Raw genomic sequence first — 65436 nt, 5'->3', positions numbered from 1 at the left:
ATTCATATTGTTGTGCAACCATCACTCCATCCATCACCAGAACTATTTAATCAGACCCCCATCTATGAGAGGCTGCTGGCCAAGTCAGAAAAAGGACCCATGCCAGCACAGGAAGAAATCTGGGGTTTGGTGTCAGAAAACCTGGTTCTGCCCCTCACGGCCGGCATGGGCCTGGTGAAGACATGGAGTACTCGATTTCCAGAGACATCAGGTGGGGCTTTGGTGATACCCTGCTTCGCTGACCTCTGTGAGGTGTAAAAACAAGTGAGGACATAAACCTGCAGGCCCCCTTCTGAAATCTTCAAGTGTCATACCCTTAGGTGTCCGTCTCCCCACTCCCATGTTCAAGAAGAAAGTGAGAAAACTAAGCACCAAAGGCAGCCATAGAAGCTGCCTCACTAGGTCCCTAACAACCCTGTGCAGGAGAAATTCTCATCCCATTACTACAGATAAGGAAACTGTGGCCAAGGTCCCTGTTCCAAGGGCAGCCTGAGCATCAGCAGGACTCACCTGAAGGCAGGGAGAGGTTGGGGGATCCCACAGGAAAGCACTTCTACTGTCCTTTCATTCAGTATTTTTGGAGTCCCTGGTACTATCTCTGTCCTTGGCACCATCCTCAACTTTTTGGATACAGGGGTGAGTAAGCCCCTGCCTTCCCATAGTTTCTCATCTCCAGAGGACCAAATGCTTGGAATTCTAAGCACTGGAGGCCACTTCCTAAGGATCAAAGGCACTATTGCATGAGATAAATAATTGGTTTAATGTGATGGTCACCGTGCCTGGCTCACAGGAAGCACTCAGTGAATGGCAGGTATGTCCACTGACTAGCTGTGATCTTGAACAAGTTATTTAACATCTTCGAGCCTCAGTTTTCTCATCCTTCAAATGGAATGATAGTACCTACCTCATACTGTGGTTGTGAGGATCTAATGAAATAATGTTCAAAAATTGCTTTAAAAGGTACCTGATCCAATAAGTAAAAGCTTATTGTAAGGTAAAATGTACCTGATCCAATAACTAAAAGCTTATTGTTATTAGTTTTATTGTGCTATTTAGAACCTGAAAGAAGCATAATTCTGGACCCTGTGCTTCTTGCAAGGTTTAGGGGATGAAGGGGTGGCTTTTACCTGGCCTTGGCGTCTCTGAGAACGGGGTTGGCATGGAGGCATCATTAATCAGCCAGTGGGGATGAGAAAGCTGGTCCAGTCTGTTAGCATATTTAAAAGCCTCTCCGGTGTAAAATCCCTTTCTTGTAAATAAAATCGCCAAAACGTCCCCACATGGGGGTATCAAGATGCCGTGAACCCCGTTCTTGCTTTCAGGGCTTGTACAGTCTGGTGAGAAACAGAAAAGGGAAATGGTGGTGAATATAATAAAATATAACCTGGCTGCTGGCTGGGTTAAACGTATGTGCACCATAAATATTTCTTTTTACAAAGGTTTCCATCTCCCGGGAGGAGCCCTTTCATTCCCTTTCACCTTCTCTGGATGTAATGAATTTGGCATAATCCTACCAATTCACCTTACCTATAAATCAGACTTTAATCATCTCTGTTTCATTTCAGTATAGCCCTTCTTCTAGGGCGGCGTTTGGGAGCAAAATATATCTGGACAAGACTTTCTCTAGAGGGTCATATTATATCAAGGAAATGAATTCCCTATCTCAAGCTCATAAACCGCAAAAATAAAGCCAGCATTCTGGCTGAAGGCGGAGGAAACCAGGCGCGCATACAGAAAACCTTCCTGTGGGAAGCGCTGGGCAGAGCTGATTTGCATTTACCTTCACGCAATCCTGGGTTCCGCAGGAGGCGCAGAGCGTTCTGGCAGCGCGCCCGCCCGCCGCGGTCGTGCGCAGCCACTCAACCCGGTGGATGCTAGCGTGTGACGGGCTGCAGGGCCCTGCCGCTGCTCACTAAGCTCCCCCGTCTCCTTTCATAAGGAGCACCATCCCTTCACTTCTATCCATCAGGCTGCTTGCAAGAGGAGCTAACCCGGGCGTGGGGGATTCCAAGGAACTGAATATTCCGCCAGTGGCTCTGGGGTTTGGTGAAGAGGGAAAGTCGAGGGACAAATCTTGGGTAAGCCACAGTGTTCAGTGAGCTTCCTCCTTCCCACGACCAACATACAGATAGGTGTAATGAAGCTAAAATGACAGCAAGAGCAACAACACCTGGAAGGAGTCCACAGCACAGGGGTGTGCACTTGATCCTGAAGCAAGGAAACTGGGCTCACACCTGGGCTCACCACTTACCAGCTCTGTGCTCTTAGGCAATTCCTTATCTCTTTGTGTGTGTGTCCTCACCTCTAAAACAAGTATGCTAATAGTGCCACCATCTACTGGGTGCTGTGGGGGTTAAATGAGTCAAGGCTCACAGGACCCAGTGCTCCATCGCCCAGGCTGGAGTGCAGTGACACGATCAAAGCTCACGGCAGCTTCTAACCTGCCTGCGATTGTTTTTCTCAGAGCAGGCCAACAGGGAGAGGAAATCCTAAAGCCCACTTCTTTCTCCCTCCCTATGAATATGAAGGTTGACTTTGGACATGTACAGAAGCCTTCCAGTCCTAACTCAGGAAGCTATGTCCTTCCAGCCACCAGCCCTTTGCTGGGCATACAGCCAGCACACAGCAGTGACATCTCCCTGGAATCACAGCACTCAGAGCAATGCCCTATTTCAGCAAATTATTGCATGGGTTTCTGCTCAACCTTGTAGAACATCCTCCAGCCATGGCTTGTCCATTTCCCTGAAACTCCTCTTTATTGAGTGTTTGGGGTGTTTAAGCGTTAACCAGCCCAATGGTCCCCCAACTTGTTTGAGCCAGGGTCCCTTTGTTCAAATGGAAATCTTAAATGCAATTCCAAGATACACAGGAATTGGGGAGTATGGTGGCCAAAGGGGCTTTAGTTGCATCTGCAACGTTCTGATTTCTTACAAGGAAAATATATTAGTATATTTTTTGCATAATTAAAAGTTAGTTTTTTATGAAGTCCTATATGTAAAGTAGGCAAAAGCAGAGCTGCTCTGGCTGGAGCCTCACACCCACTCATTCCCTGTCCCCTATTCACCACTGAGAGCCCTAAGGCCTCTTCTCAACAGTCCTAAATTCTGCAGAACACAGTTTTACAGATGACAAAACAGAAGGACAGAGTTTGGTGCCGTGCCCAAACACCAGGATTAATGCCAGGGCTCAAACTTGAGCCTGGGTCTCCTGACTCCCATTTTGGCAGTTACTGTTCGAATTCCCGGAAGATTGCCAACTAAAGATATTTTCTTTTCAACTTTTCATTCTGAATTCATTTCAGACTTAGAAAAATATGGCCAAAATAGTTCACAGAAGTCCCATATTACTATTACCCGGGTTTCTCTAATATTAACATAAACATGGTATAGTTATCCAAAACAGGAAATTAACATTGGTCAATACTACTACCTAATAGATAGACGTTATTCGAATTTTGCCAAGTTTTCCACCAATGTGCTTTTCCTGGTCCAGGATACAATCTAAGACCCAACACTGAATTTAGTTTCATACGTTATAATCACCTCAAGTCTGGGACAGTTCCTCAGTCTTCCTTAACCGTGCATTACCTTGACACATTTGAAGACCTGGGAGCAGTTATTTTGTAAAATGTCCCTCAAGTGACATTTGTCTCATGTTTCTTCATGATTAAATTTTGTTTCTACATTTTTGTCAAGCATCCTACACCAGTAATACTGTGCCCTTCTCAGTGAATCTCATCAGGAGGGGCATGAAATCAATGTCTCTCAGTACCGGTGAAATTAACTTTGATCACTTTGTTTAGGTAGTGTCTGTCCACCAGCGTTCTCCCCTGTAGTACTCGTTTTTCTTTTGGAATTAATGTATCTTGTGGAGAGACACTTTAAGACTATGTTAATACCCTTTTTCTCATCATACTTCTACCAACAGATTTTGTCATACGTAGATGATACTTGCTTGCAAGCAATAGTAATTTCGCCTAATGGTGATTTTCTATTTCTATCCTTCTTTCTACGTTTATTAGTTTGAATTCTACTGTAAACAAGAATTCTTTATTCTTCCTATATTCTTTTTAGTAAAACATACATAACTTTTGATGTTATCAGAGACCATCATGTTGACTCCACAGAACCCTTGGTATCTGACTCTCAGGTCTGCCTGGTTTTGAGGTATTCACTTCTGTGCCACCATAAAGAAAAATACCTTCTTTATTTTGCATTTAAATCTTATGATTTTAGTTGCCATTAATACAATTTTTGAGAGAGAAGTGTGCTAAATGCTTTGCAGGGTGAAGAGGATGTTATAATTATTCAAGAGAACTGCTTTTATGCAATTCGGGTGTACCCATTTACACATAAAAATTAATGCTAAATAGATGTAATTTCCATCTATTCATTAAAACAAATCCCAAAGCAGTCCAGAAATCCTCAGTAGCCTAATGTTATTCTTGGCACTTGAAAACAAAACTACTTTTCTTAAAGAAGGAAAACCATAACCTGTGTTTTATAAAACACTTATTCTCACTAATGATGGCCTTCTTGCTCCTTTTTTCCAAGTACCCTCCCTGTTTCCTTCTCCTAAGCAACCATTCACTCAACACTATTTTACTGAGAACCTACTGTCTGCCGGCCTCTTTTCTAAATTCTGGGGCCAAACCAGTGAACAAAACAGACCTGAACTCCCCCCTTTTGAGCTTCCAGTTTATTCAGGGGAGATAGACTACAAATTCTTTAAGTGGTAGCTGCTTTGCAGTAACATTAAGAATCACAGGGGCAGAGGAACCTCTAATTTAGATAGCATGAACAAGGAAAGCCCCTCAGAAGAGGTAGGTGTGCTAAGATTTGAACAGAGAACAGAAAGAAGTGAGGGAGAAGCTGTGTGCCTTGGGGCAGGAAGCGCATTTCAGGAAAGGAGCAGCAAGTGCTGAAATGCAATAGAAGGGTACCGTGGACAAATAAGGCCGAGAGGCGAGACAAAGAGGACAAAAATCTTCTTTATTAAGCTCTCAGGCGAGGTTCACTGGTCCGCAGGGAGTGGGCCAGGGAAGTCGCGCTGTGCACAGTGCAGCACGCTTATATGGATGCGTGACGTGCTCTGGGGGCATGCGCATTAGTCGGGGTGGCAGGAACAGGAAAGGTGAACCCGGAAATGCTGAGTCAGGGCAGCCAAGATGGCCACCATCTTGGGGTCTTCACCGGAGTCCAATCAGTGCAAGGTTCTGTTTTAGGGGCAATGATTGGGCTGCATTTGCTAGTGGGAGGGGTTGTTGTGTGTCCCCTTTTGCTGTATGTATACAGCCTTCTTTTGCTAAGTCTTGCATTTTTAGTACCTTCCCATCTACTTCTCTCTGCTTAATTTTTTCAACATGTAGTTTTGAATATATTTCCTTGAGGTCTGATATAGGGATGGATAGATAGATAGATAGATAGATAGATAGATAGATAGATATAAATATTAATATAATGTATAGAGACAGCGAGTCTGACTCCTTTTTTTTTGATGTGTGACTGCGGACAGCTTTTAAGCCTTTCCTCTCTCTCTCACCTCTCTGCACCACACTCACACCTGGGCAAGCTGCTCAGAAAGCCTGGGTGCGCCCTCCTTTGGTATAGCATCTGAACCAAATTTGGGGTAAAGATTCACAACACGTACCCATCTGTGCTGGTCAGTACAATAGGCGCCAGCCACAGCTATTGAGCACCTCAATTGGAAACATGGTGGGATGTGCTGTACATGCAAAATACACTCTGGGTCTCAAAGACAATATGAAAGAGGCTGGGCAACATACAGACCCTGTCTCTACAAAAAACGAAACAATTAGCCCAGCGTGGTGGTGCACGTCTGTTGTCCTAGCTACTTGGGAGGCTGAGGCTGGAGGATTGCTTAAGCCTGAGAGGTCCGAGCTGCAGTGAGCTATGATCACACCAGTATACTCCAGCCTGGGTGACCCTGTCTCTAAAATAAAATAAAATAATTAAAAAACGAAGATAGTATGAAAGAATGTAAAATATCCTATTAATAATTTTTAAATTGCTGGGCACGGTGGCTCACGGCTGTAATCCCAGCACTTTGGGAGGCCGAGGTGGGTGGATCACCTGAGGTCAGGAGTTCAAGACCAGCCTGGCCAACATGGTGAAACCCTGTCTCTAATAAAAAATACAAAAATTAGCCAGGCGTGGTGGCGGGTGCCTGCAAACTCAGCTACTCGGGAGGCTGAGGCAGGAGAATTGCTGGAACCTGGGAGGCAGAGGTTGCCATGAGCCAAGATCATGCCAATGCACTCTAGCCCGGGCCAACAACAGCAAGACTCTGTCTTAATAATAATAATAATAATAATAATAATAATTTTTAAGTTGATTGTATGATAAAATTATATATATATCAAGTTTAAAGTATTATTAACATTAATTTCACCTTTTTAAACCTTTTTTAATGGGAGTACAGTATTTTTGTTTTGTAGAGCTGGGGGTTCTCACTATGTTGCTCAGGTTGGTCTTCACCTCCTAGGCTCAAGCAGTCCTCCCATCTTGGCCTCCCAAAGTGCTGGGATTATGGGCAAGAGCACTGCGCCTGGCTACATGAAAATTTTTAATTAAATATATGGCTCATATTTGTTATTCACCTTCTACTTCTGTTAGATAGCATTAATATATACCAAAGTAGTAACAATGACTATGTCTTAGTTTGTTACTTTTTTTTAATTCCCTCTTTTGGATTCTCTGTATCTCTGAGCATGTATTTAAAAATAAAAAGACATTTCTTGGAGTTGTTGTTGGGGGAGGCAGGAAGGCCTTTTGGAAGATCTGAGAAGGAAAGGTCTTCCTACCCAAAAAGTCCAGAAAGGGAAAATATTTTCCAATCAGCCATGATTCTGAAACTGACATCTGCCCTCTCTCCACTGTTTAATTAATCTAAACTTGACCTGAGGCTGCCTCCATACCTTGAGTCCCTATGTAATGAACTGCAACCTAACTTGGTATGAACTGACTGAAAGCTAATTTAATATATTTTTGTAGCTAATAGCTGAGCCTCAGCAGTAAAACACAGCAGTAAACCTCCAATCAATCATAGGCTACCAACTGATCAGACCACGCTCAAATAAAGCAAACACCTAGCTGTAACCAATCAAGCTGTCTCTGTACCTCACTTCCATTTTCTGTTCATAAATGCTGTCAGCCCATATCATGGAGCAGAGTTCTCTGAACTTCTGCTGGTTCTGAGAGCTGCCCTATTGACAAGTCATTCTTCGCTCAGTTAAATTTGGTTAAATTTAACTTATCTAAAGATTTACTTTCAACACTGTACATATACTGTTAGAGACAGGCAGCCTCTCTCTACAAGCGTTGGAGGAAATGACTTTCTAATGGTGATTCTGGAGTTTGCAAATGCATTGGTGTGCCTTGGCCTGCAAGCCCCGGCTCGTTAGCATTGATATGCTGCTGTCATTTATAGGAAGCCCAAGGCGTGGCTGACTACGACTTTCCTGTGTGCATCTCTAGGGTTGCCATTTGTGCTTAATCCAGTCCATATCTACTCTCTACAAGCCCTCAGTGTCCCAGATCCTTGTCCACAAACCTGGAGGACCAAGCTGGGGTTGGCTGTCCAAGCATGGATCAGCCTGCTTTGCAGACTGCTTTGCGGGGTAATGTTTTGGAACAAACTGTACAGACTTAGTCATGCAAAATGTTATTGTATTGAAGAGGTCAGAATTCAGAGCACACTTGGCTGATCCAGCAACTGAATTTTACTACTACTGACTCTGATGAACAGAAAACAACTCTTCCACCTGTACACCGGCAGTCAACTCTTTCTACCAGAAGAGGAATAGACAGTAAGAGAAGGCAGAACAGGGGGAAGAAATCAAATGGATCTAACTAGATTATCATATAAAAACTGCAAATGTCCTATCATTTTTCAGAAAGGTTCAATGTCTGCTTTCAAAGGATTTTACTGTATGTATTTTCTTTACACAAGTACATTTTAAAATTTAAGTCTGAGTGATTTCAATTCTGTAAATTTTGAAATTTCACTGAGTAAGAAAAATACTGACTACTGACCCTCAAGAGGCAAGTCTACACAAATAGGCAAATTTGTAAGTTTACTGTTGGGGCTCTGAAAATGATACCCCAAAGTATGGGGCTTTCATGCAGAGTGCTTTGAACTAAGGGAGAACCAAAGCCTCCCTGAACTTCTGCCCTGCTGTCTCTCACTCCTGTTTCAAAAGCACAGGGAAGGGTGGTCTCTGAACTTGCCTCATCTGCCTAAAGATAGATCTTCCAAAAAGGCACTCAATTGTCATGAGTTTCCTCCCCAGGAATCTCATTAATTAGGAAAAATTAACTGTATCACAGGAGAACAGACTGAAGGTAATTGCCAAGCCCAGACATCATCACAAACTATCACCTATTCTTCTAAGGGCTGCTCCAAGGCAACCTTTATTACTCTGGAGACTGTTTATCTGCATAACAAGACAACTTTTATTCACCACGCATTTGCTCTCCTTTCCCTCCCATAATTTGTGTCATGCCCCACCCCCAAATTAAGCTCCAAGCCCCAATTCCTTTCTGTAGCTCAGGATGCTATATAAACTTTAATCATCTAGCCCTTCTTTGAGTCTCATATTTTGTGAGATTCCCATGCCTATGCACATAATTAAAATTGTTTTTTCCTGTTAATCTATCTACTGTCTATTTACTTCCCAGACTCAATGATCAAACCTTAAGAGGGTAGAGAGAAAGGTTTTCTCCCTTACACTACCTTCCACCCAAGATCCACAAAAAGAGAAAATTTTACTTTTAGATAATGAAAAAGTTACCCAAAATATACAAACCCTCATATTTGACTTTACTCTTCTAACTGCAAACTGGAGCCACCACTAGCTACTACAATTTGACCACCAAAGTATACATTTTTCTAACAGTTGTAATGAGGTATAGTTCACATACTATACAAGTGACTCTTTTAAAGTGTCCAATTCAACAGGTTTTATACACTTACAGAGTTGTGCACCCATCACCACAATAAATTTTGGAATATTTTCAATACCCCAAAAAGAAACACAGCACCCCTTCACCATCAACACCTGATATGGTTTGCATATTTGTCCCTCCAAATCTCATGTTGAAATTTGATCCCCAATGTTGGAAGTGGGACCTGATGAGAGCTGTTTGGGTCATGGGAGTGGAACCCTCATGAATGGCTTAAGCCATCCTCTTGGTGATGAGTGAGTTCTTGCTCTATTAGTTTACATGACAGCTAATTGTTTAAAGGAGCCTGGGACCTCTCCCCTCTCTCTCACTTCCTCTCTTGCCATAAGATATGCCAGCTCCCTCTTTGCATTCCACCATAATTGTAAGCTCCCTGAGGCCTCACCAGAAACAGAGTGGATGCTGACACCATGCTTCCTAGACAGCCGCAAAACCGTAAGCCAGATAAACCTCTTTTCTTTACAAACTTAGGTATACCTCAGCCTTAGGTATTCCTTTATAGTAATGCAAAACAGACTAACACAAATCCCAATCCCAGTATCCCTCCTCCTCTACATGGTCCTAGGCAACCACAATCTACTTTCTGTCTCTGTGGGTTTGTCTATTCTGGACAGTTTATATAAATTGAATTATATAATATGTGGTCCTTTGTGACTTTCTTCTTTCACTTAGCATAATATTTTCAAGGTTCATACATGTTGCAACATGTATCAGTACTCCATTCCTTTTGTTCCTGAGCAATATTTGATTGCATTGATATGCCACATTTTGTTTACCCATTTATCAGTTGATGGACATTTGGGTTTCCAGTTTTTTACTGTTATGGCTAATGCTGCTATGAATATTCATGTACCTAAGTATAATTTTAAATTTAAGTAATTCTTGCCTAAGGCTTAGGATACATCCCCCCAAAAAATGAGAATAAAGCAAAGTTTTGCAAAGCAGCAAAGCAGAACTTTACTGTATCAGTGATTGCCACTCTTAAGTCACCTTTTCCCATGGAAGATAGTCCTTAACAGCCTGATTTAGGAACATCAAAAGAGGTCCATCTAAAAATGTTGTGTTAAGCATATTCAAACACATTTTTTTGTTTTGTTTTGTTTTGTTTGAGACTGAGTTTCACTCTTGTTGCCCAGGCTGGAATGCAATGGTGTGATCTTGGCTCACTGCAACCTCCACCTCCCAGGTTCAAGTGATTCTCCTGCCTCGTATTGAATACAGTGAGTTCTAAATTTCTCTTCAACGAATTAGTATGTCAGTATGTTCTATTCTTTGTTCTCCATTTTAAAGTTTAACTTCCTCGTTCTCCTCGCCCGTAGTTTCAGTAAACAACTTTTTCCACCAGTTCTAATCAGCAGTTCACATCTGTTCCCCTGGTCACCTGCTCCGTCCTGAGTCACCCCTGGTCATCTGTTCCATCTGAGTCACCCCTGGTCACCTGCTCTGACCTGAATCATCCTGAGTTCTCTTTTCTGTAACCGCCCTTCCCACCAAACTACTCACCCTGCCACTCCAACTTATTCCCCTTCTCTCTTTAAAATAGCCAATCGGAATTATCTTAGACTGTGCGGTCCAACCCTAGGCAATAGGGGAATGACATAGCAGTAGGGGCTACCTGCGTCAGGAATAAAAACAGCTTCCCCTCCCTTGTTCAGGTGTGCTCTCACCATTGCTCCATCCATGAGTCACACTCTTCTATAGAAGTAAAATTGCCTTGCTGAGAAAATTAAATTTATTTTTGAATGCTATTTATTTTGCGGCACCAAAAGTTTATTTATAACACTCAGCTTCCCAAGTAGCTGGAATTACAGGCTTGCACCACCATGCCCAGCTAATTTTGTATTTTTAGTAGAGATAAGGTTACATCATGTTGGTCACGCTGGTCTCAAACCCCTGACCTCAAGTGATCCGCCTGCCTTGACCTCCCAAAGTGCTGGAATTACAGACATGAGCCACGACACCCAGCCTCAAACACACGTATTTATTGCATGTCTAATGTAGCAGAGAAAAAATAATTTTTTTCTACTTTTCATGATTTTTAGCTGATACGACTAACATTCCTATAACAAAAGACAGATTAACAACAGAAAAGCAAACATGTATGTCTCATTTATACCACGGGAGATACACAGGGAAAATGAGTAATTCTCTAAGAGGTGGTTTAAATTCCATGTACCGAAACAAAAAAAAGGGGGCGGGGTGGGGAAGGTCCAGTTTTGCCAAGATGGCCAGGCAAAACACCATAAAACAGCATTAGGTTTGTTATGCAGATTTAAGTCAGTGTCTTCTCCATTTGTAGGAATGTATAATGATGTACAGTCATCCTTCTCTTCCTGGTGCAGAGAGGAAAACACCCTTAAATTGGGGATTTCCTTTGTAAATGTAAAGTTTCCTTACAAAAGGGTAATTTCTACTCTTGTTTTCAGAGCTTCTCCTAGGTCTGCTATTTCTTAAAATAATTAGATCAACATAATCCTTATGCTAAAGGAACATATTTTGGGGTGATATATTCTAGTCCAGTACAGTCATATATTGAGGTGATGTGTCTTGAACCTCATCACTAATAAATAAAAAGTGCTATTTGTAGTGGGTAAATAATTTTAAAATATTTAAAAATTTTTTCTATATATTTTTTGTACCTCTTGGTCTTCCTCTGCATCCCTACCCCCATTCAGTCATTCATTGCCTCAAGGAATAGACAACTCAAAGAATAGCAGAGAACAAAGGCTTTTGGATTTGTTATTGAACTGAACTTGGGTCTGCTCACTTGGCACAGCAAAGCCAAATGCTGACATCAAGATTTGCTGTGAGATACTGCAGCTGTAGGTAAACAGCAGCAACAAAAACAACATAAATTATTCATTAATTATAAAAAAAGATATTCAATGAAAGAAAGAAAAGGATTTATTGTAGGATGCCAAGCAAGGAGAATTGGTCAGATAATGCTTAAGGCCCAAACTCCCCATGGCTTATCAGCAAGAGATTTTAAGGGCAGGGGTACATTTCTGGAAAGCAGAAGTTATAGGCAAAATTGTAAATCAATACATAGAGGTTATACACTGGTTTGGCTCAAAAAGGCAGGATATGTTGAAGCCAGGGCTTATAGGTCATAGATTCAGTGATTCTTTGATTTGCTTGCAATTGGTTAAGAAAACAAAGCTGTGTCTTAAAAACTTGGGGTCCACAGAAAAGAATGTTCAGGTTTGGACTGTGTGCATGACTTTCTTCAGGCCCCTCAGGAAGAAAATTAGAACAAGGAATGGCAGTCAGAGTTCAGTCTATGTGACAGCCTACGTAACATTTTCCATCTGGTGGGAGTCTGGGTTTCTGAAAAATAACTCAGGGACATATGTCAAGATGTTATCTTTAGTTTTATAGGGAATCAAATATCTGTGTCTCTAACTTACTTGGGTGGCTATTGTTTTAAATTATTATTACTTTTTGCTTATCAGGTTGCTCATTTATTTCTCAAGGCTAGCCAAGTGCCTGGAATGTCCCTTGAAAGAACTCAAAATTTTCCTTTATTTCCATGCTTGGAGGAGGGGGCAGTGGGGCAAAAGGGCCCTGAAAGGGGCCTCCTGCTCTCAGATTTTGAATCTTGGAAACCAGGCAATAAATTTGAGAACATATGTGATGAGTTAGATCAAAGTGATGCATTATAGCAAAGTTTTCTATCCTTCCCCACCAATTAAATTAAGATCTTCCAGAATTGAGGAAGAGAAAATGTATGAGGGAAAAGTGAGCCCAGAAAGGAACCCCTGGAGAACCTGGAGAACCACATGAAGGTTTATGGGATTACAGAGCAAAGTAATTGTGTGTCTCTCTTCCCTGGCAGAACCTAAAAGAGGTGCCACAACCTCAAAGAAGAAATGACTGCAGGGTGTGCTTAGACAGAGGGAACCTAAACAGCCTTGCAAGAGTTTCCCCTTAACTTGGCACAGAGTGATGACAAAAAGATGACTTTATGCTACTAAGAGTGGCTCTGAAGTACCACAGGGTTTTAGCTCCACTTAATGTCCTAGGGTTGAGGGAAGCACAGGAATTCTATGCATTCAGCAGAAGTATATATGTAACAAGGAACATTCATCGACCTGACTTAGAACAAGGAATGATGTAGCAGTGACCTATGTGGATCAGTGGCCAAGGTTCAGAGCAGATTTTGGAGATCTTAGCAGATGCCAGCATGACTAGTGATATGGTTTGGCTCTGTGTCGCCACCCATATCTCATCTTGTAGCTCCCATAATTCCCATGTGTCATGGGAGGGACCTGGTGGGAGATTATTGAATCATGGGGTAGGTCATTCCCATGTTGCTCTCTTGATAGTGAATGAGTCTCATGAGACCTGATGGTTTTAAAGATGTGAGTTTCTCTGCACAAGCTCTCTTTGCCTGCTTCCATCCACATAAGATGTAGCTTGTTCCTCCTTGCCTTCTGCCATGAATGTGAGGCCTCCCCAGCCATGTGGAACGGTAAGACCAATAAACCTCTTTCTTTTGTAAATTGTCCAATCTCAGGTATGTCATTATCAGCAGCGTGAAAATGGACTAATATAGTAAGTTGGTACCAGGAGTGGGATTCTCATAAAAAGATAACCAAAAGTGTGGAGGTGACTTTGGAACTGGGTAGTAGGCAGAGGTTGGAACAGTTTGGAGGGCTTAGAAGAAGACACAAAAATGTGGGAGAGTTTGGAACTCCCTAGAGACCTGTTGAATGGCTTTGCCCAAAATGCTGATAGTGATATGGACAATAGGGTCCAGGCTGAGGTGGACTCAGATGGAAATGAGGAACTTGTTGGGAACTGGAGTAAAGGTGACTCTTCTTGTATTATAGCAAAGAGACTGGTGGCATTTTGACCCTGTCCCAGAGATTTGTAGAACTTTTAACTTGAGAGAGATGATTTAGGGTATCTGGTGGAAGAAATTTCTAAGCAGCAAAGCATTCAAGAGGTGACTTGGGTGCTGTTAAAGGCATTCAGTTTTATGAGGGAAGCAGAGCATAAAAGTTCAGAAAATTTGCAGCCTGGCAATGATAAAAAAGAAAATCCCATTTTCTGAGGAGAAATTCAAGCCGGCTGCAGAAATTTGCATAAGTAACAAGGAGCCAAATGTTAATCCCCAAGATAATGAAGAAAATGTCTCCAGGGCATGTCAGAGGTCTTCACAGCAGCCCCTCCCATCACAGACTGGGAGGCCTAGGAGGAAAAGATGGTTTCATGGGCCAGGCCCAGGGTCCCCATGCTGTGTGCAGCCTAGAGACTTGGTGCCCTGTGTCCCAACCACTTCAGCCATGGCTGAAAGGGGCCAATGTACAGCTCAGGCTGTGGCTTCAGAGGGTAAAAGCCTCAAGCCTTGGCAGCTTCCACGTGATGTTGACCTGCAAGTGCACAGAAGTCAAGAATTGAGGTTTGGGAACCTGTGCCTAGATTTCAGAAAATGTATGAAAATGCCTGGATGCCCAGGCAGAAGTTTGCTGTAGGGGTGGAGTCCTCATGGAGAACCTCTGCTAGGGCAGTACGGAAGGGAATTATGGGGTGGGACCCACTGCGCAGAGTTCCTACTGGGGCACAACCTAGTGAAGCTGTGAGAAAAAGGCCACCATCCTCCAGACCGCAGAATGGTAGATCCACTGACAGCTTGCACTGTGCACCTGGAAAAGCTGCAGACACTCAATGCCAGATTGTGAAGGCAGCTGGGAGAGAGGCTGTACCTTGCGAAGTCACAGGGGCAGAGCTGCCCAAGACCTCAGGAACCTACTTCAGTGTGACCTGAATGTGAGACATGGAGTCGAAGGAGATCATTCTGGAGCTTTAAGATTTGACTGCTCTGCTGGATTTTGGAATTGCCTGGGGCATTTAGCCCCTTTGTTTTGGCCAATTTCTCTTATTTGGAATGGCTGTATTTATGCAATGCCTGTACCCCCATTTTATCTAAGAAGTAACTAACTTGCTTCTGATTTCACAAGTTCATAGGTGGAAGACACTTTACTTGCCTTGGATGAGACTTCGTACTGTGAACTTTTGAGTTAATGCTGAAATGAGTTGAGACTTTGGGGGACTAATGGGAAGGCATGATTGGTTTTGAAATATGAAGATATGAGATTTGGAATGGGTCAGGGGCAGAATGATGTTGTTAGGTTCTGTGTCCCTACCCAAATTTCATCTTGTAGCTCCCATAATTGCTACGTGTTGTGGGAAGGACCCAGTAGGAGATGATTGAATCATGGGACAGGTCTTCCCCATATTGTTCTGTTGATAGTGAATGGGTCTCACAAGATCTGATAGTTTTAAAAACGAGAGTTTCTCTGCAAAAGCCTTCTTTGTCTGCTGCCATCCACGTAAGATGTGACTTGCTCCTCCTTGCCTTCCACCTTGATTGTGAGGCCTCCTCAGCCATGTGGAACTGTAAGTCCATAAACCTCTTTCTTTTTTTTTTTTTTTTTTTTGAGATGGAGTTTCTCTCTTGTTGCCCAGGCTGGAATGTGATGGCGCGATCTCGGCTCACTGCAACCTCCGCCTCCCAGGTTCAAGCAATTCTCCTGCCTCAGCCTCCCAAGTAGCTGGGATTATAGGCATGCGCCACCACACCCAGCTAATTTTTTCTATTTTTAGTAGAGATGGGGTTTCTCCATGTTGGTCAGGCTGATCTCAAACTCCTGACCTCAGGTGATCCACCTGCCTCAGCCTCCCAAAGTGCTGGAATTACAGGCATGAGCCACTGCGCCCGGCTCATAAACCTTTCTTTTGTAAATTGCCCAGTCTTGGGTATGTCTTTACCAGCAGCTTGAAAACAGACTAATACACTAGGTGACTACTAAAGACCAGATACCTCTTCATCTCAATTCCATATACCCAATGTCTTGGCATGATGAAAGACCCCAGTGCTTAGACCCAACACTGGGGAAAAGACAGGAAACCTCATATTGACCAAGATTAAGTTTCTGCTACTCAGAAAAATAAGGGATCTTAAAATAAATTTTCTAATACAAAAATAAAATCATATTTCTGAATTAACAGTCTGAGATTTGTACATGTGAATTTTTTAAGAGTAATTTCAAGATCCCAGGAACTTGCCTCCAGTGTTGTCCAAGTTCTGATTCCTCAGATCCTAAGATTTCACTTCTTTTCTAGAGATAGCCTAACTCTTCTCATTTGACCTCAAAATCTTGCTTATCTTCCTGTGCTTGGGTGTGACCTCACCTCTCCCTCCTCCCTACTATGTTATGTCCTCCTATAATATACATCCCATACTCAAAATTATTCTTTTAATACTTGTAATTTTAATGGCTGTGAGCTCCATGAGGGAAGGAACCATTATGTCTTATTCACCTGGCACATAACACAATGTCTGATATGTAATAAGCTATCGATAAATGGCTGTACAACTTTTTCCTACAAAAACACAAAAGAGCATAAGAATATGTCTAGAAGGATGTCCACTGCAGCATTGCTGGTAATAGTAAAAATTAGATTCAAACTAAGAGTCCATCAATGGGGAGAGGGTAAGTAAATTAGGGTAATTAGCATACCTCTGTGATACGGAATGTGTGCGCAAAACAATCAGGGAAAGAAAAAATCTTCATTACAAAGTCAAGTTAGATATCTTCCTGAATTATATCCTGCCTTAGATAATCGATTCCATCACCTTCCTCTCCATGTCATGTAGATAACTGAGTTGACCATTATCCTTTGAGAGAGTCAAGTTCAAAACTTGAAAGTCCTCATATTGTGGTGAGTCCTTAAAAAGACATATATGATTTAAGAAGATTATAGGCATTTATCAGGATATCCATTGGTTATCACCAATGATTATCATCATTACCATCATCAGTGACATTTATTGAATGCTCACTATGTGCCAGGTACCACATAAACACTCGATATATGTTATCTTGTTTTGAATTCACATAACAACCCTCTAAAGTAGGTATTTTTATACCAACTTTACAGAATGGGTTCAGGGATTGTGGCAAACAGACTGTACCATAACCCTCAATGTTTCTACCTTCTGCTGTTCACACATTTGTGTAATCCCCTCTCCTGAGTGTAGGTGGGACCTGTCACTTGACTCTAAGAGAATATGGCAAACGTGATGAGATGTCACTTCCATAATTATTTCACGTAATACAAGACAACTCCATTTCAGCAGGCTGGAGTCAGAGACTCTCTTGAGGTAGGAAAGCAGCCATATTAGAGGTTCATGTGGCAAGGATCCTTGCTTATGTGGCAAGGATCATGGGAACCTCAGGGCAGCTAAAACTGACAACAAGGCGCAGGCTTCAGACATACGTTCAGTCACACGACCTCAAGGAAATGAAGTCTGCCAACAATCCACAGGAGTCTGGAAGCAGATTCTTACCCAGTCAAGCTTTCAGATGGACACAAGCCTGGCCGACACCTTGATTGCAGGCTTGTGAGACCCTGAATACAGGATCCAGCTAAGCTGATCCTGACTGTTGATGCTACAAGATAATAAATGTGTAATTATAAGACACCAGCTATGTGGTAACTGATTATGCAGCAATAGAAAACTAATACAGGGAGGTGAAGTTTCTAGCCCTAGATCCCACAGGAGTCTGGGACTAGATATGCATCCCAGGTCTGTTCGCCTCAAAGCTCATGTTCAACAGGGCATCCATGCCCTGCCCTCTTGCTCCCAGATGGTACTTTCAAGATTGTTCTAGGTATGAGCCTGCATCCTAAAACATGACTCAGCTGAATTCTCCTCATCAACTCAAATCAAAGGATCTTCCCTCACCTGTATCACCTAGCAGATTCCACTATCTTTTCATATATATTGAGCATCCTGATAGAGGAACAATAATACGGGTTCACCTTGGGCACTATCGGAGAAGTTTTAGTAACCTGTGGCCCTGGTAGGACCTCCTTGAAGATATGGGGCTTCCATACATGTTCACAGCACCCCACTGTGGGGTTGGATGTGTGACTGCTTAATTAATTACTCAGTGAACTGGATGGCAGCCAGCAAATTGTAGCACTTGGCTTTAAATGATTTGCTGCTCGACAGCACCAGCATAACACCTACCAGCGTCCTATTAACCAGGATGGACGATAATCTCAAGCTCCCAGAATTCCCAGAGAATAACAATTTATGATAAATAATTATGGCATTTAGATATGGTGCTGTGCCCTTCCTTTTTTTTTTTTTTTTTTTTTTTTGAGAGGGAGTCTCGCCTTGCCGCCCAGGCTGGAGTGCAGTAGCGGGATCTCGGCTCACTGCAAGCTCCATCTCCCAGATTCATGCCATTCTCCTGCCTCAGCCTCCCAAGTAGCTGGGACTACAGGCACATGCCATCACACCCGGCTAATTTTTTTTTTGTATTTTTAGTAGAGACGGGGTTTCACCATGTTAGCCAGGACGGTCTCGATCTCCTGACCTCGTGATCTGCCCGCCTCGGCCTCCCAAAGTGCTGGGATTACAGGCTGAGCCACTGCACCTGACCTGTGCCCTTCTATTATTCTCTTGTGAAAGCATTTGTAAACTACATGAATCAATTGACTATTACACTAAAGGCAGAATGCATTTAAGAGATGAATGAAAATATCCCTCATATATCATGGAGACATAAAACTATAGTAGTTCACCCATCCAACATTACATCAGTAACCAGAATTTTAAAATTTTCTCTTGTAATAAGCTGTCATAAAAATATTTTCCTTATATCAATATATCCTCCTAAATTGTAGACTGAAAAATCAATAAGCCAGGATGCAAAAAGAAAAGGGAAATAAATATGTGTTATATATTTGTCATTACTCTCATTACAGAGGGAAGCATTTAAAGAAGCAAATGTTATTAAAATAGTGACATTAAATAAGTACCTATTTTATGGCTTGTCTGTTTATACATTCATTTGTTAATTCAACTCAGGTTGATCATATATCTATCAAGTTCAAAGGCTTACTATGTACCTGGGAAGAATACAAATAAAATAGACATACAGTCTTTGCTTCCTGAGGGTTTCAACTATATGCATCTAACAATAACCATTTGGACTAATTTAAGCACAGAGAGCCACTGAGACATACCTATCCATTTTTGCACATATATTTTATCAGTACACATAGGCATAGAAAAAAGCCCAGAAGGATGTATATCACAATGTAAACCATTGTTACCTCTGGGTGGTGAGATTACATGTAATTAAAAAAAAATTGTATTTCTTAAACAAATAGAAATTGCCCATAAAAATAAAAATAATCATGTATAGCTATTAAAGATCGTTAAGGCTCGGAACACTATACTCCAAAGCATGACACTTTGGCATGCTGAGTACTTTGAACTGTAAAAGGTGGGAAGGACCTTGGAAGCAAGAAGTTCCCTTTGGCCTTCTCTACACTCCTTTCTCCTCCCGTTTTCCTCCCAAGCAGGTCATGGGAATGAGGATCCCTCTTCTCCAAAGCGGGTCATAGAAACTAGAACCCCTCTCTCCTGAAGCAAGCCATAAAACCTCGAGAGGTCGTTCTCTGACCTACCTCCTCTGAAAATAGGCCATAAGACCCTCATTCCAGAAGGGTCTTGCCCCATACCCAGCCGGGAAAAAATCCTGTATGAAGAGGCCAAGAACAATCCTAACAAACAGGCCTTGCTGGGGTCCCCTGTTTATTACCATTAGAGCATACCCTTTTTGTCCAATCACATTTCTACATGGCTGTCCATTCTTCATTGAACCTAAGCATAAAAATACAATTTTCCCTGGGTCTTTGGGCCTTCATTTCTGAAGGCTCTTGTGTCACATGAAACTTAATTGAGTTTGTTATGCTTTTCTCTTGCTAACCTGTATTTCCTATAGAAATGTTGGCTGTGGACCTCAAAATGAGTGAGGAAAAGGTATTACACCTTTTTGCTCCAAGATCTTTTAAACCATTTGGTCTGACATTAATTAAACAGGTCCACCAAATCCACTAAAACAATGATGCAAATTTTTCTTTGAGCAAAGAACCAACTAAGGGAAAATAAAGAATATTTAGTCCACATTCTTTCTTTTATTATTATTATAAGTTGTGGGGTACATGTGCAGAACTTCCAGGTTTATTACATAGGTATACAAGTGCCATGGTGGTTTGCTGCACCCATCAACCTGTCATCTACATTAGGTATTTCTCCTAATGCTATCCCTCCCCTAGCCTTCCACCCTCTGACAGGCCCCAGTGTGTGATGTTCCCCTCCCTGTGTCTATGTGTCCACATACACCCTCCCAAGACTAAACCAGGAAGAAGACAAATCCCTAGATAGACCGATAACAAGTTCTGAAATTGAGGCAGTAATTAATAGCCTACCAAGCAAAAACGTTCAGGACCAGATAGATTCACACCCAAATTCTACCAGAGGTACATAGAGGAGGTGGTACTGTTCCTTCTGAAACTATTCCAAACTATAGAAAAAGAGGGAATCCTCCCTAACTCATTTTATGAGGCCAGCATCATCCTGATACCAAAACCTGGCAAAGACACACCAAAAAAAGAAAATTTTAGGCCAGTATCCCTGATGAACGTCGATGTGAAAATCCTCAATAAAATACTGGCAAACCAAATCCAGCAGCATATCAAAAAGCTTATCAACCACGATCAAGTCGGCTTCATCCCTGGGATGCAAGGCTGGTTCAACATATGCAAATCAATAAACGTAATCCATCACATAAACAGAACCAAGGACAAAAACCACGTGATTATCTCAATAGATGCAGAAAAGGCCTTCGACAAAATTCAACACCCCTTCATGCTAAAAACTCTCAACAAACTAGGTATTGATGGAATGTATCTCAAAATAATAAGAGCTATTTATGACAAACCCACAGCCCATATCATACTGAATGGGAAAAAACTGGAGGTGTTCCCTTTGAAAACTGGCACAAGACAAGGATGCCCTCTCTCACCACTCCTATTCAACATAGTATTGGAAGTTCTGGCCAGGGCAATCAGGCAAGAGAAAGAAATGAAGGGTATTCAAATAGGAAGAGAGGAAGTCAAATTGTTTCTGTTTTCAGATGACATGAGTGTCTATTTAGAAAACCCCATCATCTCCCATCTCTTAAGATTTTGGACATCTTAAGGAGTCCAAAATCTCCTTAAGCTGATAAGCAACTTCAGCAAAGTCTCAGGATACAAAATCAATGTGCAAAAATCACAAGCATTCCTATACACCAATAATAGTCAGAGAGCCAAATCATGAGTGAACTCCCATTCACAATTGCTACAAAGAGAATAAAATACCTAGGAATACAACTTACAATGAATGTGAAGGACCTCTTCAAGGAGAACTACAAACCACTGCTCAAGGAAATAAGAGAGGACACAAACAAATGGAAAAACATTCCATGCTCATGGATAGGAAGAATCAGTCTCATGAAAATGGCCATATTGCCCAAAGTAATTTATAGATTCAATGCTACCCCCATCAAGCTACAATTGACTTTCTTCACAGAATTAGAAAAAACTACTTTAAATTTCATATGAAACCAAAAAAGAGCCAGCATAGCCAAGACAATCCTAAGCAAAAAGAACAAAACTGGATGCATCATGCTACCTGACTTCAAACTATACTACAAGGCTACAGTAACCAAAACAGCATGGTACTGGTACCAAAACAGATAAACAGACTACCATCAGAGAATACTAGAAACACCTCTATGTAAATAAACTAGAAAATCTAGAAGAAACAGATAAATTCCTGGACACGTAAACCCTTCCAAGTCTAAACCAGGAAGTAGTCCACATTCTTTTTAAAAAAATACATCTTCTTAAAATTAAGCATTATCTGCAACAGTGCTTAAGAGCTCCTTCATTATTTTCCCCTCAGGGGATGTTTAGGCTTATTTTTTTGCTTTTGTTTTTTGCTTTGACTAAAATTTCAAAAGCTTTATAGCAGTATGTGTCCTGAAAGATCAGATTGCAACAAAGCACCTTTGAATCAGTTTGCAAGATGAGCCACAGAAATGCTGGAGGGAGGGGTTCAGGGCATCACGAGCTGGAGGAAACTTGTGGCAGCAGAATTTAACCACGAACAGAGTACACGCTGCAGCCCCCATTAGGTATTGGGGAAGAAATAATGAGTGAAAGTGCACAAATGCAAAATGCTCTGTAAATGACTGTCTATTTCTTGGCTGTCCATGTGTGAAATAGCTAGAAGGGGATGTTCTTGCTGGAACACTCTGGAGAGGAGAAATGGAAGGGGGCTTTGATCTATCTTCCTATGTGTGCAGACCTCTGTTGTGCCCATGCTGGCATAGGCCATGCATGCCCAAGCTGGACACTTAATCCTGGGTCTGGCCTCTGGGCAGGAGGGTTGGGTGGAATCACAGAGGGCTTTTTCATTGTGGGCATAGGTGGGTGAGAAAGATTTTTCATATGTTGACTTTGATATATTGAGTTCTCTATTCTTCAAATCGCATCACTTACCCAGTGGTAAAGCTGGAAGGGCTAAGTTTGTGGTGCACACAGTCTTGCAGCTGCATGCTCCTATAGGGCAGGGGTCATATCTGTCTTCTTTACCATGGAAGATGTGGCACCTCACACGTGGTCTGGTATAGCACAGGGGCTCAATAGGTAGCTGGAAGACGATGCTACAAGGGAGTGAAGAAATGCATACTTTCTCCTGGTCACATTGAACATCTCTCATCTCCTAATGGGTCTTGTCCTTTCTACTTTTGTCCTTCGATAACCCATTCTCACACAAGAACGAGAATGATCTTTTTAAACACAAATCAGGTTCTAAAATTAGCTTACAGCGATGGTAGTACAACTTTCTAAATATACTAAAAACCATTGAACTGTATACTTCAAATGGGTAAATTTGTGATATGTAGATTCTATCTCAATAAGGCTGTTAAAAAAAATTAGATTGTCATTCTATGCTTAACACCCTTCACTGGTTCCTGACATTTCACGTAGAATTCACCAGAATGCTTATGGTGATGTACAACATCCTACCTTTCCCACGGGCTCTGCCTGCCTCTCCAACCTCACCTCGCACCAGGCCAGGGCTTACCTCCCACTCTTAACCTGAATCTGCCTAGCTTGATCCTGCCTTCCACAATATTCTGTCCACAATATTCTTCTCCATACTTTTGTACTTTTTTTCTTTTCTTCCTTTTATTTGCCCCTTAAGATTTCCACATCCTCTCTCTGTACATTCCAAATGGTGGCTCTCATTCAGATCTCAGCTCAAATTCCATCTTCCCACCTTAGGTCATGTAATGTGAATCACCGTCATTTTCTCTCATATTATTATATTTTTATAGGATTTCTGTTTGAAATTATCTTGTTTCTTCATTGTTTCCCTCACTCAAATATAAGTTCTGTGAGGGTAGAAAAATCTTGTGTTTAACCTTTGAAGAACAGTGCCTCAGATATAGTAGGAACTAATAAATATACATTAAATGTTGACTGCCTGGTTCCTGCATGGTTTACTCTGCCAAACTTGTCAGAAAAAACAAACAAACAAACAAACAAAACCCATGAATGTTTACACCTTAGCATATCTTTACAAGAAAAAAAAAGTTTTAAAACTCATTGCTTTTGAATGACTTCATTTTTACATGGCATGGCAAAATAAGCAAGCTTCTATCTGGGAACAATTGATTTCCAAAGTTAGAAGATTTAAATCATGTAAATATTTCACTATACAAAAGGTATTATAATGCTGTTAAGGTTCAGTCATAGTCACTTTAAGGATTGGGGTGGAGGGAGAGGGACAGCTGGACTTCCAGTCCAGACCAATACTAAATGGAATTTGCAGACGTAAAACCAGCTGGATACTGACCAAAAGATCTAGGTCTTCAGAGGTTTCCTTATTCTCCTTTCCTTCATTGTTTAGAAATCTTAGGAAAACCAAGATAGTATTTGTAAAATTATCAAGAAAAGTCTTCCTTTTAAGACTTCACTTTTGGTAACTATATTTCAGGAATGATAGGGCTCGATGATAGCCACATGCTCTGTGCTACTTTTAACATCTGACATTCATATAAGCCTTTGCTGCTTCCAAGTCCTTCCACAGGAACTGTCTCATTTGACTTCGCCACAGCCTATGGGAAAGGCAGACAGGTGTAGAATTTTTTTAAGGAGAAGGAAGCAAAAGTTCAATGAGTTGACGTGACTTGCCCAAGGTCCTGTTGCCAATAAAGAGGGATTTTAGTCACATGTTTTTCTGACAAACCACTGGCTCTTTCAAAAGCCTTATTTAGGAAGTTACAGCAGTTCTCACAGATTATCCAACAAGAAGTGATAGCAATCAGTGTTCCAGAGAATTAAGAACTGGGAATAAAAGTAAGAGGGATTTGTATTCAATTAAATAATTGATTTACCTCGATTCCTGAAAAGTCATCAGCTTGGCCTTTAGTGTAACAAATTATACACATACACTAACGTGTGTTCTTCATAGCCATATTGGTTTATGGAAACATCATTAAAGCTTAGCAATCTTTGTTTTTGGTATTTTTAAGGTTTTGTTTCTACTGTTTATAAATGTTCTTAAAAGCTGTAAGTTCAGCTTTTAAAGCTTTTCGGAAGCAAACCAGCATTTTAATGAGTAACAGCTCATATCAGGAAATATCCTTATGCTTGCATTTAAGTGCTTGCTTACTTCCAAAGTGTTTTTACGAAATTATTAATGTGGGAGGCATGTAAGATTTTAAACACTTTACATGGAAGCTCATTGACATTACTAGACAGATAACTGACACCATTTTTAGCCCTACAGGATGCTTCGTATTGATTTCAGTTCTTATAAGGCACTAATTTCTCAGAAGTCTTTGCTAAATCTATGAAACTAATTACAAAAAGATTCTCTTAAGATTTAAACACTAAGCACTCTGAAGAGATGTCTGCAATCCCATGATCACTGCAGCATTATTTACAATAGCCAAGATATAGAAAAAAACAAAGTACTTATTAACGGATGAATGGATTTTTAAAATATGGTATATATATATGGTATATATATGGTATATAAATATGGTGTGTATGTATATATATATATATATGGATACTATTCAGCCTTAAAAAACTCAAGAAATTCTGTCGTTTGTGACATGGATGAAGCTAAAGGACATTCTACTAAATGAAATAAGCCAGGTACAGAGAGACACAATACGATCTCACTTATACGCAGAATCTAAAAAGTCAAACTCACAGAAGCAGAGAGTAAAAGTGGTTACCGTAGGTTGGCGAGGGCGGTGGTGGTGGATGGGGAAAGATGAGATGTTGGTCAAAGGGTACAAAGTTTCAGTGAAATAAGAGGAATACATTTTGGTGATCTATTGCACATCATAGTGACTATCATTAATAATAACGTATACATCAAAACAGCTAAAAAAGAGGATTTAAAATGTTTTCACTACCAGGAAATGATAAATATTTGAGGTGAATATGCTAATTAGCCTGATTCAATCATTCCACATTGGATATGTGTATCAAAACACTATATTGTACCCCATAAACAATTGTCAATTAAAAATTTAAAATATTCAGATGTCTCACCAAGACTCACATAGCAAAACTAAATCTTTACATAAATATCTAAGCATTTAATCTTCACAGACATTTCTTGGGCTAGTTCATAAGAAGACTGAATTTTGATGTAAAATACTTCATTGAGACCACAACAGTTTGTCCCTTGAGAGAGCTCTGTTGAGTACTTGGGATGAGAAAACTCAACAGTTTATTATTCATGTTTTATTAACATTCTGACCACCCAATTGTTATTAATACCTAAAAACCAAGCAATAACCTAAAATGCAACTAATCTGCATTTTTTTGCGTATCCTTTTTTCCAGTCCCTATCCTGTAGTTCCTCTTCCTCTCAATGAACTAGTTTACTTTCCATGAATAAAGAATAAGTTTCAGTTGCTTACTGTAACAACCTGTTTTTCCATTCCTTACCTTTTACACTGAAGAGCTGCTATAGGTATCATTAGTCCAATAACTGATTTCCGTAACAAAGACCTGAAGGGAAACTAGAAACTTCCCTCTGAATCAAAGATTTACTGATGTTCTGTAGTTTTTAAGCTAAATATACTTCGTATAATACTGTTTTAATGCTTAACACATGTATCTGATAAAAATAATTTGTGGTTTCACCAAAATATGCATCCGAATTAAGTGATCTATTGACTCAATTGTGTGCCACACACATAGATATATAGAGATGGAGCTGTTCAATAAGCCATGAGATGCAGAAGACAAATGAAAACTCCCACACTCTATAACGGTATTAATCACATATAGCACGTTATCTCAACAAGCTCAATGACAATGTTCTCCAGAGTGGCTTAATTAAGCACAGCAGCTAAGAAGCTTTGGTTTGGGCACCACCTAATGGCAGAAAATGTTTTTGTAAAATTCTACTTTGCTCCCTGTGGCTTGCTAACTTTTGCATTTTAGTTTATACTGATTTAGAAAATGTCTGCCCGTTCTTGACCTATGTTAATAGTTTAAGTGTTCCATTTTCTTGAGAAGATTAAGCCCTTTCCATGCGTACTTTGGAATAAGTTGTCTTTTACAGTGGGAAAAATGTACGAATGAAAAATGAATACTCTAAAATTTCTATTCTACCCTTAAATATTTAAATTTTACTTCATAACTAAGAAATATATTTTAATTGAATCACTTTAGAGTCCTCAAACTCTTCTGCACTGTATATCCTTATAACCTGTCACAAAGAAAATAGTAAAATTTCTGAAAAAAAGGTACTTATTAGAATTAAGTAATTTTATGTATCTGATTAGCTGCTAAAACTACTCCTGAATGTATAAATAGTGATATACACACCTTTAACATCACCATACACATTTAAGTTTTTGCAAGAGATCCTTGCCTGAATATAATGTTCATTTTCTCATTCAACAAAGAGGTAAAATATCTGTGGTAATATAGAACAGATAACCAATGTTTTAAGAAAAGATATTTATTATTTACACCACTGAAATTAGTCCTGTAAGAACAATATACACCATGTTTCTTTAAAAGGATCAATTCCTTTCAAATACAAGAACTGTATAAAGCAATATTGTCAACACAAAACAGTGGTCACTTTACATATCTGCAGGCTTAAGCATTGCAAATAATATTTTTTTTAATCTTATGGCTAGATATTTTCACTGAAACAGTGTTAGCACTTAGACAAGATATAGCTGGAACAGAACAAAAACTTTTTGTTCATGCTTTTTAGGAATCAATCAGTGATATGTCCCTTTTAAAAATTTATTGCCTTTAACTGCTTTTATGACAATGGTTTTAGGAAGATTCTACTTAGCCACCAAAAAGAGACTCATTCTTGTTCCTTAGTTTTTATTCTTCAGTCTTCTGTTTCTCATACTAAGACACAGCTGTGTCAAGACTGACGTTTTCCAGCTTTACTTGGACATGTACACACATACAGGCCTAACTGAGACCGCTCAGAATTTAGAAATGTAACTAGTGGCATACAGAAGAGAAACTGTGTCTATGACAAAGAAATAAAAAATTCTTGGTAATTTTAAGCATAGCAAACTAGGTTCTTTAATCAAAAAGGTTTTTTTTTGTTTTTTTTGTTTGTTTGTTTTTAAAGGGAAAAGTACTAGTTTCAACATGGGTTTGGTTTTAGATTTAGTCAGACAATAACACAATGAGACAAAAACACAAAACATAACTTGTTTCCAAAGTCACAAAATGACATTGTTGAGTATACATTTTTCTCCACTTTGTGTGTGTGTGTGTGTGTGTGTGTGTGTGTGTGTGTGGTGAGGGGGTGGGGTGGTTAGTAACCAACGCTGGAGAAAATATTTTTCAAGCATAACAGAATATTCATATAGGGGACAAGCATTTTTTAGCATATTGCTATCATCTTCAAAAAATATAAAATTAAATTTACAAAAAACTGGAAGACCAAGTATAAGCAGTATGGTATTTGCTTCAGTGTCCAGCACTATCATAATGATTTCTAGCATAAAAGCAAGAAGTTCTTGGATCTTAAGTATCTTCAATAACTGCCAGTATAACTTGTAACTACTGTCCTTGCTTCTTTGAGAGATATCTGCAAGAAATAAAATAAAGATGTCAAAGCTGTATCATGCTAAATTCATGAAGATAACCTAACTTTGCTCCCAAAGGAGTTTCTTCTAATAACAAAACATTTCAAGATGAGTATTCTTAATAGTCACTTACATCTACTGGTTATGTGCACGCACAGTTCTAAGTACATGTATTAATTCATTTAGTCTTCACAACAGCTCTGAGGAGTTTCTATTAGAATTATTCCTATTTTACAGGCACAAAGAGGTTAAGCAATTTGCCCAAATTCACACAGCTAGAAAGTGGAAGAGCCTAGATTCAAAACAAGGCTCCAGACTTGGAGTCGTACTCATTGACTACCACTCCATACTGCCTTACTTTCAATGTGAAAGTCACTATATTAACTAGTATTGTAACTTCCAAATACAGATCAAACTTCATAAAGATCTTATTTTTGTTACATCAAGACAGTGGGCAAAAGATGCTAAAGGTCTTTGATCAAGAGTGTAAAAGATACAAGACATTAATTTACTAAGCAAATAAGTGTTTTTCATATTGTTTAATAGAAATCTACCACTAAATTAAAAACTTGATCTCTATTTCTAACATTTACAAACTACTATAATTGGTGGTGTGAGGATGGGGAAAGAGTTCCTAAAATCAGCAAACTTGGACATGTTTTGCTGGTACAATTTGCTCACTTTGCGGCACTGCACTAAGTATTTACTATCTCCATGACTCAGTTACATCATTTGCAATTTAAAGATGGGGGTAAAAATGTCTGCTTTATCTTCCTATTAGGATTATAGACTCTTAGAAGACTTGTGTCAAAGTGATCTGAAAAGTCAAAAGTGGAATGTGAAAAGCCAAAGTGTTATTATTACACAAATAGTTTCTTTTGGTGCTGTATTACTGGAACCAGATCCTTAAAGATCTAATTCCCCCCCAAATACTGTAATACATAGTAATACCTTCCACTTCTCTGGGGGCTTTTCTCTGTCTCAAAACCTTGATGTTTATAGGCAACGTCTATATAGATTTGTGCATACATTTGGGTTTAGATAAAAGACTGAAAGACTATATACCAAGATGGTAAGAGTGGTTATCTTTAAAAAGGAAAATTATGAGTAATTGTTTTTTTAGTGGGATAAACTTTTCTAATTTCTCTGCTACACACAAATTACTTGTAATTTTTAACACTATTTATGAAATTTTTACATGTGTTTTATTTTATCCTGACATTAAGTTACAGTATGAGAAGAGGGATTATATTCCATGTGATTCATAAAGGAGTAGCCTACCTAACATCACAAAATAATTTACAGGCAGCATCACCAACATATGCTAGTCTCTCAAGTTCTCTCTTCTAGAAGTATTAAAGAGCTTACAAGAGGTATGTTTATGAACAAGTTAGAGGTTAAGACGAAAGGGGAAAATACTTTCAGGGGGTAGGTCACTGGATTAGAAAATGTTTTTAGAAGTCATCTATTTTAAATAAAAATTAAGACAGCTATATATATACTGGGGTCACCGATGAAAAATGATATTTTTTTCTTCATTGATGTAAAGAGAAAATAAATAAGCAATTAAAACTTACCTTTCCCAATATTTGTGATTTAGATCCAAAAAGTCATCTAATTTTGCTATTTCCTTGAGGTACTGAGTTAATTTTAAAAGTTCTTTGTCTTTATCACGATTTAGGTGCGCTTTCATAAAAGGCCTTATCTATTAGGAAACAAACATTACTCAACACATCACAATGTGATAAGGAAAACTAACAAATCTATACTATCATTCCAATTAGAGTTAATGAGGTTAAAATATCACCAAGAACATAAATACTAAAAATTACTTTTATATTGGCCTAAGTAGAAAGTCATGTATAATGTTTACAAATTACAAACTCTTCTACCTATTTTACCTAACATTATCTTTTCAATCTGAACCTGACAACACCAGCTTTCTTACTGCACTTGAATCCATACATAGCTACTCTACTTTGCAAAACTACTTAGCCTTTCCCGCCTCCTATCATTCTAGTTGCTTCTAATTAATTTCATTCACATTATTTTATGCATAAAAATTTAACCCAAATACCAGCTTGATCTAACAGTACAGATTTTAACTATGATGATTTTTATTTTATTTTTCTATTAAATTTTTATATAGCTGAGATATCATTATACATTTATATAACCTGTTTCCTCCTACATTTTATCATAAGCATTTTTCTTTATCATTAAATTCTCCATTAAAATCATTTTTAATTATGCAAGAGTTTTCCATAAAAAGAACTGCCATATTTTCCAAATGTTTAAGGCTGATCTATTTTATGATGAAAAAGAGTTTAAAAAGCATTATTTCAAACCACAGATGTCAGAATAATAGACCGAGGTAGGGGGCTGCAATTGGTAAAGAATATCATATCTTGACTTGAGTGGCAGTGCTATGAATGCATATGTTTATATGCAATCTTTATCTAGATTTGTGCATAAATCTATGCTTAAAAAAGACTAGAGGACGATAAATCAAGATGGTAATAGTGTTTATCTTTGGAAAGGAAAATCATGAGTAATTTTAGTGGAATAAAATTTTTTACAAGAATTATCTTTACAATTTGTTAAACTATAAATTTATGCACTTTTCCTTATTTTATAGCTTCAATAAAGAATTTTGCTGTTTTGTAAAAGACACCTGCTCAAATATCTTTATACAACTCAAGATAGTCTTTCAATAATTTTAAATTAAGTTTAGATAATATGATATGACTAAGATTTACTTCAAAATATTAAGGAGAGGGAAGTAGGGTATAGAGTAAACAATAACCATCCATGAATTAATAAGCTAATTTAAACTGAATGATATCTACATAGGGGTTTAAGCAATTTTATATAGTTCTGTTTACATTTGAATTTTTCTGTTATCGTTAAAAAAAAAATCATACATATTCCTAAAGCACACATGTAAGGACTGATTTCATCATATTTAGCAAAGTATTAGTATATTCTTTTGATTTGGAGAAAATGCAAATTGGTTTTTTTTTTTTTTTGGTCATTAGTTATTAATTTTACACAGTTAACACTGAAAAATGAATGATATTTAATCATTGTCACTTACTGAGAAGCAAGAACAATGAGTGAGCCCAAAGGAGTCTACTACCATACCTATTAAGTGTAGGGAAGGGTTTAAGTATTTTTTACATACTTTTCTTCTGTCAATGGAAAAACACCACCAGTCTGAAATGGACAGAAGAAAATTTTCCCAGGTGTTCTACTCTCATCAGAACAGCTTGGTGCTAGTGACCTCCACACTGTTAGCTGGCTCCCATACTGCTTGAAGGGCACCAGTCAGAGCTGTCAAAGGGAGTCTTCTCAGAAATCAGCATTTGTGGGAGATCCCACTTCCAAAAAGGTAGTGCAGCAGTGCTGTTTCCCAGCAGCAGTGAATGTGGGGGATGAAGACGACGCTTTACAGGGCCTTGCTTAGGCACTGGGGATGGGAGTAAACAGAGGCATGATATGAGGATGTAGTGAAATGAGTTTCTGCATAATCCTGGGCAATACGGTAATGTTTTAAAGTATTCCTTCATTCACTTCCTAAGAACTGAAAGGCAACAAATTAACTTTTAAACAATTAATATATAATGTACCAAAGTGTCCAAATTTAAACAGCAGGAAATTACAGGGTTGGTGGGTAGTAAATAAGATTTTCAACCCAAGGCTCTGCTAAGTTATTTTTACTTTCCAAACATTTGATCTTAAGCACTATTAAACAACAAAACTAAAATATTCTAATGATTCTGGTTCTAAAATTTTAAATAAACAAATTAAGCGTGAAAATCTATTCACCTAATTGACTTCACTTGCTCCAATATAACCACTGTTTACTGTACATTTTTAAAAACTGATCTAAGTGATCACTAAAAGGACAGGAAACCATCATCTTGTCTCAGGTCAAGGAAGCATTTTTAGAAACTTAAGACTGTCTAGATTAGCTGAATTCTCCTATATCATAATTTCCTTGTACAGACAATAAAAATAGAGTTTTCAGCTGATAAGCTGCTTTATCGATGACCAAGATTCATTCTTTTTTTTAGTGTAATTCTAAATTCATATTCACAGTACCTTCCATGTACTTCAAACCTTATGACTGACAAGCTTATGTTTAACAGAAGTTAACTATTTTAAAAATTAGCAGTCTTATTTTTAAGATCTACATGAAATCTTTGAGATTTCTACCAAGCACATTATGAAAGCATGATAACAAAACACAGCATTTGAGGATATTTCTCCATTTTAGAACTCTTTCTGGGCTGGGCGCAGTGGCTCATGCCTATAATCCCAGCACTTTGAGAGGCTGAGATAGGTGGATCGCTTGAGCTCAGGAGCTCGAGACCAGCCTAGGCAACGTGGCGAAACCTTGTCTCTACCAAAAATACAAAAATTAGCCAGGTGTGGTAATATGTGCCTGTAGTCCCAGTTACTCGGGAGGCTGACATGTGAGGATCACTGGAGCAAGGGAAGTCGAGGCTGCAATGAGCTGTGATCATGCCACTGCACTCCAGCCTGGGTGACAGAGCAAGACCCTGTCAAAAAACCCCACCTGTTTCTATGCTGACGTGGGCAGATCTTTAATCTTAATCTTAACCTTTAATCTTTAACCTTAAAAGAGGTTTTCATGAAGTGTTATCTTGGGTAGATTAATTTTATAAAAAAGAGGTTTTCAATAAAAGACATACAAGGACCGCCTGTGAAGTATCTAAATCTACCTCTGGAATTAGAATTTAGGGGATGGGGACATATGTATTTTTAGGAATTCCTTCAGTGGGTCTACTGAGTACAGTCTTTTAAAAACCCTACTGTAAAGTAACATAAAGAACTAGACATTTACAATAACATCTCTCCCTGCATCAAGAGATGAATGGAGCTCAATGTTGGTTAGGAAAACAAAGTTTCTTCTAAACAAACACGAAACTAATGATTTTTTTTTTTTTTAAAGCTAAACGTCTCCTCAAAAATTATTCTTGACCATCATGGGATCACCTCCTTGCAAGAACAGGTAATAACCATTAGTTTCACAAACAATTAACCACATTTCATAAACCACATTTCTTCTCAAGACTCAAGAATACATTTTTGTACCTTATACCTGGTCAAGTACATGTAAGAAAAGCGCTTCTCTCCAAGCCCTAAACAGAAACCATTAAGGACAACATAACCACTTTTCTTCCAAGTCAACAGTTTTTATACTTATGGCAACTCACTACCTAGATTAGTATTCTTTCCCTAAAATATCCTCATTGTAAACAAAAAATCAAATCAACAGTCTGTAAGAAAGGTTTAAAAAATGTACTTTAAGTTTTTCTCTCTTGTCTTTTAAAACTACCAAGGACCCACCCAGCTAGTAGAAAAGTTTAGCACTGAGAATGAAAACATCTCAGTGTCAGGACTGCCACTTCGAATGGAGACTCCATATGCAATAGTGCCATAGTATAGAGCTATCTTTTCCATTTTCATATTGCGCCAACATGTAATCAACTATGGGTACCAGAAACTTTTAAGTTTCAAATTTCACTCTTACCAATTTTACACTGTTACCAGGATGAAATGTCACATATGACTGCATGCAATTGCATGCTAAGATTGTCACTGACCTAGGAACCAAGTCACTAGAGTCTAACCCAAATTCTGTCATTAGCCAGTTACACATACAATCTTGGGCAAATCAGGAACTTCTTCAACCTCACACTGTTTCCAAAGTTAAGAAGGTAGGCAAGAAATGACTGTGGTTCCTTCTAGCTCTGGCAATATCTAATTCTAAGATCTGTACTTGCCATCTAGGAATTTTCAAAAACGTCTTTAGTTTCAGTTTAAAAAGAAAAAACAAAGTACCCTTACTGCCATTTCTCAAGCTAACCAGAATGTTTAAAATGCCAAGATTTGTATACCTAAAAAAATAACTAATGATTTCACTTTTGATGCTAAAAGTCAATGTTGGGAAGCCCATGTTGCTCCCACAGAGCTAATGAAAAATAAAACACTTGGGCCAGGCGAAGTGGCTCATGCCTGTAATCCCAGCACTTGTGGGAGGTCGAGGTGGGCAGATCACGAGGTCAGGAGTCTGAGATCAGCCTGGTCAACATGGTGAAACCCTGTCTCTACTAAAAATACAAAAATTAGCTGGGTGTGGCGGTGCGTGCCTGTAATCCTAGCTACTCAGGAGGCTGAGGCAGGAGAATCACTTGAACCTAGGAGGTGGAGGTTGCAGTGAGCCGAGATCGTGCCACCACACTCCAGCCTGGGCGACAGAGTGAGATCCCGTCTCAAAAATAAATAAATAAATAAACAAACTAATACTTGGATGAACTAGCTAACTATGAAGACATTAATGCAAAAAAGACAAAGTTCAATTTCTATATGAATTGTTCTTAAACTTTTCTTGCCTATGACATAAGAATACAGTACTTCCAAAAATATATGAAATTCAACAGTGCTTACTACAAAAGTTCTACCACACAGTCCAGATTACATGAGCACATAACAAGTAAAAGTATGTCTTACCTTTAGTCCATTCTGTGGGTTCATTAGAAAATTTCTCCCTATGTCATCAAACATAATGGTGTTTTTCTTGCTGTAAAACTCCGAAAACTTTCCCCATATAACACCAAGAGGCTTTACCTTAGAATAAAAGTTTACATTTAACTCAAATTTTATCAATATTTCATCCTGTCTTAAAAGCAGGAATACTGCAAACTGCCCTGCAGAACAATGCCAAAGCGTTCCTTTCCCCCTGTAAGACAGGTGTGAGCTAATCATTAAATGCAAACCACTTTAAAGCACAATGCATTTTGCAATATTGAAACTTCTGAAAGGTTTGTTCATGTCCAACTGAACTAAACCCATTATAAAACTTTCCATAATTTTAACGTGAAGATTTTGGGTAAAATAAATAAATTATTTAATATTTTAAAAATCCAAAGTAATTGTTTAGATGTCTGCTATGCAGTCACATGACTTCCTCGGTTAACACGTTCCTTCTCAGAGCTTGGGAGTCACATGGAGTCTGCTTTCAAAACCAGAACACCCTAGTCAAAAAAAAAAATGTATTTGGCTCTTTCAATTGATAATTTGAATATTTTATAGAGGAAGAACTCATTTTGTCTTTAACTCAGTGGCACAGGTGCATAATTTCTAGGGAATTTGATTGCTTAACTTCGGAAGCACCATATTTTACAAATTCTTACTCTTATTTCTGAATTCTTAAACTGAAGCTTCAAAGAGATAATTTCTTATATAGTCTTACCTGTTGGTATTTCTGTAAAGTCTCTGTAAGACCACAGAGGAAATAACACTGACTGCGGCTAGGTACCAGGTGAAAGATGACTTTTCATTATGTACTTTACTATTTTTTTAGTCATGCAAATGTATTACACATTCGGAAAATTTTTTAAATTAATTTTTAGAAAATTGCTTTTGCTGAAGACAGAAGTCTTACGGTATTATGAGAACAGAATGTAATAATAAATATATGAGATTAAGTGGTAACAAATAGTGATAAAAGTTGTAACTTAAAAATTTTTTTTCCTCCTATAATTTAATTTGGAGAAAGCTTTTTCCTTCCTATTGTCCTGCCTATTACAAAAAATGTTAATGAAATATTTTAATTTACTAAAATTTTACTTTCCTGATTTTTTTTTTTTTGCTACTGATCTTGTTTACTACTGAAACAGAAACCGCCCCCTCCTCCCCCCACGAAATGAAGACAAATATATAGGAATTAATACAATACACCATATTTTGTGGATTTTTAGCTAACAAAAGCCTCAAGAAATATGACAACAGAGGTCATTTTTTATGACATCCAGAATAAAAATCCCACATCCTCTTAAAAAGTGCTGTCATTTGGTAATTAGGTCAAGCACCTATGTTCCCCAAAACACAAACTACTTTGCTCTCAATTAGGAAAGTAATATTGCTAACTACAGAAAAACATGAAAATACTGAAAAGCACAAAGGAAAATTTTAAATCATCAATAATCTAGTCAGTACCAAGGGCAACAACTCAATATTCTGATATATTGCCTCTACGCATTTTTATAAACAAGAGCAGCCTCAGAGAGCTGACAGGTTCTTTGTTAAACTAAGGATAATCCTGAACCAAACAAAGGTTAGGAACTATTTTCTAACGGCTTACGACAGTGTTCTCTAAAATACTTCTTTCACTTAAATGTGTCATGAAAATTTCTAAATCATTACATCTCCTACTACATCAAATGATGAGCTGCAGTCCCTTACATGGGTAGCAGTAATTTATATATCCAATTCCCTATTGCTGGATATTGAGGATTATTTTTATTCCTTTAATTTTTCACTGTTATAAAACATGTTTAACATTTCCCTAAGTAATTTTTAACGTTAAGATTTTGTAAATGTATTATTTTACTTTAGTATATAAGTCATCTTTTTCTCGATACATGCAGTATTTCTTTTATAGAACAAGTCCCCATGCCCTTAAATCATCCTATTTATGGTTTTGATAATTTTAATACTGTCTCCCCTAAGGTTTTCTCGTATCCTAAGTTCTCCTCAATTCCTATTAGTTTAGGTGCTTTTATTTTATTTCTACTTTATTTTGTTGAGACAGAGTCTTGCTCTGTCACCCAGGGTGGAGTGCAGTGGCTCAATCTCAGCTCACTGCAACCTCCACCCCCTGGGTTTGAGCAATTCTCCTGCCTCAGCCTCCTGAGTAGCTGGGATTACGGACGTGCATTATCCAGCCCAGCTAACAGTTTGGGTGCTTTCAAATGGTATGGACTGTGTCTCACTCATCTCTTTATTCCCAACAGTGCCTATCACAGGGCCTTCCAGACAGTAGATACTTAATAGTATGAGTAGTTACTTGATGAGTAAAATAACTGATTAGCCCAACCCTTTTCTCTGATTGTTCTTGCTGCTATTCTTTAGCATCATCCCAAAGTACATGCATCATGATGCATCTGCTTTTATTACCAGTTTCATACAGGGCAGGGTGAGTGTTTTCACTTGTTTCTAGTATCTTCCTTGATAATATTCAGTATTTTTATCACCTACTCTGCCCAGTAACATTGTGCTGTCATCAACACAGGTCAATTACCCACAATCACAAGTTTCTTCCTTGACAGTCCTACTTCAAGATCCTTAATTTTATCATTAAAATTCAAATCTTTTAACCTTGGCTGGGCACGGTGGCTCACGCCCGTAATCCCAGCACTTTGGGAGGCGGAGGCAGGCAGATCACGAGGTCAGGAGATCGAGACCATCCTGGCTAACACGGCGAAACCCCGTCTCTACTGAAAATACAAAAAAATTAGCCGGGCGTGGTGGTGGGCGCCTGTAGTCCCAGCTACTCTGGAGGCTGAGCAGGAGAATGGCATGAACCTGGCAGGCGGAGCTTGCAGTGAGCCGAGATCGCACCACTGCACTCCAGCCTGGGCGACACAGTGAGATCTCAAAAAAAAAAAAAAAAAAAAAAAAAATCTTTTAACCTTAAATACATTTTCCTATGTCAAAACTCAACCACTTTATTATTCACTCAGATGAATCTCTACACTCTTTCTTTATTTACTCCATCAGTATAAACATAAAAAGTACACTGGAAAATAACCATGGTGTCATTAAATAGAAATAAAATGACTTCTTACATCTATTAATCCTCTCCTTGGAGTATGTACTGTTATCATAGCAGCACTATCCAACATGAAAGTAATCTTATAATTTGCATTTGTGCTCACTCCCAGCTCCTATAAACACAAATATTTGTGAGATTAAAACATAGTAATGTGGAAAATTTCAGATTTTCTGAATATTCTAGCTGCAATTTCTCATAATGCCAACTTTCTACACCACTGGCCACTACATCTTGCTAAACAACTAGGAAGTATTTTAGTTTCACTTAGCTAAGTCAATAAATGGTAGACCAAGGAAAATAAACTAGAAATAGATTACTTCCTAATTTACCATTTTAGGAGAATACTGACTCTTTAAGTATTGCGCACCAGAGCAAAAGAAGGAAAATAAAGTATTATGGTAAAATGAGGAAGAATGTGGGGGAGGAGACAAGCTTAGTTATACTTCTTCTTAAAAAAGACTTAGGGATTCAGTACAATCCACTTATTAAATACACTTTAAAAACACCTCTACTCCCAATAATGGCATTTATCTATCTACTAAGTGCCCTCCAGTAAGAATAAAATTAATTCAGTTCTAGAACTTTTAACAAGACAAGTGCAGTTTGAAAATATTTTTAAATGGATTGCTTTCTAACACTTACTTTCATTTTAGCTTCAATCCACTTCATATTTGTTGCAGCTAAAACACGAGGAATGATAATACAATACATATGAAAAGCTTGAATTTCTTTAAAAAAAATCTGTATAAGTAAGTTTTCTAAGCAAAACTAAAAGTTTAAATGCATCAGAATTAACAGTCCCTAGTATATTTATGGTAATTTTCTTTTAAATATTGATAAAAGTAAACTTACTGCAGTGTGTCTTCAAGACAGAATAAATTTTAAACAACTTTTATCTATAAGATACAGGTAACCCATGCTCAAAAGAACCCTGAACCTAGGAAATTTATAAATCAAGACCTAAACTCTCTTTTTAAATCAGCCCTGACACTATCAATTCCAAACTTAAACTTGGGTGCCTGGATCACTTTTTTCCACGTCCCTACTTCTAGGCAATGCACAGGTATACATAGTGTCAATATAAGCATATTGTTGTGTGTCAAAAGTTTATGTTGAAAACCAGCTAGTTAGGTTCAATGAAAATCTGCATTTTGTCAGTCTCAGCAAATTAAAGCTCACTGAGTCTAGCAGCTTCTAACAAGAAATGAGACAAATTCATGAAGTATACCTGCATCATGTATCTGCTCATTGTCAGACATTAACCAGCTTTGAGATCATTAATACTAAAATTAAATCCTCATCTTTATGTGCTCTCCTGGTTTACTGGACTAAACTATACAGGTATAACCAAGTAAAATGTTTAAAAAGAGAAAAAGCAATTTAATTATTTAAAGTGTGTGTGTGTGTGATTTTTAAAAGCAAAAGAGGAACCTGAGTTCTCAAAATAAAAAATCTTCAGCGTGCACACATACAAAAAACAGAAGAATCACCTTACACGTACAAAACTGGTCAGTTGGGCTAAAATTTTAAAGACTGTTGTATCTCCAATGAAAATAATCATAAGACAGAAAAAAATTTAATCCAGTACTTATTTTGTATCTGTAATTATCAGATGAAAACCAAAAAGACTCACAGCTAATAAAAAGTTTCTAATTATTAAGTAACTATATGTCAGACATAGTACTAGTTACTATATTGATACTTCTATTCTTACAACTAACCTGTAATATGTATTTAGATATCTTCATTTCTCAAATGAGGAAACTAAGGCTCAGAAAGATTAAGTGACCTGTTCAGTGTCACATAGTAAGAACAGAGCCAGAATTAAAATCCTAGTCTATTTAGCTCCAAAGTGAAGTACTCTTTCCAATGAACTACCACAAAATATCACAGTTTATAAAAATAATTTAAATATACTATTGTAAAAGGTTCTCAAATTTTATAAGTCTAGTTTAATAACATTTAAAGGATAAACTTTTTTCTCAAATATCACCTTAGATGTCAAAGTTGCTAAACAAACCAGCAAGCTTTCTTCACCTTATCTTACTAAACCAGAAAATTATATATTTTGACAATAATTTTAATCTTAACAGCTGTGAACTCACATGGAACTCACACATCACAAACAACAGAAGTACTCTGATTATAAGGAAAAATACAAAATGAATTTACAGACTGCAACAACTATATAATTTCTCTCAAAGACCTAGTACAATGAAATGTAGCACCTTTACTTGATGGGACTTCATTTAATTCAGTCAGGATAACTCTTCTCTGCTTATGACATTGCCAAGAGGCAACTTTAAATATTTGTGGGGAGGAGGGATGTAAATCAATGCATTGCTTCATTTTCCAAGAAAATCTTGCTACCAAAAAACGTTAATTGAACTGAATAGTGTGCTTACTATTACAGTAGATTTACTTCTCGGAGCAAACTCAGTATCTTATCACAGACGTGTACATTCTTGAAATGGTCCATTGACCACAATTTCAATGTCACTGGCTTTAGTCCACATACTAATTTTTCCTTAAGTAATTCAAGTTGCCTTTATTTCCAGAGAACTATATCACTGTGATTTTGTTTTAAACACCTTTTTCCAAGTATTTTAAAACTGGAGTCAGGAAAAAAGGAGAAAACAAAAATATTCTGAAGCATCAAGAATTCCTCAGCAAAGATCAGAAGGAAAGGCTGGGCACGTTGGCTCATGCCTATAATCCAGCACTTTGGGAGGCCAAGGCAGGAGGATCACTTGAGCCCAGGAGTTCAAGACCAGCCTGGGCAACACAGCGAGACCCTAAAGATATGTGCCTAGTTTAAAAAAAAAAAAATCAGAAGGAAAAACTTCAAATCAATGTGGGGTCATTGGGAAAATTAGTCATTTTTATTCTTACACTATAATGTACTCATGTCCTATAGTTAAATCAACTATCTCACTGGTATTTATGTTTAAGTTTAACATAACATATATTTATGGCCAATATATGTTTAAGTTTATATTGTGATACATGCTTCATTTTAGAAATTTGCTAAAAAATGAAAACTATTTCATATTTAAACACAGGTCATTTTAAGTCACATTTTATACAGCACAATAATATAAGGAACAACCTATTTCCACGGAAATCTAAACAAAAAAATACAGCTTACACCAAATAACAATGTCATAATCTTCATAGGCAGATGTTAGAAATTCATGAAGATATGGCCGCATTAATTCTACCCCAGTCTCTGCACAAGACCTGTGGTCTAAAAGAAAATTGATCATAAATTATTATTAGTTTACCATCATGAACAAGTACCTAATACCAATTATTATTAAATGTAATATATTATGAAATGCAAACAGAAACATTTCATTGCAAACTGCTTCAGACTGAATTACATTGGCTGACAAAAAGCTGTCTTCCAAAACATACAATTTAAAATCCTTAAGATCCAATTTTAGCCGATCAATTTTGTTCAATTTGCAAAAAGCAATACTGAAAATTCAGGCTTAAGTAGTAAACTGTAAATTTTTTTCTCACCTAGTCTCTAAAGTTTAGATGTTATTTTTTAATAATGAAAAGCAAACTATGTCCACTTATACTCACCTTTAGTCATCTACCTTGCAGATATAATCACATTTCATCAAAATGACAGGCCAATTAATTAAATTTTTAAAAACTGAACATTAACTTATGTTTTAGGTTTAGGGTTAGAAATAAATTCCAATATCAGAAGTTAACTATTTCTTGCCAACATTAGACATAAAAGGAACATCTTTCTTTTTCAATGAACACAAAACATTTTTTTCTTTTTTTTTTTTGAGACGAGGTCTTACTCTGTCACCCAGGTTGGAGTGCGGTGGCACTCCATAGCTCACTGCAGTCTTAATCTGGGCTCAAGTGATCCTCCCACCTCAGCCTCCTAAAGTAGCTGGGACTAGGTGCATACCACCACATCCAGCGAATATTTTTAGTTTTTAGCAGAGATGAGGTCTTGCTATGTTGCCCAGGTTGATTTCCAACTCCTGAGCTCAAGCGATCCTCCCACCTCAGCCTTCCAAAGTGCCAGGATACATATGTGAGCCACTGCACCTGGCCTACATGAGAAATTTGAAATTCAAGAATCTGCTTGAATATAACTAAACAGAAAACTAGTGATAAAATATCAAAAATAATTTTTTAAATATTCCTTATAAAAAATTATTTATAATCAACAGGGAATAACATGGTTAAATGATGATGCATCCATAAACTAGAATACTTTCTGGCCAAAAAAATTAAAAATATATATCTATACATACATATATATATCATTCATAATAAACAATATTTTACTGAGAAGATGTTCAATCTGTTATTAAATAAAAGAATTAGAGGAGATCCATACAAACAGTCTAGAAGATATATATTAAATCTCTCCCCCTCCCCCTCCCCCTCCCCCTCCCCTTCTTCGGTCTCCCTCTCCTTCTTTTTTCGGTCTCCCTCTGTTGCCGAAGCTGGACTGTACTGCCGTGATTTCGGCTCGCTGCAACCTCCCTGCCTCGGGCTCCTGTGACTCTCCTGCGACTCTCCTGCCTCGGCCTGCCGAGTGCCTGGGATTGCAGGTGCGTGCCACCACGCCTGAATGGTGTTTGTGTTTTTGGTGGAGACGGGGTTTCGCCGTGTTGACTGGGCTGGTCTCCAGCTCCTGGCCTCGAGTGATCTGCCTGCCTCGGCCTCCCGAGGTGCTGGGATTGCAGACGGAGTCTCGCTCACTCAATGCTCAATGGTGCTCAGGCTGCAGGGCAGGGGCGTGATCTCGGCTCGCTACAACCTCCACCTACCAGCCTCCTGCCTTGGCCTCTTAAAGTGCTAAGATTACAGCCTCTGCCCCGCCGCCACCCCGTCTAGGAAGTGAGGAGCGTCTCTGCCTGGCCGCCCATCATCTGGGATGTGAGGAGCCCCTCTGCCCGGCTGCCCCATTTGTGAAGTGAGGAGCGCCTCTGCCCTGCCGCCATCCCGTACAGGAAGTGAGGAACGTCTCTGCCCGGCCGCCCATCGTCTGGGATGTGAGGAGTGCCTCTGCCCGGCTGCCCCGTCTGGGAAGTGAGGAGTGCCTCTGCCCAGTCGCCCAATGTCTGGGAAGTGAGGAGTGCCTCTGCCCGGCCGCCCCGTCTGGGAGGTAAGGAGTGCCTCTGCCCGGCCGCCACCCCGTCTGGGAGGAAGTGAGGAGCACCTCTGCCCGGCTGCCCCGTCTGGGAGATGACGAGCACCTCTGCCCGGTTGCCCCGTCTGGGAGGCGAGGAGCGCCTCTGCCTGGCCACCACCCCGTCTGGGAGGAACTGAGGAGTGCCTCTGCCCGGCTGCCCCATCTGGGAAGTGAGGAGCGCCTCTGCCCGGCCGCCACCCCGTATGGGAAGTGAGGAGCGCCTCTGCCTGGCCACCCCATCTGGGAGGTGAGGAGTGCCTCTGCCCGGCTGCCACCCTGTCTGGGAGGAAGTGAGGAGCACCTCTGCCCGGCTGCCCCGTCTGGGAGATGAGGAGCACCTCTGCCCGGCCGCCCCGTCTGGGAGGTGAGGAGCGCCTCTGCCCAGCCGCCACCCCGTCTGGGAGGAAGTGAGGAGCGCCTCTGCCCAGCTGCCCCATCTGGGAAGTGAGGAGCGCCTCTGCCCGGCCGCCACCCCGTATGGGAAGTGAGGAGCGCCTCTGCCTGGCCACCCCGTCTGGGAGGTGAGGAGCGCCTCTGCCCGGCTGCCCCGTCTGGGAGGTGAGGAGCGCCTCTGCCTGGCCGCCACCCGGTCTGGGAGGAAGTGAGGAGCGCCTCTGCCCGGCTGCCCCATCTGGGAAGTGAGGAGCGCCTCTGCCAGGCCACCCCGTCTGGGAGGTGAGGAGCGCCTCTGCCCGGCCGCCCCATCTGGGAGGTGAGGAGCGCCTCTGCCCCGCCGCCACCCCGTCTGGGAGGAAGTGAGGAGCACCTCTGCCCGGCCGCCCCGTCTGGGAAGTGAGGAGCGCCTCTGCCCGGCCACCCCGTCTGGGAAGTGAGGAGTGCCTCTGCCTGGCCGCCACCCCATCTGGGAGGAAGTGAGGAGCGCCTCTGCCTGGCTGCCCCATCTGGGAAGTGAGGAGCGCCTCTGCCCAGCTGCCACCGCGTCTGGGAAGTGAGGAGTGCCTCTGCCTGGCCACGCCGTCTGGGAGGTGAGGAGCACCTCTCCCCCGCTGCCCAGTCTGGAAAGTGAGGAGCGCCTCTGCCCGGCCGCCCCGTCTGGGAGGTGAGGAGCGCCTCTGCCTGGCTGCCACCCCGTCTGGGAGGAAGTGAGGAGCGTCTCTGCCCGGCCGCCCCGTCTGGGAAGTGAGGAGCACCTCTGCCTGGCCGCCCTGTCTGGGAGGTGTACCCAACAGCTCCGAAGAGACAGCGACCATCGGGAGCGGGCCATGAGGACGATGGCGGTTTTGTTGAAAAGAAGGGGGGGAAGTGTGGGGAAAGAAAGGAGAGATCAGATTGTTGCTGTGTCTGTGTAGAAAGAGGTGGGCATAGGAGACTCCATTTTGTTCTGACTAGGAGAAATTCTTCTGCCTTGGGATGCTGTTGATCTATGGCCTTTCCCCCAGCCCCGTGCTCTCTGAAACATGTGCTGTGTCAACTCGGGGTTAAATGGATTAAGGGCGGTGCAAGATGTGCTTTGTTAAACAGATGCTTGAAGGCAACATGCGCTTTAAGAGTCATCACCACTCCCTAATCTCAAGTACCCAGGGGCACAAACACTGGAGAAGGCCACAGGGACCTCTGCCCAGGAAAACCAGAGACCTTTGTTCATGTGTTTATCTCCTGACCTTCTCTCCACTATTATCCTATGACCCTGCCATATCCCCCTCTCCGAGAAACACCCAAGAATCATCAACAAATACTTCATAAAAAAAAAAAAAAGAAGATATATATTAAATTACTAAGAGTGGTCATCTTTGGGTATCAGGATTACAGATGACTTTTTTTTTTTTTTGCTTATCTGTATTTTCTACAATGAGCGATTTACTTTTGTAATAAGAAAAGTTTTCAAGTATTTCACGAGAACCATGAGTTGCTAAGAAAAAAAAAACAAAGAAAAGAAAAAAAAAGTTGTTGTGGGTAACAGAAAATGAAAAGCATTCTTAACTGACTTACCAAATAATGTATAATCAACATCTAGTACCAAAAGCTTTTTCCCTTCCCTGGGAGGATTCAAAATTTCCACTTTGTACTCTTTCACTCTGCGAGAAATTTTCAGTAGGTTTTCTTCCCTAATGGAAAACATATAATTAGATAAAATATTCACTTGTTCTCACATGACAACTGATTATTTCTAAAGCGAAAAGCACTTACCTATTTTCTACTTCAACTACTTCATCTTCAATATCAAAGTCATTAACGACATCATCATTGTCAGGGGGTGGACCTAAGACATCCTCCTATTAAGATGGAAAAAGTTTTGTTTTACCATATTATCCTTAATATAACAAATACATGCATAGCATAAAAATAAAATGAGAGACACAATTTGAGTTCCAGAGTCTTTTAAGCCCACACTGGAAAATTTCCACAATTAATAATTCGTTATGTATGTTTCCTGGGCAGATTTACCATATTAAATTTGATCATTTGTGCTACTACTATACTTACACAGTTAATACCACATTCACGGTGTGGGTTTTATTTTTCATTGATTGCTAGACTGACAATTTTACCACAATTGAAACTATAATACAACAGTGTAGTATAAATCATAATATCTTCAAATGGACAAATGGTAACAAAAAGTAAACATTTACCAAGCTCTCCTCACGAGTTCCCATCATCATGATTTTAGTATTTGGTTTCAGTTTGAGAGCTCCAAGCTTAACATCATTTTCTGCAGGTTTGCCTATAATACAAGCAAATGACTGTTTTCTCACTAAAGTTCAGGTGCTGGTTTCACTATTCCATTATAAAAAACCCTAACATTAAAAGGTTTGGTACAGATGTCACAGCAATTTTTGTTGTTTTGTTTTTTTCTACATTAACAAATTGTTTCTGCTGAATTAGTCATATCTAAGACACGAAGAAGTCAAAATTAACACAAGGGTTATTTTCGCCCCAATTCTATGTTAGATGAACACCTTTATTCAACTACCTAAACAAAATTAATTCATGTCTTATTCTGTTGTTCAAGATGAATATTACTGTTTTCCAGGAAGCCTTAAAAATTGAGTGCCTAAGAAAACTGCAGATTTACTGTTACTCAAAACTCACTCTTCAATATGGTAATCACAAAACACCATAAAAAAATGCCTTTTAAACTGGATATGAATGCTGCCTGTAATTTTTAAATGTTGTCTTTACTTTTGAAACAGAAAAGATAATTTGGGACGAGTACAAGGCCCTCGGTATAATGAAAACACTGTCCTAAAAGGTAGATGTCAGAAAATAAATGAGTTTCATCTGGGACTTCTGTGCCAAAGGTTTAACAAGCAAATACTGACTGTCTAAAACATCAAAGTAATCTTAATAATCAAGGTATTTTCGAGGACACTTTAATATTCTTACTTTTACCACTAAAACAAGACTATTTCTACCAAAGAAATCTCGAAAGGGAAAGACTTATTAAACTACTAATAGCAAGTATAAATTATTAAACAATTATATTCAAAATAATTATTAAAATTCATAATACTAAAAATTCAATGCAAAAAGTCTGAAGAGGGGAGAGAATTACCTTTAACTTTGAGTCCAAGTAACTTTTGGCGTTCTGGAAGAACTCCTGTAAGGGTCTTGAGAAACTGTTTGAGATCGAGCACAGTATCATCTTCTGAAAGTGTGGTCACTGAATACTCCTGTCCACCCCATTTTACAATGATAGGGAGAGCCATTCTTGAAACATATGAGGAAGCAGCTTTCCTTCAGAAAAAAAGATACCTGGAAAGGAAGACAAAAAGTGAACAAGTTAAAATAGATACGTTTATTGAAGCCAAACTTTTAAGTTTTATGTCTACAGTTTAAGCCCTATTTTACAACTTATGATAGAGAGGATTTTTGTCCATACAGGAGTGCTACCAGAACACCAAAAGATACTAGGACTCAAAGTTAAATTCCCCCACACTCCTAATTTTTGGCTTAGAGTTACTACTTTCTAATACTCTGACTCTGACTCTCACTGTTCAACTGGAAATGTGCAATTATGAGCTATCATTCCTCCTGCTCTATTTGGTCAGGTTGATGCTACAGGCAAGTCCTTCCCTGATAGACCATCCATGTTTATTTAACATTTGAAAGGTAGTGTGGTGTAGTTAAGAACACAGATTCTAGAGCCAGATGACCTGGGTTCAGATCCCAGATCTCTCCCACTTAGCTATCTGACTTTGAGAAGTGACTTGACTCCCAGTGCCTAGGTTTCCTCATCTGTAAAATAGGGATGACGAAACTACCTACTTCTTAGGGCTCTTATGAGGATTAACTTAATTAACATTTACAAGTTACATAGTGCCTGGCACCTAGTAAACATGACATAAATTAAGTATTGGTTAAACAAAAATATTTTTAAACTAAAAGCTTACTATGTTCCAGGCAGGCACTGTGCTAAATAAATAGTAAATAGCCATTCTTTGTTTCATATTTTATGAATTGAAGTTTTTACACAATCTCATTAGAGAAAGTAATTTGGTAAGTTTTCCCTCTTTTACAATTAAGGAAACAGGAGTTTTGAGAGGCTATATAATCTGTACATAGACACATAGCTAGTTACAGAACAGGTCTTCTGACTAAATCTTATGTTTCTTCTCCTCCACAATTGTATCTCTTCAGTTGAATGTACAGGAGTTAAGGCATCAAAGATCAGTGTATTAGTCTGTTTTCACACTGCCAATAAAGACATACCCAAGACTGGGAAGAGAAAGAGGTTTAACTGGACTTTACAGTTCCAGAATGTCTGGGGAGGCCTCAGAATCATGGTGGAAGGCATAAAGCACTTCTTATATGGCAGTGGCAAGACAGAATGAGGAAGAAGCAAAAGCGGAAACCCCTGATAAACCCATCAGATCTCATGAGACTTACTCACTGTCATGAGAATAGCATGGAAAAGACCACCAAGATTCAATTACCTTCCCCTGGGTCCCTCTCGTAACACATAGGAATTATGGGAGATACAATTCAAGTTGAGATTTTGGTGGGCACACAGCCAAACCATACCATTCTGCCCCTGGCCCCTCCAAATCTCATGTCCTCACATTTCAAAACCAATCATGCCTCCCCAACAGTCCCCCAAAGTCTTAATTCATTTCAGCATTAACTCAAAAGTCCACAGTCCAAAGTCTCATCTAAGACAAGGCAAGTCCTTTTTGCCTATGAGCCTGTAAAATCAAAAGAAAGCTATTTACTTCCTAGGTACAATGGGGGTACAGGTATTGGGTAAATATAGCCGTTCCAAATGGGAGAAATTGGCCAAAACAAAGGGGTTACAGGGCCCATGCAAGTCCGAAATCCAGTGGGGCAGTCAAATGTTAAAACTCCAAAATGATCTCCTTTGACTCCAGATCTCACATCCAGGTCACGCTGATGCAAGAGGTGGGTTCCTATGGTCTTGGACAGCTCCGCCCCTGTGGCTTTGCAAGGTACACCCTCCCTCCCAGCTGCTTTCACGGGCTGGCATTGAGTGTCTGCAGATTTTCCAGGCGCATGGTACAAGCTGTCATCAGATCTGCCATTCTGGGGTCTGAAGGGTGGTGGCCCTCTTCTCTCAGCTCCACTAGGCAGTACCCCAGTAGGGACTCTGTATGGGGGCTCTGACCCCACAATTCCCTTCCACACTGCCCTAGCAGAGGCTCCCCATGAGGGCCCCACCCCTGCAGCAAACTTTTGCCAGGGCATCCAAGAGTTTCCATATATCTTCTGAAATCTAGGCACAGGTTCCCACCTCAATTCTTGACTTCTGTGTACCCACAGGCTCAACACTATACGGAAGCTACCAAGGCTTGAGGCTTCCACCCTCTGAAGCCACAGCCCAAGCTGTACATTGGCCTCTTTCAGCCATGGCTGGAGTGGTTGGGATACAGGGCACCAAGTCCCTAGGCTGCGCACAGCACGGGGACCCTGGGCCGGGCCCACGAAACCTTTTTTCCTTCCTGGGCCTCCGGGCCTGTGATGGGAGGGGCTGCCATGTAGGTCTTTGACATAGCCTGGAGACATTTTCCCCATGGTCTAGGGGATTAACATTAGGCTCCTTGCTACTTATGCAGATTTCTGCAGCCAGCTTGAATTTCTCCCCAGAAAATGGGTTTTTCTTTTCTACTGCATAGTCAGGCTGCTAATTTTCCAAACTTCTATGCTCTGCTTCCCTTATAAAACTGAATGCCTTTAACAGTACCCAAATCACCTCTTGAGTGCTTTGCTGCTTAGAAATTTCTTCTGCCAGATACCCTAAATCATCTTTCTGAAGTTCAAAGTTCCACAAATCTCTAGGGCAGGTGCAAAATGTCGCCAGTATCTTTGCTAATACATAACAAGAGTCACTTTTACTCCAGTTCCCAACAAGTTCCTCATTTCCATCTGAGACCACCTCAGCCTGGACCTTATGGTTCATATAGCTATCAGAATTTTGGGCAAAGCCATTCAACAAGTCTCTAGGAAGTTCCAAACTTTCCCACATTTTCCTGTCTTCTTCTGAGCCCTGCAAACTGTTCCAACCTCTGCCTGTTACCCAGTTCCAAAGTTGCTTCCACGTTTTCGGGTATCTTTTCAGCAATGCCCCACTCTACTGGTACCAATTTACCGTATTAGTCTGTTTTCATGCTGCTAAGACATACCCGAGGCTGGCCACAGTGGCTCATACCTGTAATCCCAGAACTTTGGGACGCTGAGGCAGGTGGATCACCTGAGCTCAGGAGTTCAAGACCAGCCTGGCCAATGTGGTGAAACCCCATCTCTACTAAAAATACACAAAAAAATTAGCCAGGCGTGGTGGTGGGTGTCTGTAATCCCAGCTACTTACAGTTCCACAATGGCTAGGAAGGCCTCAGAATCATGGCAGAAGGTAAAAAGCACTTCTTACATGGCAGTGGCAAGAGAGAATGAGGAAGACGCAAAAGCGGAAACTCCTGATAAATCCATCAGATCTCATGAGACTTACTCACTATCACAAGAATAGCACGGGAAAAATCGGCCCCCATGATTCAATTACCTCCCACTGGGTCCCTCCCACAACAAGTGGGAATTCTGGGAGATACAATTCAAGTTGAGATTTTGGTAGGGACACAGCCAAACCATATCAATCAGTAAATACAAAACCCACGGGTACAGATCTAAGCACACAAAGATTATATAGTGGCTGCCACTCATGTAAATAACCAAACATATGTCTCTTCCTGCATAAAGCTTTCTACTTTTCATAAAACTCATTCCTCCCACAGTCCAGAGAATTGGATTTTCTAATCTCAAGGTATTGGTATTTCCAATGCTTTCACTTATTTGATGAAACATTTGATTGCACTCTTCATGCAACTATTAGGACCATCTGCAAGAAAGAGGGCAAATTTTTAATCTCCACTTCCAAAAATAATTTGAAAACAGTGTCTCCTACTAAGAGGCCAATTAGAAAAGAGAGCCATAAATTCATATTTATATTTACTCATATATGAATACAAATATGAACTATAAATGTATATTTACTCCTATGTTTACAACGTGTTCTACTGAAAATGTAAAGCAAGTGTGTTAATTTAGGGTAACGTATTCCATTTTAGACAGAACTATAACAAATGTTATATTCTTCAATTAAAAGTGGACCTTTTGAGTTAAACTGAAATACAGTTTAAATATTTTCTCTAAGACATAAGAATAAAAGGGAATCCTAAAAGAGCTAGAAAGGCAACCAGCACTAATATCGCATATATTGTGATGAGTAGTAGTGCAGAGTTTGGAGTGAGATCATCTGAGTTCCAGGTGACCCTGGACAAGTCATTGCTCTTCTAGACTAGTGGTTTTCAAAGCGTGGTCCCTGGGCCAACCAACAGCATTGACCTCACTTGGTAATTTGGTAGAAATGTAATTGGGGTGGAGAGAAGGGACCTAGGAATCTGTGTTTTAACAAGGTCAGTCCTCCTCACCTCTGATGAATGCTCAAATTTGAGAGTCAGTACTACAGGCTCTTCAATGTTTTCAGCCTTAAAAAAAAATGTGCCAGAGGGCATGGGCTCTATATGGTTAATAAAGCAGCATAAAAAACGTTACGAAGCATCTATCCCACAAGTGGAAATTCCAAGTTGGCAAATGCCATAAAGGGCCAAGCAAAACAAACACCATAAAAATTGTAAATGCATATGTCTTTAAGATTTGTTTAAAAGTTACTGGACCTCATTTCATCATTAAGACCATTCACACCAGTGAAGCACTGTGATATAAATGCATGAGCTATTTTGCTTTCACATTTAACCTTCTTTCTTAGTATTTTGTTATCATTTCAGATCCCATCAGATTTATAAGCTGAAAAATGATTTGTGGTGTGGGGAGGAGTGAAGTTGGCAACTCAAACAAGCAAGCAAAGAATACACTTCCATATGGTCAACCTAGGGTCAAGAATAGCTGTTTAGGTTGGAGTTCTGCCTAACATACTGTGTTGACTTTGCCTAGTCAATCTACCTCTCGGCCTCAGTCTTCTCAACAAGATGAGGCTACTAATATTCACTGGACAGAAGTAGTGTTAAGGTAGGAAGTAACACCTGTGACAGCACTTTGTAAACTGTAAAACGCAATACAAATGGTGTTCATGATGGAATAAAAACATGCTGAACAATTTAATTATCTCATTGAATCTTCACAATCCTGAACCAACAGCTGTTGTCCTCATTATACAAATGAGAAACCTGAAAAGAAATTAAACTTGCCCGGGACCACAAACCTAAAAAGTGGCAAATGAAGAAATTTTAAAGTATAGCAGTAAAAGTAACACTTTGGGAATTAATGGGAGGTTTACTTTCAACAATCCCAGCAAAAGATAACCGTGAAGCACTAAGAACTCCCGGCGAGAACCACACACCAGCACCAACCGCGAGGTGGTGCAGGGTCGGGGGCTGTGCTAACTGACTGATTTAGGGTAGCATCAGGAGGCAGGTGAAAGCTCCAGAACCAAAAAGGCCGGGATGCCTTCAACAAGGAGGGTGAGGGGAGGGATGGACAAGCCTGAGAAGATGGAGGAATGAAGTTGGGGACGCAAAACCCACTGGGAAACAGAAAGCCCTTCAAATAGGCTAGACTGCTGGATGGGAGGACAGCGGCCCCCGCGACTAAGCGGGCCGGGGCTAGGGGCCTGGGCGTCAGACTAGGACAGACACTATCCCCAGCCCGCCGCAGTGCAAGCCACGCCGCGCGGGCGGCAAAGCCACTGTCCCCGAGCCCCAACAGCGTCTCCACGGGCAGCGCGCCAAGGTGCCCCGCAACCCCTCACCTGGAGCGCGGTGGAACCAGCGGCAGCGGACGCAGAAACCGGCCGCTGAGAGAACGAAAGCGACCGGAAGTGAAGGGCGGGACCGGAACCGGCTGAAAAACCGGAAGTGGGTGGTTTGAAACGGAAATATGTTGAGGACGGAACAGCTGCTTCCTTTGAGTCTCTTCGGGTGCTAATCAAATGGCCGCTGTAAGGGATCTCCAAAAAGCCACGAAGAAGCCAGGCCCTTCCGAGACTATAACCGCTGTGCAGATAGCCCCGATCCCTGGGTGGCCGCTCTCTCGTTCTGCGCGTGCGCTTGTTCTGGGCTGGGAGCGGATGGGTGCTGAGGCGTGTGACGTCTCTAGTAGTGTCGGAACTGGGTGTGCTGCCTTTCCCAGGTGTACTGAGGTCTTCGTGAGATTCAGGGCTAGGACGCGTGTGGCTGTATCATATTCCGAATGAAGCTTGAAAGGTGATCTTTGAGAACTGAAGACTTGAGACCCCTCCATGGGCCCAGGGGCTGCCAACACTAATAGTTTCAGAGACAGAATCTGAGGAGAATCTCCAATCTAAGGGGAAACGGAAGAGGGTCAGGAAAGAGAAGGGGCAAGCTTAAGTGACTCAGAATCCAGGAAGCAAGTCTCATAGGAGAGCTGCGATCGAGGTTACCATACAGTATCGAATCGTCTCAACCTTCCCATCCATACTTCCATGCTGTCTTTCCTCTGAATGCAAGGAAAGCCGGTTACACAAACGCTGACTAAAGAATGTCAGACTTGAATGGAAATTCGGAGCAGTCCCCATCTGGTCCATACAGCGAACTCCCAGTGAGCACGACGGCAATGTAACTAATTCATGTTTCCCTCTTGGCAGTGAGGGAAAGGCAGCAAAGAGCCAAATTTTGTATCTTAACAGTTCTTTAGTTAAGAGGCACGAGCTATTTTGCATTCTTCCCTACTTTTGATAATTTTTGGCTGCACTAGTAATGCATGAGTATCTGCTCATTTAAAAAACTCAAACTTTTTCAGTGAAAAGTATGCCCTTTTCTTCAGAAGGTCTTAATTAAAAAAAAAATCATTGCCCAGACCAACATTTTCAAGCATTTTCTCAAATCGTTTTCTTGGAATCGCTGCATAGTTTTGGGTCTTATGTTGAAGTTTGGTGCTCATATGTAGGAGCTAAAAAAAGTTGACTCCATGGAGATAGAGAGTAAAATTGTGGTTACCAGAGGCTGGGAAGGATAAGGAGGGAGAGGGAGATGAAGAGAAGTTAAAAGGAGCGAAAATATGGTTAGACAGAAAGAATAAGTTGTAGCGTTCCACAGCACAGTAGGGTGACTATAGTAATCAATAATTTATTTTATATTTCAAAATAGAGGAGAAAGGTTGGAATAGGCTCAACACAAATGATAAATGTTGGCCGGGCACAGTGGCTCATGCCTGTAATCCCAGCACTTTGGGAGGCCAAGACAGGCAGATCACTAGAGGTCAGGAATTCAAGACCAGCCTGGCCAACATGGTGAAACCATGTCTCTACTAAAAGTTAAAAAAATTAGCTAGGTGTGGTGGCATGTGCCTGTAACCCTAGCTACTCGGCAGGCTGAGGCATGAGAATCACTTGAGCCTGGGAGGTGGAGGTTGCAGTGAGCCAAGATCATGCCACTGCACTCCGTCCTGGGTGATAGAGCAAGACTATCTCTAAAAAAAAAAAGAAGAAAAGAAAAGAAGAAGAACTTTTGCCTCCTGTTGCTCCCTGGAGCCTCTCTTCTCATGTGTGGAGGATAATATACTTGTCCTTCATTCATGCATCTCTGTAGCAGCTAAAGATGCCTGGGAATTCCTCCATAGATTGTCAGGTCTAAGAGTCTAAATAATATATGGAAACAATTTCACAACATCAGATGATAAACTGTTAATATTACTATGACCACATTTACTTTGGAAGATAAAAGGACATTCCTGCACCTAGGCCAGAAATCCACCACTACTCTGCTTTTATCTCCATCTCCCCCAGACTTTTTTCTCCCCTTTTCTCTCTCTGGCCATTTTCTTTCTCTAGCAAGTGTGTTCTCTTGCCCAGCTCAGATCTACTCCCCTCAAAAAGCTTTCCTTCTCTTCCGAGTTGGAAGACAATCCTCTTTAAAAATTTAGTTCCCTCTAGAAGTTTGTCTCTCTCTTCTAATACCTACTCCTTTGCCTTTATCTTGCCTGCAATAAGAGAGCTGAAAATATTTAGAATCTGCCCCACATGACAGAATACAGGTTCTTAATGAAGCATGCCCAGTTACTGCCCTTCTCTATTCAGCATGCTTTCCCAAACTACTACTTAAAAACTCCATTCTCTTCAAACCTCAGAACTTCCAACATACTCCTTTACTCTATGCAGATGACATTGTCCCATATTTTGGCAATTCTTCAAACCTCTAAATCTACAAACTAAGGTATATTTTCAGTCATCCTCACTCTTGCTTATTTCAGTTGAGGCAGTTCCCTTCTATTTGAAGCCAACCCTTTTACTTGGTCTCTGACTTCTTCCTTCTAAGCAAGCTTTCTATAAATCCAGGATTCCCTTCTCTTGCTCTTGTATTTTTAACCTCTTTCTACTGGCTCATTCCCATCAATAATAAACATGCCATGGTATCTTGCCATCATAGTCATCACTCTTTCCTTTCACAGATGGATATTCAGAACATTGTTTACAGTTGTCTGAACTTGACATAATCTATAATTGTATACTTCTTGGAAATATTATTTCTTTAGTGACATTCTCTCCCACTATATTATAAGTATATTAGTTTTCACACTGCTATAAAGATGCTACCTGAGACTGGGTAATTTCTAAATAAAAGAGGTTTAATTGACTCACAGTTCCACAGGGCTAGGGAGGCCTCAGGAAACTTACAATCATGCAAGAAGGTGAAGGAGAAGCAAGGCATGTCTTACACGGCAGCAGGAGAGAGAGAGTGTGTGCACGCAGGGGAACCTGCCACTTTTAAACCATCAGATCTTGTGAGAGCTCCTCACTATCATGAGAACAGCATGGAGGAAACCACCCCCATGATCCAATCACCTCCCACCAAGCCCCTCCCTCAACACATGGGGATTATAGTTTGAGATGAGATTTGGGTGGGGACACAAAGACAAACCATACCAGTAAATTTTGTTAAGAAACAGACAATTTATTCATCTTTCGATTCTCAGAACCTAGCATGATATTGGCTAACGTAGATGCTCAACAAATATATGCTGAATGAATGAATAATGAATGTTAAGTAATAAGAGCTTATTATGTAACAGTTGTCATTTGGTATTGGTGGGGGATTGGTTCTAGGACCCCCAATAAATAATAAAATCTAAGGACGCTCCAGTCCCTGATATAAAATAGCATAGTATTTGCATATAACCTATATACATCCTGTCATACACTTTAAATCATCTCTCAATTACTTATAATATCTAACACAATGGAAATCCTATGTAAATAGTTGGTATACTGTATTGCTTTTACTTCCATTATTTTTTGTTGTTGTCTTATTATCTTTGGGTTTTTTCCCTAACACTTTAAACCCGACGTTGGTTGAATCCATAGTTTTGGAACCTGTGGATCCAGAGGGCCAGCTGTATATATTACGCTTGTAACAATACATATCAATGAATGATTACAATTTGTATATAACTCTGGAGGTACAGGAAAGTTCTGAAATGCACACTAAAATCATGATAGATCATAGCTCTATAGGATGTATTCAGTAAATATTTGTTAGGTGAATTAATGAAATTATCTGTGGCATCATAGAACAGGCGATTTTCATCTTGTTTATATTTTTATGTACATCTGAATTTTTTACAATGATTTTACATTACTTTTATTTCTTTTTTATATGAGAAGTTCATAAAGGCATTCTTTTAAAAAATATTCAAATAACACAGATATATTCATAACTCTGCTAACTTTTTGTAGTGCCTTCATTGCTTTTCTAGACTTTATACACACACATACACACATATGTATAGTTTATGTTTTTTTGTTTTTTTTTTGATCTTGCTCTGTTACTCAGGCTGGAGTGCAGCAGCACCATCATGGCTCACTGCAGGCTTGACGTGCTGGGCTCAGGTGATCCACATCAGCATTTTGAGTAGCTTAAACTACTACGTGCCAAAACATCCAGCTAATTTTGTGTGTGTGTGTTTTTTCTAGGGCAGAGTTTTGCCATGTTGCCCATGCTGGTCTCGAACTCTTAAACTCAAACAATTCACCCATCTTGGCCTCTCAAAGTGCTGAGAATTACAGGCGTAAGCCACCATGCCTTTTATGAGACTTTTTAAACTCTATTTTTAGATCATTGTAGATTCTCCTGGGAATCTACAATTATCTAAACCTACAATTATTTAAAATCTACAATTATTTAAAAATACGATTATTTAAAAATAATTATAAAATATTTATAATTATAATTATAAATTATAATTATAATGATCATTATAGTTATAAATTATAACTATAATGATCATTATATTATAAATATTTTATAATTAAATGATCATTATAATTATAAATATTTTATATTATAATCATAATTATAAATATTTTATATTATAATCATTATAATTATAAATATACTTATATTTATAATTATAAATACATTACTTTATAATTATAATTTTTAATTATTATAAACTTCTGCAAAAAGAAAAGTCATTTGTACCCTTCATTCAGTTTTCCCCAGTGAATTACGTCTTACATAACTATAGTACATCAAAACCAGGAAATTGACATTGATGCAATGAGTGTACATATAGCTCTATGCCATTTTATCACATGCAGATTCATGTAATTAACACTATGATCAACACAAAGAACTATTCCATCACCACAAACATAGCACTCGTGTTACCTCTTTGTACTCACATCCACCCACATTCCTCGGACCACTCCTAATCACTGGCCACTAATCTGTTTTCCACCTCTATAATTGTGTCATTTCCAGAATGTTATATAAATGGAATCATACAGTATAAGTGTTTTCAGATCAGCCTCTTCGTTCATCATAAGGCCCTTGAGAGCCAGTCAAACTATTTTGTGTATCAATAGTTCATTTCTTTTTATGGCTGAGTAGGATTCCCTGTGTGGATGTACGACAATTTGTCTAGCCATTCACTTACTGGGCATTTTAGTTGTTTCTGAGTTTTGCCTTTTAGAAATAAAGTAGACTATTTGTTTATAAGGTAATTTGTAATCTGTTGAGACTTAAGTCTTCCAACCTATATTTTGTTTTCTGTTTGTTGCTTCTATTTTTAGTTTTTCTATTTTTTTCTTGTTTTTCTATTGATTTCTTGAATATTATTTTAGAATTCCATTTTTATTTGTCTGCAATGTTTTTGAGTGTATCTCTTTGTATAATTTTTTTTTAGTTTATCTCTGTGTAAATTTTGTGTGGTTGCTCTAGGGATTACATTATGTTTACATAACTTAAAACAGTCAATAGCGATAACATGTTACTAGTTCAAGTGAAGTGTAAGGGGATTTATTAGAGGGATTGGCTCACACAATTGTGGAGGCTGAGAAATCCCTCGACAGGTCGTCTGCAAACTGGAGGCTCTGGGATGCTGGTAGTGTGGCGAGGTCTAAGCTCCAAGGCTGCAGAACCAGGGAAGTCAGTGATGTAACTCCTAGGCCAAGGACAAAGTTCTGAGAACCCAGTTGGTTGGGGAGGGAGGATGACTCTGGTGTAAGTCCTAGAGTTCAAAGGCTGGGGAGCCTGGAGTTGTTTTCCTAGGACAAAAAAGGAAAAAGTGCATCCCAGTTCCAGCAGATAGAGTGACACATTCGCCTTTTCTCTGTTTTTGTTCTTTCTGAACCCCTAGCAGATTGGATGGTGCCTGCCCACATTGCGGGTGGATCTCCCCCAGCTAGCCCACTCAGACCCACACACTCATCTTTGCTGGAAGCATCTTCACAGACACACCCAAAAATAATGCTTTACCAGGTTTCTAGGTATTCCTTAATCAAGTCAGATTGATATCTAAAATTAACCATCACAGTAGGTCTGCTAGCAACAAAAGCTCTTAGTCTTCCTTCATTTGAGAATGTCTTGATTTCCGCTTTATTCCTGAAGCATATTTTCACTGCATACAGAATTCTGGGCTGGCTGTTCTTTTCTTTTGGCACTTGAAAAATGTGCTTCTTCTTCTAGCCTCCAATGTCTTAGATGAGAAATCCTGTGACTTTCTAATTGTTTTCTACTCTACTCATAAGCCATTGTTTCCCTTTTGCTGCTTTCAATATTTTTATCTTTTGTCTTTAGTTTTCAAAAGTTTGACTAATGATATGTCATGGTGGGGATTTATTTGTGTTTATCTTGTTTGGGGTTCACTCAGCTTCTTTAACCTGTAAGCTTATGTCTTTAGCCAAATTTAGGCAATTTTCAAACATGAATTCTTTAAACACTTTTTGAGGTCTACCCTCTTTCTCCTCTCCTTCCAGGGCTCTGACAGTGCAAATGTTAGATATTTTGGTATAGTCTACAGGTCCCTGAACCTCAGTTCATTTTTTTTCAGTCCATTTTTTTCTCCATTGTTCAGATTAGATAACTTCTCTTGTTCTATCTTCAGGCTCATTCTTTCTTCTGTCCCCTCCATTCTTCCATCCACTGATTTTTTTTGGATATTTTATTTTTCAGTTCTAAAATCTCCATCTATTTTTCTTTATACCTTCTATTCCTTTGCTAACACTTTTTATTCATTTTGAGCATGTTCTTAGTTGTTCATTGAAGCATTTTTATGATGACTGCTTTAAAACCCTTATCATGTAGGCTAGGATAACATCATTCCAACATCTGTATTATCTTCATGCTGAATCTTATTTAAATTTTCTGTTTCAGCAGGCTTCCTATGACACTGAATTGTTAGGAGAAGGGAGATGCCACCTCCAACCTCTCTGACTGGGGAGAGAGTCAAAGCTCTCCATCAGGCCTCCTTTGACAACCTAGGTAGATGGGGAAGGTATCTCATTACTGCTGGGCAGGGTTGGGAGTTCAGGCTCCCCACTAGGCCTCCACTGATACCACCCTGGTTGGGAGGGAGAGGGATGCCTCATTACTGCCCCATGTAACTGAACCTAGGTTCAGCTGCTCACTGCTTGAAAGCCAGAAATGAAAAATGATGGTTGGTGGAAGGAAAAGCACATTTATTCAGATAGCCAGCTAACTGAGAAGATGGTGGACCATCATTCTAAAGTACCATCTTAAGTCAAGACAAATGTTAGGCTCTTTTTGTGTTAAGGGTAAGGGGACGAGGAGGGAGTTGAGATCAAGAGATGACCAATAACCACAGACATCTGGGCACCAGTGAGGGTCCACAGTGGTTGGGAACTTCTTTGTCTTTGTCATGTGAAAATGTTCCTATACATCTTTAACAAAATATAGTTAGCTGTTTACATACTTCTCCTTTAATCCTAGAGTTCATTTTTAAAACTACATGATTGCTGTTTTTGCATATTATCTCAGTGTTCTAAAATTATCCTAGCCTACATGCAGGAATGAGTAAAGGCCCCTTAAAAAAATGGATTAGTTATGTTAGTTCTTTTGCTGTTTCACTGTTACATCCTCACGTGGCTTCCAATGACACTTCAGAGGGTGTGTGGGGGACTCATTACCACTGGAAGATGGTGAAAGTTGGGCTTCCCACTCAGCCTTCTCTGAAACCAGCCTGGTGGGGGTTTAGGGGACCCTATAGTCCATCGAGGGTGAAAGTCTAGGCTTCCCAGTCAGCTACTACTGATCGGTGGAGGTGGGAACACTCCTTTTTCTGTGATATTTGTTTGGAGTATGGCAGTGTGTCAGAGGTCTCCAAGATCACTCCCAGGTTCAGCGTTTCACTAGGAGGACTCACAGGACTCAGCGTATAGTTCCTGTCACAAATAAAATAAGCAAAAGGAATAGCCTCATGGAATGAAGTCTGGAGGAAACCAGGCACAAGATTCTAAGGATTCTCTCCCAGGGAAATTATACAGAGCACACTTAATTTTGTTAACAGGGAACTGTGACAACAGGCATGAATTGTGTCTACAAAGGAAGATTATTAGAGAATCAGTGCCCTAGGTTTTGGGGACAGTTGATTATTGTATTAGTCCCTTTCACTGCTGCTATAAAGAACTGCCCAAGACTGGGTAGTTTATAAAGGAAAGAGGTGTAATTGACTCACAGTTCCACATGTCTGGGTTGGCCTCAGGAAACTTACAATCATGGCGGAAGGTGAAGGGGAAGCAAAGACTTTCTTCACATGGCAGCAGGAGAGTATGTGCAAGCAGGGGAAATTCAGACACTTAGAAAATCATCAGATCTCATGAGAACTCACTCACTATCACGAGAGCAGCATGGGGGAAACCACTCCAATGATCCAATCACCTCCTACCAGGACCCTCCCTTGACATGTGGGAATTATGGGAATTACAATTCAAGATAAGATTTGGATGGGGACACAGACAAACTATGTCAATCATGTAGATACCCACTGTCTTGCACCTATCAAAACTGCAGACTCTCAGAAGGAAAGCAGATGTGCAGCAGAAGCTACATTGTTTGCCAGCAGTCTAGTCTCAGTGAGCCATTCTTATCATTTGGGGAAAGTTTCATCTCTGTGTAGGAACTGTAGGATGTTCCCAGATGCCAGCCAAAGACCAATCTTGCAAGCAAGAATTTCTAAGGATAGCAGGCTCAGGCCTCCCATGGTAACTTTTCTGCACATGTGGTTATTAACTAAATGTTTTCTGCCTTACCAGGCTGTTCCTTTCCTGGTCCTTTGTCTAGAGACAGCAGGCTTGGGGTAGGGATTGGTGGGGCGTTACATGAACCCCCTGGCATTTCTAGGTTGCCTGTATTGCCAGTACGTAGTCTGGGATATATGAAACAAAAAGAAATCCCAAGGAAATTTGCTAGCATGTCTTTTAAGGCAAATAGCCAATCTGCCTTATTTCTACCTTCCAGAGTCCCCTTATATTTATTTTACATATACTGTCCAGGGTTTTTAGCCATACTTAGCAGAAGAATAGGGAGACGTGCAACTGGAACTGTCTTGGAACTGGAAATCTCTGTATTACTTTTACAATGAGAAAAAAAGGTATTTTTTTGTTTTCGTTTGAAAACAAAACATATCTATATATGATACAGCAAACAAAACAAAACAAAATAAATAAATAAATATGATATAGCAAGCTTAACCTAAATATAGGGTTGAAAAGTTACCAACAGGAGTGAAAAACATTATCATGACTTGATTCCACTTATTCTAACAGTAAAATGCATTTTCTCTCATTTGTAAAAATAACATGTACTCGGCTGGGCACAGTGGCTCACACCTGTAATCCCAGCACTTTGGGAGTCTGAGGTGGGTGGATCACCTGAGGTCAGGAATTTGAGACCAGCCTGGCCAACCTGGTGAACCCCGTCTCTACTAAAAATACAAAAAATTAGCTGGGCGTGGTGGCAGGCACCTGTAATCCCAGCTACTCGGAAGGCTGAGGCAGGAGAATAGCTTGAACCCAGGAGGGAGAGGCTGCAGTGAGCCAAGATTGTGCCATTGCACTACAGCCTGGGCAACAAGAGTGAAACTCCATCTCAAAAATACAAAATAATAATAATAATAATAATAATATATACTCATTATAAAAAACTGATTCTACTTTTCTTTGACACAGGTTAATATATTAGTTTTCTTTATTTAGTAAACAAAATGAAAATTTCAAAGTTAGTAAAGATTGCAGGGTGGCAGAATATCTACATTCATTTAATTTCATTATCATTTATAGAGAAGAATATAGAGTAGAAATTTTCCCACAGTCGAAGGGTGGAACAGACCTTCCATAGATGTCCCATGCACAGTTTTAATAGGAACAATAAAATGTGTGCTTTTCTTTTATATCCAAAATCATGTGCATTAGAGATAGTATCTTTTTACTTATGGAATAATAATTACAATGTCCCAACCCACAAATTCTAGACTAATGAAACTATTTCTGAGATGAAAATTTTAGCATAATATATTGCTGCCTAATCAACATTCACTTTGAAATCCTAAGAAAGAACATCAAATTGTTATGTTGTAGTATTTAACATTATGAGGTAATTTCATTTATTTGTTTTTTTACATCCACAGTGACTCATAAGTGAATAAATTAATATCTCCCATGCTTCAAAAGATATTAATTAAATGTTTAGACAGTTACAATCTAAACATTTACAACACAACAAGGCAAGTTTTGATTACCAATAAGCTATCTGTAATGACTAGCCTACCTTGTTTTATTCATTATGCTTCCAATGTTCAGGAGACATTTCTTTAGCAATGTGTTTATTTCCAAAGAGCATTAGACAGGGTTCTAGAAGCAGCCTTGCCTAAAATTACCCTCCTGACCTTGAGGCAATCAATTTCCCCTGACCTCAATTCCCATTTGTAAAAATGAGTTTATTGAATAGCCAAAAGACAAAAAGATAAATATGTTCTGTATTTCAGAGCCTCTATGGTTTAATAGTTCTCAAACAACAGCCTATGGGCCTGGGCTAGATTTTGACAGTTTCCATCAATCTTCCGTTTGCAAAATGAGAAACATAAGAATCACGTAATCTATAAAACCAAATGGAAAATTCATGTTCTTCCTCTTTATTGATAGCTATTATTACTTCCCTGATATCTGCATATATCTCTCCTGGAATTTTCAGAGCTTCATCATTCGTACTTAAATAAATTTTATAGAAAATTTACATTTAGTATGTAGAATTTTATTGAAAACATCAAAGTAGTAATTTTTTTCTTGATACTGTATAAATATTACCTTAAGTGACTTGTTTTGAAATATTATTTATGGTTTTAAATAACAGAAACTTAAACATTCTAGCTTGAGCCTAAAGGGAGTTGGGGAGAGGAAGCAGGAGAGCAGTATTAGAAAGAGCACAGTACCAGACACAGTTATGCCTGTTGTTGAACCAGGAGTCAAGGTGAGTTCAAGATCCTCAACAATAAATTCTAGATCCATAGACCTTCTCTCAAGAACACTGCCATTCATATGACTCTGACTCCTAGTTTCTGTATTGCTCAGCTCCAAATTCCAAAATCCTGAGATAGAATCTTATTAGCCTCACTTAGGCCACATGTCCTTCTCTGAACCAATCAGTTCTGCCTAAGGGATCAGGTTCTGCCTGAGCTTGTCCCTGTGTACTGGGGAGGGTTCTCAGGGATGAGACCTTCTCTGTAGGCCTATTAGCCCCTCCTGAAGTGAAGTTATTCTACACTGACAGTTAACAGTGTTAATTATTTTCCTAACAAGTCTCAATATTACTTTTCCTTATCTCAATATTCTAATTAATTTATTATTCATTCACCCACTCTATTTTTTAATGATAGTCACATTTTATCCATAAGAAAATCACTCATTTTCTTCCTCTCCATTCATTTCTTAGCTCTTTGGATTTACATTAATTTTAAATTTTAGCACCTGGAAACGTATTTTCTGCTGTCACTGCTACTAGCAAATGTAAAAAGTATTAAATAGTTCCAAATTAGTTTACGACTCTCCAATCTTGAAATGCTCCATATTTTAAATCAACAGTGATTTCTAATTTTTTTCTTAAAATTACTCTTTCTGCGGTTGGGTGTGGTGGCTTACTCCTGGAATCCCAGCACTTTGGGAGGCTAAGACAGAAGGATCACTTCAGGCCAGGAGTTGAAGACCAGCCTGGGCAACAAAGTGAGACCCTGTCTCTATTAAAAATAGAAAAACTTAGTCAGGAGTGATGGCACATGCCTGTAGTTCCAGCTACTCAGGAGACTGAGATGTGAGAATCACTTGAGCCCAGGAGTTCAAGGCTGCAGTGAGCCATGAGCATGCCACTGCACTCCAGCCTGGGTGACAGAATGGGACCCTGACTCTAAGAAAAAATTAATCTCTCTGAATCTGATTATATTTTAACAATTCCAATTTTGATGTAATTCACAATTATTATTATTTTTTATTTTATTTTTATTTTGAGATGGAGTCTTACTCTGTTGCCAGGCTGGAGTGCAGTGGCGCGATCTCGGGTCACTGCAACCTTTGCTTCCTAGGTTCAAGAGATTCTCCTGCCTCAGCTTCCCGAGTAGCTGGGACTACAGGTGCGCACCACCATGCCCAGCTAATTTTTTTGTATTTGTAGTACAGACGGAGTTTCATCACGTTGGCCAGGCTGGTCTCGATCTCCTGACCTTGTGATCCACCCACCTTGGCCTTCCCAAAGTTCTGGGATTACAGGCATGAGCCACTGCGCCCAGCCATATTATTATAATTTTAAACATGGTGAATCTAAACTGTAACTTTTTTATCCTCATGACTTTCCCATAATAATATTCCCAATAAGCTATTATTAATGCATGTAAATATAATAGATGTGATATTTTATTTAATTCTCACAACCTTATGGGTATAAAATTAAAACTTTTTGCCTCAAAACAAAAAATGGGCAAACTATAGATTCTGTGTTTTACTTATGGTTTGAGAAAATCACTGGCAGCAATCTGTTTAAAATCAGATTTTGTTGCTCGGTGCTCTGCCTCTGATGTTGGCTTAACTCAGTTTCTGCATCCTCAACAAAGCTGGGGGGTGAAAGCCTAAGACTCCAGTTAACAGCCACAGATGTATCATTGTCCTTGCTTTGTAGATGTATTTATTTTTATTTTCAGTCAATGGTCAGCATACCTGACATCTGCCACTATTTCCTCCAGATTTCCTCTGTAACAACTGATATAGGAATGATGCTTTTATGACCCTGGAAAATGTAACTTTAAACATTAACTAGCTACCTGCTTGCTTTGTATTGTTTTTGTTTGTGTGTGTTTTAATAAACTGCTCTAGTGATCCTTCCATTTTTCAACTATATCCCACTTCCAGTTCTGTTTTGTCTTGGAATAGGCTCACTCTTTGATCATTTTGCTGGTATCCTTGCTATTGTTACTGAACATTGGCACATGCCAACATCAATATGTCTAAGAAATGCTCTTAACCCTTTAAAGCAGGGGTCCCCAACCACTGGGCCACAGAAGAGAAGTGGGCCACACAGCAGGAGGTGAGCATGGCACGGGAGCATTACCAACTGAGCCCTGTCCCATTTCAGATCAGTGGTGGCATTAGATTCTCATAGGAGCGGGAACAGGAACCCTATTGTGAACTGCGCATGCGAGGGATCTAGGTTGGGCACTCCTTATGAGAATCTGAGACGGAACAATTTCATCCTGAAACCATCTCCCCACCCCTGTTCCGAGGAAAAATTGTCTTCCAAGAAATGTGATCCCTGGTGCCAAAAAGGTTGGAGACCGCTGCTTTAAAGTATTGTCTTTAAGCCCATTGTGCAGATAAGGAAATTGAGA

General features: G+C 39.6%; 1 protein-coding gene across 2 annotated transcripts; it reads right to left on the bottom strand.

Moving 5' to 3' along the window:
• Window positions 1-26888: 26888 nt before the first annotated feature.
• UBLCP1 (ubiquitin like domain containing CTD phosphatase 1) lies at window positions 26889-53739 on the bottom strand. Of its 2 annotated transcripts, NM_001133518.1 has the most exon segments (11): window positions 26889-28011; window positions 29587-29714; window positions 34550-34666; window positions 37669-37767; window positions 38298-38335; window positions 40804-40902; window positions 44779-44894; window positions 44977-45062; window positions 45423-45514; window positions 46346-46545; window positions 52064-52134. In NM_001133518.1, coding segments are annotated over 10 exon segments (957 nt in total). In that variant the 5' UTR covers window positions 46500-46545; window positions 52064-52134; the 3' UTR covers window positions 26889-27983.
• Window positions 53740-65436: the final 11697 nt, after the last annotated feature.

This window comes from Pongo abelii, chromosome 4, assembly GCF_028885655.2.
Source record: "Pongo abelii isolate AG06213 chromosome 4, NHGRI_mPonAbe1-v2.0_pri, whole genome shotgun sequence".
Lineage (NCBI taxonomy): Eukaryota > Metazoa > Chordata > Mammalia > Primates > Hominidae > Pongo > Pongo abelii.
The sequence above is the reverse complement of the archived record's forward strand: the minus strand, read 5'-3'. Positions and strand labels throughout refer to the sequence as shown.

What these genes read in the sequence shown, in the direction of transcription:
- UBLCP1 (XM_063723929.1), bottom strand. Translation starts at nt 46,499, where the DNA reads ATGGCTCTCCCTATCATTGTAAAATGGGGTGGACAGGAGTATTCAGTG. An exon ending in TTATGACATTGTTATTTGGT is followed by an intron (nt 38,336 to 40,803) that starts GTAAGCTGTATT and finishes CTCGTGTTTTAG; the next exon opens with CTGCAACAAATATGAAGTGG. An exon ending in GGATTGAAGCTAAAATGAAA is followed by an intron (nt 34,667 to 38,297) that starts GTAAGTGTTAGA and finishes TTTTATTCTAAG; the next exon opens with GTAAAGCCTCTTGGTGTTAT.